Raw genomic sequence first — 70,419 nt, 5'->3', positions numbered from 1 at the left:
TTTTATTCCATTTGGGCTATTGAAATTTTGGCCTGCAACAATAAACAATTTGTAAAAAATAAATACGATTAATCAACACTAATTATTTATTTTTCCCAAAAATAATGTTTGTCATCACTAATTAATTTAGTTAATTTCTTAACTCAACAGAGAGTATATGAGAGTACGTGAAATGGAGAGTGGAGAGAGCGGGGAAGAGTCTTCGAGGGTGGCACATAGCGAGACAGCTAGCCATGCCGGCGGAAGTAATAAGCTAAGGTGGATAGCGGAGGGGGCATGCATCAGGTGAAAAGGAGGGAATTAAAGGAGACAGTAACAAGACTCAAAGTCAGTGGATATCGTTTAGAGATAAAGTTGTTGGTGTCTCAGTAAGGAGAGCTTTGGAGGTTGCTGATTCTCTTGATGAGGATAAGATGACTATAGTAGTTGGTAAGCAAGGCGATTCGGAGATACCAACTGTGACATAGAAGCAAAATTTTTAGTTAGAGTACTCCTTTTTTAAAGCAGAGCACAAAAGGCAGCGTCCTATTTTGCTTTAAAACTCACCTACTGAAGCATTGTTAATAGATTCTCGAGTACAAAAAGAGCTTGATAAAGCTAGTGCAACAACAAATTTGGAGAACCAACCTCAACAGAAGAATGATGGTTCTGCGGCGCAAGTCCACGAGAAGACACTTGGAGATAGGGGTCCATCAACATGAGGTAGAATGATTAAATATTTCAATTATTTAATTTATTTTTATGGATTGTGAACATTTAAATATTATTAGTTGGAATGTAAGGGGGGCGTCAAATAAGATGTCTCGAGTGCACTGTAAGGAGTTGGTACGAAAATTTTAACCAACTTTTTTTATTTTGGTGGAAACTCATATCGCGTATGAAACTATGAAAAATTTTTGGGGGAGATTAGGCTATTATCCTGTAGGAATTGTAGATGTTGTTGGACATGAGGGAGAAATTTGGTTCCTCTCTGCTAATTTAAAATTTTCTTGTAAAATTCTTTGGGCTATGAATCAATGTGTAACTTTGGAAATTGATGGTGGTGGGCGAAGATGGATCTGCAGTGCGGTTTATGGCACCCCTCAAGCCACTAATAGAGTAGAATTATGGAGTCATTTGCTTGATATTGGTTTGTGCATTCAGGACCCGTGGGTGGTGGTTGGAGATTTTAATGATATTTTGAGTGCTCATGAGGTGAAGGGGGTAATTTTTATTTGAATCGCAGTAGTATCTTTGCAAGTATTCTAGATTCTTGTGGTCTTTTTGATCTGACAACCTCTGGAAGACGGTTTACTTGGTTCCATAAAATTCAAGGAAACAAAGAAATTGCAAAGAGATTGGATAGAGCTTGCTGTACTACAGAATGGTGCCTTCTTTTTCCAGAAGCTTTTGTTGAAGTTCTCAGCCGTTCCTACTCTGATCATTGTCCCCTGATTATCCGATGTCAAGGAGTTTTTATCAAGAAAGGAAACCGGCCTTTTAGATTCCAAGCGGTATGGGCAACGCATCCTGATTACAAGGCCATTGTTCAGAAATATTGGGTTAGTACAGACTTTGGCATCCATAGGAAGTTGCTGGGGGTTCAAGAAGCTTCGTTGGAATTCAACTCTACGGTCTTATGCAATATTTTTATTAAAAAGAGGGAATTGGAAGCTTATTTGAATTGTATTCAACGGAAAATGGAAGCTGACGATGATCCGATTTTGAAGCACAAAGAGGAAGAATTAAGAGCTGAGTATAATCTAGTTTTGGCCCAGGAAAAATTGCTTTGGTACCAGAAGTCAAGAGATCAATGGGTTCGGTATGGTGATAGAAATACTAGCTTTTTCCATATGCAAACAATCCTTAGAAGAAAATCTAACAAGGTTCATGGGTTGCTGGTTAGTGATGGGTCCTAGTCTGATGATCCGGAAGTTTTGCAAAGAGAGGTTGTTCATTTCTTCAAAAATATTTTTTGCTCTACTGAGCCTGTTGAGGTTAATTGCATGGGAGAAATTCCTATGCCATCTCTTAGCCAGGATGCTTGTGATAATTTGTCTAAACTAGTAACAATGTTGGAGGTTAAAGAAGCTCTGGATAATATGAGCTCGTTCAAAGCTCCTGGGCCGGATGGTTTTCAAGTTTTTTTCTTCAAGGAATATTGGGATGTGGTGGGTCATGAGGTGTGGCGTACTGTTCAGAAAGCATTCTTAGGGGAGACGTTAAGCCATTCTTTGTTGAAAACTTTGATTATTCTTATCCCTAAGTGCAACCCTCCAACTAGATTGAAGGATTTTCGGCCAATAAGCCTTTGTAATGTAATTTATAAGCTAGTGACTAAAGTGTTGGTTAATAGATTACGATTATTTTTGGATGAGATTGTTAGCCCAACTCAGGGAGAGTTTATTCATGGTAGAGGAGCGCTTGATAATATTATTGTCGCCCAAGAAGTTCTTCACTTTCTTAAGCGGACAAAGTCTAGAAAAGGAGCTATGGCTTTTAAGATTGATTTAGAAAAGGCTTATGATAGAGTTGATTGGAATTTTCTTGAGCACACTCTTAAATCTTTTGGCTTTCCTTCTCTAATTATTCGGCTTGTAATGAATTGTGTTCAAGGCTCAAATCTTTCCATCCTTTGGAATGGGAATAGATTGGACAGCTTCCAACCTCGCAAAGGGCTCAGGTAAGGAGATCCAATTTCTCCTTATTTATTTGTTTTGTGCATGAAGAGATTAACGTGCTTCATTTCCAAACAAGTTGACGAGGGTGTTTAGGATGGTGTGGCTGTTTCTAGAGGGGGACCTAGAGTTTTTCACTTGATGTTTGCAGATGACCTCCTTCTTTTTTGTAAAGCGAAGAAAAATTAAGTTCAGAATGTTGTGCACACCTTGGAGTTGTTCTGCAAAACTTCAGGTATGAAGGTTAACATTGAAAAATCTAAAACTATTTGTTCTAGAAATATCTCTAATAGAAGGAAGAAAATGTTGTCTGGTGTTTCTCATATTCCTTTTACTAGTGACCTAGGCAAATACTTAGGGGGTGAACCTTAATCATCCTCGAGCTGCTAGGTCTATTTTTTTGGATTCTTTAGAGAAGATCAAAAGTAAGCTGGCTAGTTGGAAAGGTCGGCTCCTTAACAGAGCAGACAGGCTTTGCTTAATTAAATCTGTTACTTCTTCTCTTCCTATTTATCAGATGCAAGTGACTCTTTTTCCTACTTCGGTTTGTCAAAAGATTGATTCTGTGCTTAGACAATTCTTGTGGAAGAGAAAGGTGGGGGAGCGTTGCTTAAATTTGGTCAAGTGGAGCAAAGTTGTCACTCCAAGAAAATATGGAGGCTTGGGAATTAGAGATACCCAATGTGTAAATTTTGTTTTATTAGGAAAGCTTATTTGGCAATTACTACATAATAAAGATAAGCTTTGGGTAAGAATTATGTTGGCAAAATATTTATCTGGGAGTTCTTACTTTTCACCCAATTTTTCTAATAATGTTTCAAGCACTTGGCGAGTGATTTATAAGACAATAGAAAAGCTTCGTGATGGTTTTGATTGGTGTACAGGTAGGATGTCTCAATCCTTTTGGTATCATGCTTGACGACCATGTGGAACGCTAGCTCCTTTGGTTCCTTTTGTGCACATTTCCGATTCTCACTTGAAGCTAGAAGATGTCTGGCACTATGGACATTGGCGGTGGGATATTCTTTGCACAATGATTCCGGAAGAAGTTAAACTTGATTTGATGCTCTTTGATCCTATCAAGCAGGTAGGAGATCAAACAGGTTGGTTTTGGACAAACTCAAATACTCTCACCTACTCGACTAAAAGCGGTTATGAATGGCTATTGAAGAAGAAATTTGGCTGGAATGATAATAAAAATTAGCTTTGCCTTTGGCGCTTGAGAATATCGGAGAAGATAAAGTGTCTACTCTGGCTTTGGCTCAATAACGAAATTCCCACAGTTAGTTACCGGTTTTAAAGAGGTCTTGCTACTTCTGATTTTTATCAGAGATGTTTTCTTGGTTTAGAAGATATTAACCACTGCTTTACGACTTGCCAAAAAGCTCGTCAGATTGGATTAGCTTAAAGTTGAGAATGACCGCTGAGCACTCTAGTTTGGATTTTGGGTCTTGGATTCGTTCTAATCTCAACAAAAATGAGTTTCTCTTTGCAGCGGTCTTTTGGTGGATTTGGAGGGATAGGAACAATGACATCTTCTATCAAGATGATCTATGGAGTAAGAAGAAAATTGTTCACTTAGTTAAATATGCTGCTCGAGGTTTCTCTAATGTTGTTACCAACCAAAAACATATTATTCCTTCCTCTTTGCAATATAACTGGAAACCCCCTCAAATGAATGTTTGTAAAGTGAACTGCGATGCAAGCATTTTTTAAAATGAGCAATTAGCTGGCTTTGGATGTATTATTAGAGACATCATAAGAATTTGGATAAAAGGTTGTGCTATCAGTATACCTCTTTCTAGTGTTATCTGTTGTGAGTTTCATGTTATTTGGAGAGAGCTTGTTATCGCTTGGGAATGCGAGTGCAAAGAAGTCATATGTGAAACTGATAATTTTGATGCGTTTCTTCTTGTTTCGCAAGGCACAACCAGCATGATTAGAAATGACTCTGATTTGCTTGACAAAATCAAAGAGATGCTCCAGCGCAATTGAATAACTACTTTAGTGCTCATCCAGCGCACGGCAAACAGAGCAGCTGATTTAATGACTAAGACTGCTACTTTAAACAAACAGGTGTACTTAAAATAGTTATTGCCCCTAATAATTTAGACATTATTATTAGAGAAGAGTGCTATTCTTTCTCTTAGTTCTTTTTCTTTGTGTTATCTTTAGTCACCAAAATAAACATCTTAGATATAAACCAGCCTCGTCAAGTTAAAAACGGCTCGACTTTACCCATTTCCACTCCTGCACACAACGTAACCTCCATAACCACACATAGTTCATGGATCTACCAACGCAATCTTCAGCTCAGTGAGTGAACTCGTTCCTGTTTCCGGGAGAAAAGGATGATGCTGGATTTGGGTCCGTTCTCAAGCGAGAACTTCGACTCTAAGAAATGGATCAACGCCGCTTGCCAGAGCCGTCACCAGCAGGAGCCAGTCGACAAGCACTTTGTCGACACGGAGATGAAAATCCAGATGGTCTCCGAGGAGATCGCCGCCTCCCTCGAGGAACAGAGCGCCGGCGCGCTCCTCCGAGTCCCCCGCGCCACCCGTGACGTCATCCGACTCCGTGATGATGCCGTTTCTCTCCGCTCCGCCGTCTCCGCCATCCTCCAGAAGCTCAAGAAGGTACGTGTGTCTGCTATAATGTGCGATTCGCTATGCCTAGATTTGAGATCAAATCGGGAATTTCATCTTTGTCTTGCTTTGAGCTTTTCCAATCTCTTGTGCTGAAGAATGAATTGTTGATTATAGTCAATGCATAGTGTTATTTGTTAATCTAATTTTGAATTTTGTTGTGCTAAGTTATAGATCTTTAAACTTGGTTACTTGTAGCGAACTATGCACCATAATATTTGCACTGAGATCTAACTGGCTAACTCGGAGCAAGCTTGTGTTGAATTGGTTATGTGAATGCATTAAGGGGAAACCGTGTATTCCTTTTTCTGAATATAGTTGCTATAAGCTTACTCTATGCTGCTTTATATTTGTTTAAGATAACACTTCTTGTAGTTTTCATCGCACCCCCCTTTTTTTTTTCTTTTTCTTTTTCCGTGGAATAGAGTTGTTACTTTGGTTTCGTGGTGCTTAGGCAACACATGTTTCAAATTCTGGTTCTATATCAGCTCAATGGGATTGTTAGTTTTGTTGCATTGATGTCACTTTTATTTTAGTTCTGTGCTTTCTTTTTCATTCTAATTCTAAGAGTTCTTTTTAATCTTCCTGCTGACTCATGGTTGAAATGTTCGATTTATATACGTCTGAAGACCCACCCTGACCTTTTCCTCATGATCAACTTTTTTATTTCTTATAGGCAGAGGGATCGTCCGCTGAATCTATAGCAGCCCTTGCTAAAGTTGACGTTGTCAAGCAGAGGATGGAAGCTGCTTATGAGACATTGCAGGTAAAGATTGTTAATTTTCATATTTTGAGTCAAAAGTTCACATTGATGTAGCTCAATGAGATAACAAAGCAAACTATCTTAAATTGCATTGTAATGACAGGATGCTGCTGGATTAACTCAATTAAGTTCAACTGTGGAGGATGTATTTGCTAGTGGTGATCTCCCTCGTGCTGCAGAAACTCTGGCTAATATGAGACATTGCTTGTCTGCTGTTGGGGAGGTACTAATTTCCACATTGGTTATGTTTTATATGCATGTGATTTGATTTTTATCAGAAGATGTTGTGGGGGTTGTTTTGACTTACCATCACTTCTTGTATGTAGGTTGCTGAATTTGCCAACATAAGAAAGCAACTTGAAGTCTTGGAAGATAGGCTAGACACGATGGTGCAGCCCCGCCTTACTGATGCATTATCGAATCGCAAGGTTATGATTAATTTATTTTTGTGAAACCATGCACTTATGCCTTATAAATATAATCTGTAGTAACTTTAGATTGTATAATTGTCAATCAGGTTGATGCTGCCCAAGATTTGCGGGAAATTCTAATCAGAATTGGGAGATTTAAGTCTTTAGAATCACAATACACAAAGGTTCACTTAAAACCAATAAAGAAGCTCTGGGAAGATTTTGACTCAAAAGACCGAGCCAATAAGTCTGCAAATGAGAAGAACGAAATGGAGAGGATATCAAGTGGTGGTGATTTTCAGTCAGCTTTGCCAACAATATCGTTCTCCAGTTGGTTGCCAAACTTTTATGATGAACTACTACTTTATCTTGAACAAGAATGGAAATGGTATTGTTTTTAGAGATAATTTTTACCCATAAAGCAAATAGTTGGAATGCTACTCTAATAATATTAAGTACTTTTTGGGTTAACATCTCAGTCATATGTTAATTTTGGCCATTTAAATTTTAAGTTCTTAAAGCAAACTGGATTAGATTAAGAATAAAATCATACTCAAACCTTGATGCTATTGGATTTTCTTTCACCATATCTTTCTATTTAAAAATTAGCAAGAATAAAATGGTACTAAGTACTAACTATTGCTTGCAGGTGTATGATTGCTTTTCCAGAAGATTATAAAATTCTAGTCCCAAGGCTACTAAGTGAGACTATGATGTCTATAGGTTCCAGTTTCGTATCTCATATCAATGTTGCCATTGGAGATGCTGTTCCTGAAACGAAAGCACTTGCTAAAGGTTGTTCTTAGATGCTTTACACAATTTGCTGTCTGAGAAAACTGGTATAATTTATACAAACTGAATATTCAACTCTTTAATCCTTGCAGGCTTATTGGATATATTATCTGGAGATATGCAAAAGGGCATTAAGATTCAGACTAAGCATCTAGAGGCATTGATTGAATTACACAACATGACGGGTACATTTGCAAGGAATATTCAACACTTATTTTCGGATTCTGATGTCCGAGTTTTAATAGATGTCCTGAAAGCTGTGTACTTGCCATATGAATCATTTAAACACAGGTAAATTTTTTTTTTCTTTAATGTATAATAAGAAAGGCATAATTGAAATTTTGATAAATAAAGTTTGTTTGCTAGTGCCATTTGGTAGTGGCCTCATTATTATTGACAAATTAGAGGGGCCTGAGAAATAATATTAACATATTTCTCAGATTTGTTCCTCAAAACATAGAAAAACAAAAGAGGCATAGAAAAGTAAATCTAAATGAATAGTGGGGCGTCCTTACTGATCTTTTGGCTCATTGTACACATATAAATTTTTTCTCCAATTCTTTGAATTATTCCTTTAATTACTTTATCATTATTTATGGGCATATCTTACAGGTATGGACAAATGGAGCGTGCCATCCTTTCCTCAGAGATTGGAGGAGTAGATTTAAGAGGAGCTGTTATTCGAGGCGTGGGAGCCCAAGGAGTAGAACTCAGCGAAACAGTTCGCAGGATGGAGGAGTCTATTCCGCAAGTTATTATACTTCTTGAAGCAGCTGTGGAGAGATGCATCAACTTCACTGGAGGTTCTGAGGCAGATGAGCTAATTCTTGCTCTTGATGACATAATGTTACAGTACATTGCTACTCTGCAAGACACTCTCAAGTCACTAAGAACTGTATGTGGTGTCGATTATGGTAGTGATGGTACAATAAAGAAGGAAACGGAGAAGAAGGATGGAAACCCAAATGCTCGAAGAGTTGATTTGATCTCAAATGAAGAGGAGTGGTCCATAGTTCAAGGGGCATTGCAAATCCTGACAGTTGCAGATAGTTTGACAAGCAGGTCTTCTGTATTTGAAGCATCTTTGAGAGCTACACTTGCTAGATTGAGCACGAGTCTATCCTTTTCAGTATTTGGTTCAAGTTTAGACCAAAACCAGACAATAAGAAGTAGTAATGAAGATGGGGAGCCATATTTTGGTGGAAGGGCTGCCTTGGATATGGCAGCTCTGCGGCTTGTTGATGTGCCGGAAAAGGCTAGGAAACTCCTTAACCTTTTGAATCAGGTATAAATAAGACTAACTTTATTGCAATCTCATTTTCTTAAGTATATGTTTTGGTTTAGAAATAGATACAAAAGCATATGGGATTCAATTTCAATATCTAGATCTGGAGGAGCCTCGAAATATACTGCCTAATTCCACACTTGCCCTTCTAACACATTCTTCTCCAGTCCACATTAAAATCCCCTAGCAGCGTGCTTTAATGTAGCAATGATTCAATTTCCCCAATACAGTTTCCCTCCAACAAAAATGCTAATTATTGACATTGGTAAATATACAATTTGACAAAAACATATCAACAGGAGACTCAAGGTTTAGGCAATGTTCATGTGGAATTGGTGCCTTTGCCCAGGCTCATTAATCTCTATTTCCTCTGTTATGTGCAGAGTTTCCACCCCTCTATGCCTATGAATTGATTTGTCTGAAAAGGGTGGTGTAGAGAAACCTATTTTTTTTCTTATTGTCATTTAATTTGAAGGTTAGACATTTTTATTGCAAAAAGAAGAGAACATAAAAGGAAAAAGAAAATGATTTTCTTTCATTTGTCTTGAGCGTTCTACAACAATTACTAAAAATGTTATTCTTGAAATTTTCAAATTCACCCCCATTTTATCCAAAAAAGGTTAAAATCAATGAATGTGAATTTGTTTCTAAGTTCATCTGTTTTTAGTTGTGTTGGTATTCTTTTGCTATGCGCCTACGTACTTTGTCTTCTCAGTTTATATACTTCTTCTGTTGGTCTCTGTCATTATGTAAAAATATCTCTGATTTTTGCAGTCTAAAGATCCCCGATTTCATGCACTTCCTCATGCATCTCAAAGAGTTGCAGCATTTGCTGATACAGTGAATGAACTTGTATACGACGTCCTCATATCTAAAGTACGGCAACGCCTCAGTGATGTGTCCCGATTGCCAATTTGGTCATCAGTAGAGGAGCAAAGTGCTTTTCATCTTCCTACCTTCAGTGCATATCCACAGTCCTATGTGACCAGTGTTGGTGAATACCTTCTTACTCTACCCCAACAATTGGAGCCACTTGCTGAGGGAATCTCTAGCAGTGAAAACAATGATGAAGCTCAGTTCTTTGCAACTGAATGGATGTTCAAGGTATAACTCATACTTTGATGGATGCTTAAAAGTTAGGCAGAATCAATTTTCCCTTTTGTTTAATATAGGATAAGGAGTGGCATTTCTTCCCACAGTTTTGTGGATGCTTCAGTTTGAGGTTAATATTCTTGATTAACACATTTAATTCAGCTTCTGCCTATATATACAAGTCTTGACTCAATTGGCCTCTCAACTAGCTTAGAACACCTCTTTTGAGTAAAAACTTCCCTTTCTGGCAATGCAGTTGAATTTATTCCCTAAAGTTAGAAAGATATGACTAGGTTTTAAAGTTTCCCTCTTTGCCGTTGCAAACAACACAAATATACAGATTATTTGAAATTATTGCAATTATCATGTCTTTCTCAGGCTATTCGTCCTCTTTTCATATGAAAAACAGATAATGACCTACTTTTTTTTTTGGACTAAAATATTATTAGGTCGCAGAAGGGGCAACAGCACTGTACATAGAGCAATTGCGTGGGATTCAGCACATTTCGGATCGTGGAGCGCAACAGCTGTCAGTTGATATTGAGTATCTTAGTAATGTGCTATCCGCTTTGTCGATGCCAATCCCCGCGGTTTTGGCCACATTCCAAAGTTGTCTCTCTGCGTCAAGGGACCAGTTAAAAGATCTTCTCAAGTCAGATTCAGTAGATATGCCAACAGCAAACCTTGTGTGCAAGATGCGGCGAGTGAATTTAGATTCATGAGTGTTTGCTTGCAAACCTTATGCAGTTGAGTTGCACCCCCTTCTCTTCTCCTTTTTGAAATGTATTCTTGATTTGCGGAGAACATTCTTATACTTCGGCAATACCTACTATTAGAGCATTCTTTTTTAGTTTTAGGGTGAGCATGTGACATATCTACTTGCATATTGAATTAGTAACTAGTTAGATAAAGCTTACAATCTGCATAATTGTTATAGTATATATTGGAAAAAAAGATTAGTCTTTCAGTAAATAATGTATATCATTGCTTTTTTAGTAACGCGTTTGTGCTCGATGCTAATCTGTGAGGATGCAACCGATTCCTTTAAGTTTTTATTCATTACATACACACAATACACATTGTGAGGCAAGCAGCTTCACCACCTCAACTAAAGCTTTGTATGGCTTCATCAAATCCCTTCTTTCAATCCCCCCATTTTATAAACCAACTCAATATCTGGATATGCATTCCTTTTCTTTCAATCCTGATATTGTGGAACCAGAATAATTTATATGCAAAAGCTTGAAATGCAATATTTATAAATAAAATATAAGAACTAACATTCATTAGGTTTATCATGGATCTAAACTTTGGGTAACATGTTAAAACTTAAAAGCTATCTGCTTAGGATGGAGCCGTGGAGTATGATATTTATACAAGGTTGGGGTAGATTGTAATAGTATTTACTATTTACATATGTTTGCAATGAACGTTAATGTCTTAAAAGCATAAGGACTAAGGAGGATGATTCCAAATTATTCAAAATTTCTGTTATAAAATAGTGGGGAAAAATATTTTAAAACGTTGTTACCAATGAATTACTGCTAAATAGGTACTAAAAGATATGAATAAAGCTCTACAACCAAGCAAAATATTTAACCAAGTTTAACCAAGTGTTTTAAATTCACGCACACACGTTCTTCACCTCTGTCGCTCTTCATCTTCTTCTTCTTCACCGTTGTCATGCACGTTCTCTTCCTCCTCCTTCTTCGTCATCTTTCTCTTTTGTTATTGTCGTCACCTCCTCCTTCTCCTCCTCCACCACCACCACCACCATTATCATCATCATTGTTATTGTTATCGCGTATTTTTTTCTCATCGTCGTTTTTTTTTTTGCTACTATTTGTTGCCTCATTTTTTCCTTTTCCTCTTCCTAGTGATTTTGGAGCATTATGTATTTTTTCTTATTTATTTAATTTTTTCTTATTTTTATTATTGTTAAGAGAATAAAACATGAAGAAGAATCATGAGAAGGTAAAATAAGAAGGAGAAGATGAACTATAAAAGAAGATGATAATGATGGAGAAGAAGGAGAAGGAGGAGGAATTTGCTTGTGCGTCGTCATTATTAAGTAATTTCGGTGTATTTTGGATTTAAATAAGGTACACTTGGTCTATGCTTGTTTTAAACTGAGTTTGTTTGTGTGTCGTCATTATTAAGTAATTTTGGTAAATAAGGTGCCTGCTTGTTTTGAACTGAGTTTGTTTGTGTATCGTAATTTTGGTGCTTTCTGGTCTGAGTTTGTTTTAAACTGAGTTTGTTTGTGTGTCGTCATCATTAAAGAATTTCAATGCATTCTGGATTTAAATAAGGCACACACGATTCAAAACTCTTCTTCCTCTTCCTTCTCTCATCTTTTGCTTCGTCTTCTTCTTTTTTTTCTCCATTTTCTCTTTCTTATTTCATTTTCTCATCATTATTCTTGTTTTACTTTCTTGAGAGGAATAAAACAAAAAAAAAAAAAGAAAAAAAAGAAGAATAAATTTCGGTTGATTTCTGCTAAGAATTCAATTTAATAAGTGTGAACCTACATTCATTCAACTAAATAAGATTGCAATACAGTATAAATATGTTCATTCAAGTCTAATATGAGAAGTAATGTTACTAAAAAAAGAAGTAAGAGCAATAGAAAAAAAAAAAGAGAAAGAATGAAGAATAAAAAGAAGAAAAAATACAGTATTAAAAGGATATTTTTGTACTTTTGTAGCAAAATTTTAGTGTAAAAAACTAAGACATTTATATGTTTTTGTTAAAAAATTTCAGTGTTATCTTTTTGATAAATTTTGCACAATTCAAAGTTTTTCTTCCTCTTTCTTCTCATCTTCTACTTTGTTTTCTTTTTTCTTTTTTATCTTTTTTTCTTCATCTTCTCTTTTTTATTTCATTTTATCATAAGTCTTCTTATTTTACTCTTTTGAGAGAAATAAAATCAAGAAAAATAAAAAAAAATAAAAAAGAAAGAATAAGAGACTACAATAACATAAAAAAGAGGAGGAGAAGAAAAAAAAAACAAAACACAGCAACATAAATACATAATAGCAGCACTAATAGAAGAAAGAGGAGAAGACGCACGAAGATAGGAACCGTTTTCATACTCTGTGAGCATGGCACGCGAAACGTCTATGAAGCAGGCGTTTTATTTGCGTTAGTGAAGTGCGCGTATATCCACGCTGCATGTAAGGAAAATAGTGTTTGTTGGGTTTGGGCCAACTCGGTTAAATTTGATTTTTGTCAAAATATTTTGAATGTGCAGCAGGACATTGAAGATAATATATACTATGATATTTGCAAAAAAAAAAAACCATGATAATACAAGATAATTCTTTAATAGTATTTTTAAACAATATTCTGATTCTAATCTTTAGTGTTTTTAATAAGATTGTGAAAGTAAATAAAGAATTTAGGGGTTTTTTCTCATTTTTACTAAAAAAATTTTTTTCGGGTTAATACCAAAAAAAGATTTTAAATAAGCTTTTGTTATCATTTATTTTATTTTGTCTATTCAGGTGAAAGTATCTATAGTGATATCTTCAAGTTATTAAAATGATAAATTTTGTAAAAACAAATTAAAATTTTACGGTAAAAAGTATTATTTTACCATAAAGTTTACAGTTTAATAATTAGTATTTTGCATATTTCATTTAAATTAAAATTCTGTTTTCAATTTTTATCCTCCTCTCATAATTTTTTTTAGTTTTTGCTAATATATATATATATATATATATATATATATATATATATATATATATATATATATATATATATTATTTACGTGCCCAGTAAAATACTTGAATAACGTACCCATGAGTCTTGGTTCTTTAACTTGTCTTTACGTAATCAGTCTTTTGCCAACCCTAACAATTTCCCCAATCGGCCAATCTTTCTCTGCTCATCTACAGAGAGTCATCCTTCGTTTGGGATTCGGATTAGGGTTTCCCAATCACCACTTTCTCACTCATCTTGCAGCCATGGATGCTCAGAGAGCTCTTCTTGATGAACTCATGGGTTCAGGTACTTCTTCCATTCTCTCATTCCCCAAAACATTTACTTCCTCATTGTTTCTAAACTGAGGAAAATAAAAATTCTCTCATGAATTTGGTGTGTGTTTCTTGTTCCTGTGTGGAAAAAGCTCGCAACTTGACGGAGGAAGAGAGGAAAGGATACAAAGAAGTGACGTGGGACGATAAGGAAGTGTGTGGATTCTACATGGTGCGGTTTTGCCCTCACGATCTCTTTGTCAACACTCGCAGCGATCTTGGTGAGTTTTATTTGTTGATTATGTTGCTTCTTGCTGAGATTTGAGAATTGATGAGAGTTGACCATAGCTAATGGATTCTATGACAGATGATGAAATTTGAGTTATTTGTTGTAATCTAGATTGTTGCTCTCTTGTGAAGAAATTTTAGAGACTTTGTTTATATTCTTATATCTTCATATCTGTCATCCTAAGGGCACACTTGAATGAAATCCTAGTTAATAGAGGTAAAGAAGTAACGACTTGATTTTGTAGTGTTCTGCTTTGCATCATAATTAGCTTTATATGAGGTTAGTTAATTAATTCTTTAGAAGCTTATTTATAGGAATGTTCTCAATTTTACAAGAGGGTGGGTGAGCCTTAGTGCAAATAGATTGATTTTAAATATAAGGCTGTGTACATTCTCCCTAGAGCCCACCAAGCAGGATCCTTGTGCGCTGTTGTTCCCTTTCTTTATGGATTTTATTTGCTCGTAATATTTTATTTATTACTTATTTGATTTTTATTTATATTTGCATAAAATTGCTGCAGGTCCTTGCCCAAGAATACATGATCCGAAGTTGAAAGAAAGGTGAACAAGTCGATCCATTCTATTCATATAAGGTTTTGTGTTTTGTTAAGGAACGGTGTCAAATTTCTAATAGTGGACTGCATACTATGAATCCTCTTGCTGTAATTATTTCCTAAATGAATATGTAAGAAAACCATTGTGTCTCTGATGTTAAACATTGTTGACTTGATTCTCATCAGCTTTGAGAATTCCCCAAGACATGATGCATTCGTACCCAAATTTGAAGCTGACCTTGCTCAGTTCTGTGAGAAATTGGTAAGCTACCTACATGTTTGCTGACAGTCAATTAAGTTTATTCTCTTCTATATGTTAATGAATAATTTCAATTTTTATAATTACAGGTAATGGACTTGGATAGAAGAGTAAGACGTGGGCGAGAACGTCTTGCTCAAGAGGTGGAGCCAGCACCAGCGCCTCCATTGACAACTGAAAAGTCTGAACAGCTATCCGTGCTGGAGGAGAAGATAAAGAATCTTCTGGAACAAGTTGAATCTTTAGGTGAAGCTGGGAAGGTTGATGAAGCTGAAGCTCTTATGAGGAAGGTACTGAATATAATTCAACACCTTTCTTTGCATGCATTTACTATTGATCTTTTTTTTAAGTTTCGATGGTCTCTATTGCATAAGAGCACTTATAAATATTTATCTTTGGAGGATCTCAACAACTTTCACTTTGAGCTTCACATTGCTTTTAATTGTCTGTTATAGGTGGATGCACTCAATGTTGAGAAAACGGCATTAACACAGCCTCAAAATGATAAGGTGTTGATGCTTGGTCAGGAGAAGAAGATGGCACTATGTGAGATATGTGGTTCTTTTCTTGTGGCAAATGATGCTGCAGAAAGGACTCAGTCCCATATTACTGGGAAGCAACATGTTGGTTATGGCATGGTTCGCGATTTCATATCCGAATACAAGGTCAATTTTGTTGTCTAAACTCATATTCTAATTAAAATACATGAAATGTTTTTTATGTTTATATATTGATATCATAATTCAGGCTGCCAAAGAGAAGGCTGTTGAAGAAGAAAGATTAGCCCGGGAAAAAGAGGCAGAAGAGCGAAGGAAACAAAGGGAGAAGGATCATGAGAGAAGACGACGAAGTGATTCAAGTGATAGGGACAGGCATCGGGATAAAGATCGAGATAGGGACAGGGATAGGTACAGAGATAGAGACCTAGATCGTGAAAGGTCTCGGGAGCTGGATGGTAGAGGTAATCGAGATGGGGGAAGGGGCATGGATTCTAGGTTGAGGAATGGAAGAAATGGAGGCAGAGACAGGTACCGCAACAAAAGCAGGTCACGCTCCCCCGTTAGGCACAACTACAGGCGGCACTCCTGAAATCTGGTTTCTCAAATTTGGGGAATTTCTTGATAGATGTCGGAATTTGAATTAAAAAGAGGTAGATCTTAATATCCCAAGACTTAGATAAATATGTGTTTTGGAGTCCTGAGTTTTCTCATCATCAAGGGTGAATTTATTTTGTTTCTTATGTCAGAGCTTTGTTGAGACTATACAATCTCCCTTCCATCAATATTATTTATGGAGAAAAAAGGGTTGAGGTAGGTATTTTACTGTTGTAATTTTTTCCTCTTGCATGACTGATCTCTGAAAGTGTAGTCCAGTCTTTCTTTACTCGCATTTTCTAGAAGTCATTTGATCGTTTTAAGATGTCAGACACAAAATTACATGCATGGTTGTCATTGCTGCTGAGGGGGATGGTTTTCTCATGTTTTGAGGTAACCTGTGAATCTTATATCCTGAGAAAAATATGATATTTGTTCATAGTAGAAATCATGTTTGGTTTCCCGTAATCTTTTTGTTTCATTACTTTGCTTCTTAAGTTGATATAAACCAGCACAGGGTTTAAAAATGCTGCTCAAACATGCATTTGACATTGAGCTACATACCAAAGGCACCAGTTTAGAAGATATGGGTAACATACCGAATCTGTTGTTAGTAATCTCCCAAATCCATGGTGTCCTATTTATAATATATCTGTCATGATAACATAAATTAACTCTATATTCCCTAAACTCCTGGTATCATTGTAGATGAGTTTCCTATTGCTGGAGGTGCTGAATAGGTAGGCTATGTTGATAGAATTGAAGCAAAAACTGATTTTTTGCTAAACTTGGTTTGATTTAGCCAATTGGCCTTTAAGAGGAAAAACAATATCAAAACTAATTGTGAAAGTTAAGATTTTTCTTTTGGGTGTTAACTCATTTTAAAGCACTCTAATTTCAAATCTTATTTCACAATGTAATTTTACTTTTTAGTACATGTTAAGTAAATTATTGGAAAAAAATATTTTTAAAGTTGAATTATTATATATATATAAAGAAAATATGCCATAGTGCAAATTGCTAACCATCACTATGCTGAGCCTATAATGGTCCAAGCTTGGCCTATGGAGAAAATATAAGTTTTTGGTCCACCATAAGTAGTTGATCCTAATGATTTTACTATAAGATGCAATGACTTATCATGTATCCAATTTGACTTAATAGGAAAAACTATGTTGTTGTAGTTGTACAACTAAGAAGCTATTTTGACGAATTTGGATCTGGTATAGAATCAATTAGGTTGTTAGATTACAACCTTGTTAGAAATAATGCTTCAGTTGAAGATTTGCCGAGGAGCCGCTTCAGTTGAAGATTCGTAGAACCGGAAACACATGATTTTTTTTTTTAATTTTTGGATTTTCTATGTAGTCATTTGCATGGAAAACTATCAATCATGATTGGGATGTATGACGCCTCTTGTTGGAAGAACGGGAGCAAGTCGAAAATAAGGCTTATCTGGAGAATAATCTGAATATTGTTACTTTGGTACATTCTTCAGTCTTGAATAATTGTAATATTCAAGCTAATAAATCTGGCATTTTGGAGCAATGCAAGCTTTTCTTCCCTGTTCTTAGAATCTCACAACTTAGATTATATTCTGTTACCTTCCGTCGCACTTGAATGTCTAATGATCTCATAGTTTCCTAAATTTTAATTGGTTGGGTAAAAAATAAAAATGAAATTTAAACTACTCTATGACTAATGAAAGTGAAATCATTGTTTCTTGACTTGTGTGTTATTAAATTTAAGTTTTTGCTAAGGCAAGCCTGGAAAAATTACCACCTCACTAAAGAGGGTTAAAATTTACATTAATTACGGATTAAGGGACAAGCAAATATTTTCTTGAATTCCTTACAAAATTAGAAGCTTGTACTCTATTATTCTAAACCAAATAAAAGCTTTATCTTTTTAGCTGTAACTTTTTTTTTTGGTGAAAAAAATATAAATTATAATTTAGGCGTGACTAAACTATTATTTTTAATTATGCATTTCTAACCATTAAAAATATAAATTAATTTGCTAATGAGTTACAACTCAAATAGCATAGTATTTCCATACTCACTTAGAGTATGCGAGTTCGAGTCTCATTCCTAATTTTAGAAAAAAAAATATAAATTAATTTGATATCCAGCAAAAATTGACTTAGTTTGACAAAATTAATTACTTAAAATGTTTAGTAAAACTACTCAATAAATGTAGTTTACCATTTTCTGTGCACTATAAGAAATGTTGTTTACCATTTTCTGTGCACTATCTTTTTCTTTGAATAATGACAAATACAAAAAATTGAATCCCAGCTTTACACGCACCATTAAGCAGCAGACAACAACAAAATCAAGTCCTCAAATATGCAACAAAATTCTAGTGACACAAAAAAAATGAATGGTCTAACCACAAGCTTCTCTTATCCAAAAACAAAACCAGCTTCTGTGACTCTAGTTAAATTAAACTTCTCTAAATATTATTATCCCTCTTTGAAGAAACCAATTCAGTTATCTATGATTAAAACCATTTCTATTACCATTTTGGTCCTCCAACCATGAATGACACAGTAGACAAACTTGTGATCTTCCTAGCAAAGAGAGATGGCATAGACAAGCTTGTGAAGACATTCCAATATGTCTCAAAGCTTGTAAACTACCATGTTGAATCCACAGACTCTGACATGGCTAAGAGGTTCAAGAACTGGGAAGTTGCTTCAGGACTAAGCCGAAAAGCCTTTCGAACTGGAAGGTTCTTAACCGGCTTCAATGCTCTACGGCGAAATCCAGGTTCATCAAACACTCTAAGGCTGCTAGCAGTTCTTGGAAATGCTGGTGAGATGGTTTACTTCTTCTTTGACCATTTTCTTTGGCTTTCAAGGATTGGAACCATTGATGCAAAGTTGGCAAAGAAGATGAGTTTCATTTCAGCATTTGGTGAATCAGTAGGGTACATATTCTTCATCATTGGTGACTTCATTTGATGAGACAAGGTTTGAAGGAAGAGATGAAGCTAAAGAGGAGAATAAGAAACAGCAATGATAATAGTAAAAATGATGAGAAAGAATCAAAAGGAGAAGAAGTAGAAGAATTGAAGAAAAGGGTTCAGAAGATAAAAGGTGACAGAGTAATGAGGCTAATGGCAGTGGCAGCAAATGTTGCAGATTTGTTCATAGCAGTGGCTGAAATTGAACCAAATCCATTTTGTAATCACACAATCACACTTGGTATTAGTGGTTTGGTTTCTGCTTGGGCTGGTTGGTATAGAAATTGGCCTTCATAAACACAAATATTTCCCAGTTTTACTGTAATTTTTTAAAGTTTTAATAATAATATGGATGTTTATTTATCTTAATTTGTTCATAATTTTGTTCTAATCTTTTAATATACTGTTTTTCAATGCAATTCTCTGCAAAAGTTCCCCTGACTACTAAAATCACCAAGCATAATGTTTTGTTTTTGTATGAATACATTTTTATTTTTTTTGGTAGTGATGTTGGGGTGGGGGATAGGTTATGTATGGTTCAGTTTTCATTGTTTGCACCAATGAAAAGTATGCTTTTTAATTACTTATTTCTTTCAAAAAATACTCTCTTTTTTCCCTTACAAAATACTTAATAGAAAATGAGACAAAATCTTTGACTCATCATTAAACACACTATTAAATAATGAGTAATACACTCTTTAATAATTAAGAACTTTTTATTAAATAAATAAATTTTAATTCTTTATTTTATTAGAAAATTTTCAAATGTTCTTAAAACACCAGTATTTCAATAATTTTAATTATTTATTTCAACTAATATATATTATATATTTTTTATAATTAAAATTGATAGCTAAAATTATTGAAACATCAGTGTTTTAGAAATATTTAAAATTTTTTATTTTATTATGTTGTATATAATAATTAAAATTTAAGAAGATAACTTACAGTATTTCAATAATTTTCACTATTTATTTTAATTAATATATATTATATCTTTTTTATAATTGAGATTCACAGTTAAAATTATTAAAATTAATATTTTAAAAATATTTAATTTTTTTATTTTATAATGTTGTATATAATAATTAAAATTTAAGAAGATAACTTACTAATCAAGTTAACCTTTTTTAGAATTATATTTATTTATTTTAAAAAAAATTCATAATACCTTGTATGGTAGATAATTTTCTAAAGAAGATACTGCATTCTTTATTTTACTTAGAACTTTGCCGAAAATTTTTTAATCGCCTGATAATAATCATAAGATAAAATCTTTTGAAACCTGACACTCTAAAGTATGAACAAAGTACTAGTTTAAACAATTAATTAGTTTGGCAATTAAACACAATAATCGTATTTTTTAAGTAAAAGATATTCTACCAACCCATAAAATAAAAATAAAATATTCTGTACGAATCCCTACATGGAATATTGTCAACTACAGATACACGATTCTTTTGCATTAGACAGAAACAAAATCCTGGCGCTTTACACATAAATTAAAAATAGGTTTTGCTAACCATTGGTCAAGGTTTCTATTTTCTATTGAATTGACTATAGTATCATTATATTAAAAAATAAAAAGAGTGAACTACTAATTATATTAATATTTTTTTAATAAATTATTAAGTATATGGTATAACAAGTACAAACTAATTAATAAATTATTCAAATTTAAAAATATTATTTATTATAAAATTAAATAAATAATTCTCAAATATAATTTTAAATATATATAAATAATAAATATTAAAATTCAATTAACACATTAATAATAATAATCCTATGATATATTATTAGTATTATGGTCTAGATAATTTTCTCAATAAAATAAAAAAGAATGAACACATTATTTGATGTATAGTAAAAAAATTTTGAATAATAACAACATTAATTTTTTTTATCTCTTTAAACTAAATTAATAATCCTATTTAATATCTTTATACTAAAATACACTATAAATAAACTACTAATACTAAATGAAATAAAATATAATATATATTTGTATACAAATACAATATCATAAACTAGAAGTCTTGAATTTTAGCCTCACTCTAACTTATAAAAAAAAAACACTGTTACTTTAATTTTGAACTTTTGGTACACTTATATATTCGTGTAAAATATCATACACAATGCTTTCATCAAAATGTTGTTAAATAAAACATTTAAGCAATATAAAAATAAAATTGTTATTTTTATTTGACACAACAATACATTGCTAAACATTTATATTATAACTATATTAAAATTAAATCCATATAAATTATATATTGCCTTTGCTGAATTGATTAAATTCTCAATTTCCTTTTTTAAAAATTTGTGTTTTTGTGCTTTTATTTTTTGTTTTACAAAATCATGAAAATAAAAATACAAGCGCAAATTTTTAAAAAATTTTCTTCTTTTTTTTATGATAAAAAAAAGTGAAAACAAAATCTATAATACTCCAAAGTGGCAAAGTCTTTTAGTCTGCAAAGTCTCTTAGTTAAGGACGAAGGAGGCGTAACAGTAAGGGCGGTTAAGTCAAAGGCAGTGCCTTGAAACAAAACAAGAGAAAAGCTGCTTCATTTCTTACGTTCCAGTTTCCTCTCGCTCTCGATTAACAAGGTTCCCTTGTTACCCCAATCCCTCAGATCTATCTCATTTTCTTTTTTCATTTTCCAATTTTCTTGCATTTTCTCGCCATCCAAACGCACTCAATTTTCTTTTTTCTTTTGGCTGAGGTTAGATAAGTTGATGGCGGAAAGGAAGCAATCGAGTTATGTGAAGCTGGGAAAAGATCATGCGCCTCTCGTTGATATCACTCCTGGCGAGCTCAATCAGCCAATTGAGGTTCCTCAGGTCAGATTTCAAATTTTAATTTTTTTTCCCCTTTCCATTATTTGTTACTTTTGAATCAGTTATTTCTTTCACATTTGCTATTGTTGCATTTTCCTTCTTGATTATTGGGTTTCTGTTATGTTATTTTCCTCCCAAAGGGGGTAAATCGTGTAAATCAAGGTTTTGAATTTTGCAGTTCTAGTCATAGTTTTGGAAAATCATGGGTAAATCATAAATGCATCTGGTGCAGCTGCAATTGATGCTGAATTGCGGTTGCGGAGCGTGATTTGAAAACATTTGGAGGTGTATCAACTTCTTATTCGCAATCTAAACCTAATTCTACAGTGATTAGGTTGATTATTAAAATGTGAATGTGGGTGGGGTTTATCTTGTTGTGGACGGTGAATATTCTGGCTGATGTACGATAATGCTTTAGATTTGACTCAGAAGGATTAGTTATCATGCTTCTGTATTATTTTTTTTAAAGAAAATGTCACTCTATTTTTAGGGATTTCCAAGTCGAAGCAGCAAGAAACTGTTTGGGAACTTGTGTTGGTGTTTCTTTGGGCGCTTTGAGTGTGTTTGCTAATATGTAGATATATATTTTGGTCATGGATTTTCGGTATTGTGCAGTTGGCTGTTCGCAAGTGCCCTGAATGTAGGCAGCCACTACCCGAAAGCTATTCGCCTCCGGCAGATGAACCTTGGACGACTGGGATCTTTGGATGCACTGAAGATAGGGAAAGTTGTAAGTAATGCATTAATGGTCAATGTTAATAGTCTGTTTATATAATTTTTTTTATGCTGTAATTGCTTTCAGTTTGATATAGGCTAGAGTGGATCCATGACCATGAATTCATTGAGTACTGACTAGTTGGCAGAAACTGAGTTGCATAGACATTTGTCAGCATCATTGTAACATAAAAATTAACTGAACACTTTCTTTGATCACTTTGTTGTCTTTCTTGCAAAACCCCGTCATACTTTGTTTCATCAATTATGATCGGCCCATGCTTCTTTCAATACAAAGGATTAATATGTATGGCTATGGTAGAAGTTTATACTTTGCAGTGACGTGGTTAGACATACTGTAGTGGAGAGTTGCTTCCTGATTATATTCTTTCGACCTTCATTGCAGGCTTGACAGGGCTGTTTTGTCCTTGTGTGTTATTTGGGCGCAATGTAGAAAGCTTGAGGGAAGACACGCCTTGGACTGGGCCATGCTTGTGTCATGCCATTTTTGTTGAAGGTGGCATTTCTTTGGCCATAGCAACTTTAGCTGCAAATTCCCTCGTTCCTGGTATTGATCCGGGGACAGTATTTCTCGTTTGCGAGGGTTTATTCTTTACATGGTGGATGTGTGGCATTTACACTGGTCAAGTTCGGCAAACCTTGCAGAAGAAATATCACTTGAAGGTAATTCTTTGTCACTATGTTAAACTAGTCGAAATCCAAGCTGAACTTGGCATATAACAAATATCCATTTACTGAGAAATATGGCTGCTATATTCTGCTGCTTGCTTTAGAATTAAGATTAATAATAGAGAATAAAAAATGTTGTGTACACCAAAAATCAGCCACCATGTATTTGTATATAAATACATGTGTTGTTTAACTCATTTCAATGTGTATTTTGTATTTCAATATGTATTTTATATGGATGGCTGATTTGGTAGCCAATATTCTGTGCACACATACCATGGTTGATTCACAAACTTGGAGGATAGGCGCTGCCCATCACAAAAAACTTGATAATGTTTGAATCTGGCATGTTGACAAATTCCCTTGTGGTTCCAAGCAGAGGGTACTTCTACATGTTGATATCTGAGTCTTTACTCCGATTTTTACATTTTCTGTGAGTGCAGGACTCGCCTTGCAATGCATGTTGCGTGCACTGCTGCTTGCACTGGTGCGCCTTGTGTCAGGAGCACAGGGAGATGAAAGGCCGGCTCTCAGATGATCTTTTCTCGGAGATGACCATCGTTAACCCTCCTCCAGCTCAAGAGATGACCACTTCAACTCATACCGATGATGATCACAAGGAAAATCCCGAAGCATCTTCGGCTAACAATGGCGAGCACGAGCATACTCATTTAGAAATGCAGGCTATATAGGATATAGTATTGTTGATAGCATGGCTTTGGAACATTTGCCTTGAGTTTTTCACCACATTTTGTGAGAATTCTCTGAAGTAGGTTTGTCCCTTGGGTTGGAAGAAAACATGTGAGGGAGCTTAAAGTGGATATGGCTTCATTTTTTCACTATACATACAAGTTCCCTTTGGAGGAGCTTTCTCTTTATCATATATACACAACTCATTCATGGTTTAAAAAGCCAGATTATATCAAAATCCTTGTTTTTGCAATTTGTTTTCGGGCTTCGAGCAATCTTCTAATCTCTTCCTTTAGTTTTCAGTTTTCACCAATGATTTTTTAGAAATAAAAATGCTAATTTTTTTATATATTTGTTTTCCAACGTTTTAGGGAACACAAGTTAAATTTGATCATTTTCTAAAGCTCTCTTACTCACCAGATCTCTCTAACGTTTCATATAATCGAAATTCTATTACAAGTGTATGTACCGTACTACGTATAAGATATATTTACTTTTTTTACATTTATATTTGAAATATATTTTAAAAATAAATTATCATAAATATATTTATCTTATATAAAATAATTTTATAAATTTTTTATTATTTATATTAATACCAAACAATCTATAAAATAAAGAAATTCACAAAGTACTTATATTTAATAAAGAAAAGTTGTTGTATCCAGTAAATAAATAAATTAATATTTATAAAAAAAATGAACTAAAATATTTCAAAATGAATTTTATATGTATTCACTAAATGTTGTCAAAATAATAATAATAATAATAATAATAATAATAATAATAATAATAATAATAATAATAATAATAATTTGAGTAGTAGAAAATAATAATATATTATTAAAAGGTATTAACAAATCTCTAACTATTTAGATAAATTTAATAGACAAAAATAAAAATATACTATATTTAAAATATTCTATTAAAAAAATCAAGAATTATTTAAAAGATATATATTATTTATAAAGATATAAGAAAAACTCAAGATAATTATTAAAAAGATATAATATAAAATATTATAATTATTTATAAATATATCATAACTAATCATTAAATATTAATAAAATTTAATTTTTAATACATAATATTTTTTAAAAATGTCATCAGTACACCAAAATACGTCATGTCACTAAATTTGAATCTAAAACTTATGTTCATGAATAATAAAATGAAACACTATATATAACATTTACAAAAATATAAAAAAGAAGTGTAATAATTTCTAAAAGAATATAAAATAGAATAGTAAAATTATTGATTCATGAAAATATAAGAAAGAATAACGATCATTATTAAAAAGACATGAAATAAAATATTATAATTATTGATTATTGACTTATTAAAATATAAGAAAGAATCATAATAATTATTAAAAAGATATATAATCAAATATTAAAATTATTGATAAATTTAAACATAAATAATTATTAAATATTAATTTAGGTATGATTGATTACATAATATTTATCTTAAAAAATAATTGTAAAGGAGAAATATAAACAAATTATTGCTAAAATATGTTATATCAGCGTGTTTGATATCAAGATACAATCGTTGTAGAATAATAATAATAATAATAATAATAATATTATTATTATTAAGCATGTTATTAAAACTAAAATGTTAACATAAAAAATTATAGAGTTTAGGATTGGAGTTTAAGGACAAACTATTTAAGATTTAGAATTTAAATTTTAAAATTTAATGTTTATAATTAAGATTTAAGTCTAAGCCTTTAAATTTGAAGTTTTGAACTCAAAATTTTGAATTTGAAATTTGTTCCGGGGCTTACCTAGAACCGGACGGTGGTTGGACTTGTTTGAAGCCCAAGCGCTGGAGGAGTGTGGTCTCCGACTTGGTTTACGTCTGGGAGCCGCCTCCGAGTTGTGTGTTCCAAGAGATGGGGGTGGTACCTGCAAAGACACTCCGATGCCTAAGTCAGCATGGGGTTAAGCAGGTTTAGAATGTATTGGAACTTAGAGATACCTGAGGGGTGTCAGGGTATTTATAGTGGTGATCCAATAACCACCGTTGGAGTAGTGCCACCTTTTTAGGTGGATAACCGTCCCTTTATCTAGGGATTGTTGGGATATGGCTTCTAGAAGTGGTTAGAGAGATTTTAGGGGCAGTTACTTATTTGAATAAGCGTTATCTGCCAGCTATCTCTTGAGCCCGACTTCTTTGGAAAGAAGTCTGTGTTGAGTCCGACCTCTTCTACAGAGGTCGGTGAATAACGAAGGCCAATCTTTGGATTGGGCCTTTTGGTGTATTTGGACCTGGGCCTTAGTGTTGGGCCAGTGTATGAACAGTGCCCCTACTCGAGTTCAATCTCTTTTTCTTAAGAGTTGGATTCGAGTATTTAAACTCGGGCTTGTAGGCTCTGTATAATTGGTTTTAGCACATCTTACTTAACCAAAGAATATTTCTTGTCCTAGTTTCATACAACTCGTTCAATTCGAGTTGTTTTGAGGATCCATGACTTGTTTTAATACAAATCATCTTTCTGAAACTTATTCTGATTTCTTACGACTTGTTTTGATACAAATCGTTTATTTCAAAACTCGTATTTTTTAGTATAACCTCATCTAGCTCGTTCGATGCGAGTAGTTTTAAGGTCTTACGATTTGTTTCATTTCAAATCGTTTAATTAAAACGTGGCTATTTCTTGATCTAATTTCATACAACTCATTTAAATTCGAGCTGTTTTTTAGGACTTCACAACTTGTTTCAAGTACAAATTGTTTATTTTGAGTCCTTTTAAACTATCAGATCATCTTTATAACCATCGGACTTCGTTGCTTTATCCATTATGCCCCTGCTCGAGGTCGAACTTTATGAAGTCGGACTCGAGCAATCAAGCAGAAAGGATTTTCGAATGAAGCCTTTTTTTGTTGAACTCATTCATTCTGAGTTTTCTAGATGATTTGTTTTTTATACAAGTCACTTTTTTGAAGCACAACTCGTTATATATCAAGTTGTTTTGCGCAATTTAAATTACTTAGATCATATGGTTATTTTTTTACTCGATTTTGTTCAACTCATGGGCTTGAGTTGTTTTAAATCATCAAGCCGTATTATAACCATTGGACACCAATTTATACCTCGTCGCTTTATCCGAGCGACCATTGAAAAGGCCAACTCGTGATTTTTGCGCTTTGTCGAGCATAAATTGGCGCCTTAGGTGAAGGGATTATATGCTTATTCCCTCCCCTTTCTAGTTTTTACAAGGTTGTCGTCCTTGTGTATGATACAACTTGTTTTATCCAAGTTGTTTTGGAGGATAGTTTTTACGTTTCGATTTTGTTCAAAAACGTTTACAATCCTTCCTTTTTAACTCGTTTCTATACGAGTCGTTTGAAGTGATTCATTTTGATACAAATCACTTTTAAAGCTTTGCTTTTAGATAGACACGACTTGTGCTTGACACAATTTCGTTGAAAATATGGTTGACTGACATAACTCATTTTATCCAAGTTATCCTTATGTTGTTGTGAATGCTAGAACGAGTTTTTTTGGAACAACTTGTTTTTGTGAAAGTGTTCCATTTTATACGACTAGGTCGTTTATTTTTAGAACTTGTAGAGATGAGATTGTGGGCTTGAGATTTTGTACGATCCATTTGTTATCCGTGTGGATCGAGTTGTTAGATCGTATTTATGCCTTAAGGGGCATATTTAGTTAAGTTACTTTTGCGACTTGTTCTAAACACAACTTTTTCAACCCGTTTGGCCCGAGCTGTTTCGAGGTGTTTTATTTCCAATTCGCATATGTAACTTCTTTCCACCAATTGGTTCCTCGTCACTTTATCCAGGCGATTTCTATATGATCGGCCCGTGATTTTCGTGGTTTATCGAGCTTCAATTGGCGTGTGTTAATTGTAGAAAATCAATTTTCATAAGGAATTGTTTTATCTCCTTATGTTGGAGGTGTGTTGCGACCTGGGTAGTTTTTCACCCTCGAAGTTAGACACTTTGTAGTAGCCCTTTTCTAAGATTTCAGTAATCTTAGAAAAAACCTTTTTGATCTTTGTTTTGGAAAAACCTTTTTCTTGGCTGACTGTCCCTTTCTTTAAGTTAAGTTTTCCTTAACAACTCGGGACAGCCTTTTGCCTTAGTGCTTTCAATAGGTTTCCTGATCTCTTTTTGGTATTCCTTATACTCAATTTTTTAATTTATTGAGCTTTTATGATTTAGGTTATTTTTGCGATGCGTTTCTTTTCTCTCGGTTTTTCCGACTTGTAAGTCAGATAATTTCCGAGTTTATTACGATCGACTTTTATAACCTCTTTACACCGACTTGTACCTCGTCGTTTTATCCTGACGACCATCTAGGTCGGTTCATGGGATTTTCACGCTTTGTCGAGCTTAAGTCGGCGCGTTTCGTAGAAAGAAAGAAAAACGAGAAGGAATTTATAAGAGATAAAAGATCTTTATTTATTTGCGAAGGTACTTTTATTGCTACTAAGGGTTTTTTTACTATCTATGATCCCTTAGTCTCTACTACGATGCCTCGTTAAAAACCCTTCTTCAGAAAAAATCCTTTAATTTTTGGGAAAAAATCATGAAGTTGGAAAAAGAGTACATCAGGAAGTAGAGTTCGTTTTTAGTACCTTTTCATGCCACGACCTTGGTAGCTCGGTGCTGTTTAAGTCAGTCACCTTGTAATAACCTTTTCCTAAGATCTCAGTAATCTTGTAGGGTCCTATCCTTTTTGTTGTCAGCTTTCATTCGCCCGAGCCTGATATTTTTTCTTATCAAGATGAGGTCTTTTACGGCGAATCTCGTATTCATCCTTTGTCTCAAGAGCTCTTTCCTTATCTGAGTTTGCTCTCAGGCTTCTGGAAGGGGGTCACGTTCTTCTTTCGTGCTCTAGCATCATTGTAGAATGTTGTCTTTAGTTTTTAATAATTTTGGACTTAGCCTTCATGATAAGCCAGTGCCCCTACTCGAAGTCGAGCTTCATAAAGCCGGACTCGAGTATTCAGTCATGCCATTCTTGAATCTTACTATTTGTTGCTATGTGACTTCTACAAGTTATTTTGGACTCTCTTTTTGGGAGGTCGGATAACTTGTTTTATACTTGTTGTGTCAACTTAGTAAGGTCGGATCCTTATCTCTTGACTCGAGGAGGCATTCTTATAAATCGCCATCCTTTTTTCAATTTGTTTTAAACAAATTGTTGTGAGGTCGGGGTTACATCCTCTTCGTATTGATGTTTGATTATGGTCACGCTGTCCTCAAGTTATTTTTGCAATTCGTTTCAGGTTTGCCCCTTACCAGCTTGTTTTAGTACAAGTGGCTTAATGAGGTTAGACCACGATTTGTATTTATAACTTCTTACACCCTTTGGATCTTGTCACTTCAAAAAGGTGTGCATCAGGAAGTAAGGTGCACTTTTTAGCTGTAATATCCCTTTTGTTGTAGACATGGCACAATCTAGGTAGATTGTTTTCGAGTAAGTCGAGTATGTTGTAGTAGTTCTTTTTCAAGTCTTAAGTGACTTTGTTGGGATCTTTTTTGGTGTTGGCCTTTCTTCGTCCGATTTTGGTTTTAAGAAAGAAGTCGGACTTTTCTTTGTAAGCTCTTAAAGGAAGTCGGATTTTTATTTGTGGACTTGAATCCTCAGAGGAGGTCAAATTATCTTCATAAGCTTGGATCTTTAGAAGAGGTCGGATTTTTCTTTCTAAGCTTGGAAAGAGGTCGGACTTTCTTTCTAAGCTTGGAGGTTTTCGACCTCATTGTAGACTCTGATCTTTAAAAGAAGTCGGAATCTCTTTCTGATATTCTTCGAGGTTTTTGACCTCATTGTAGAGTTGATCGTGAAAGAGGTCGGCTTTTTTACAGACTCCAAAACGAGGTCGGATTTTTTTCTTGTCGGATCTAAAGAGGTCGGATTCTTCTGAGCAATGAGGTTTTAGACCTCATTGTAGAGTCTAACCTTTAAAAGAGGTCGGACTTTCTTCGTGGGATCTAAAAGAGGTCGGATTTTCTTTGTGATCTCCCAACTCATCTGACCTTGTTGTAAAGTCTGACCTTTAAAAGAGGTCGGACTTTTATTCGTGAGCTCTCAGAAAGAGGTCGGATTTTCTTTGGTGAGCTCCCAACTCATCCGACTTTGTTGTAAAGTCCGACCTTTAAAAGAGGTCGGACTTTTATTCGTGAGCTCTCTAAAAGAGGTCGGATTTTTTTGGTGAGCTCCCAACTCATCCGACCTTTGAAGAAAAGTCTGACCATCATTCCCTCCAATGAAGACTGGGCCTTTGTCGCTCCGACTTTCTTTTTTCTTTTTTCTTTCTGGAAGACGTCCATCTTTATTGGTGTGCAAACAACATCAAATTCTACCGCAAGAATATTTCTTTCCATATTCATTGGCAGTGATGTAATTTGTGAGCAACCAACGAAAGATGTACCATGTGAATTTTTCGTGTTATTCACTGCTCTGTTGTAATTGATATGTGAATCCAATGAAGAAAAAACTGGATTCATCACTTCATTGTCGGATTGGGTTGCATTCAAATGGATTGATGCTGCACTTTTTGGCATAAGTTGAAAAGAAAGGTTTCATTGTTTTTATCAACAACGTTTTCCCTTCTTTCTTCAATTACTGACTAATATGGGATATTTTATTTATTTATAAAACCTGTGAATTTGGAACATGCAACTGCTCCATTCCATGAGTGGGTATCATGGACTTTTCCGAGATTGTAAGTCGGCACAGATGTCATTGTCCATCCTATTTCACGAAGAGGTTGGGATTAGTCACGTTCCCTTTTCCTTTTTTTTTTTCCTTCACGTAACTTCTTTTGCCAGTTGAATTTTCTGAATTGAAAATTCTTTTATTCAATTGGCTTTCGAGTTCATTTTTTTTTTCAAGTAACTTCTTTTGCCAATTGAATTTTCTGAATTGAAAATTCTTTTATTCAATTGGCTTTCGAGTTCGTCTTTGGTTTGCCTTCTACAATGGCCTTGGGACGGTGCTTTCTTCTCTTTTAATCCAATTTAACTGTAGAAGTAGAATCATCATCCCTATTTGATATCCTCTGCCCATTGGGAGAAGTTTTTACGGGATTTCTGGTATCCATAGAAACTGTACTCCAGCTTCTTTTTAACATGCTTTCATCTTATTCATGTCGAGAGGTTGTCCGACCATCTTGTTGATCATCCGCCATTATCAAGGATTGAGCTCCAGGTCCCCGGCAACGGCGCCAATGTTCCGGGGCTTACCTAGAACCGGACGGTGGTTGGACTTGTTTGAAGCCCAAGCGCTGGAGGAGTGTGGTCTCCGACTTGGTTTACGTCTGGGAGCCGCCTCCGAGTTGTGTGTTCCAAGAGATGGGGGTGGTACCTGCAAAGACACTCCGATGCCTAAGTCAGCATGGGGTTAAGCAGGTTTAGAATGTATTGGAACTTAGAGATACCTGAGGGGTGTCAGGGTATTTATAGTGGTGATCCAATAACCACCGTTGGAGTAGTGCCACCTTTTTAGGTGGATAACCGTCCCTTTATCTAGGGATTGTTGGGATATGGCTTCTAGAAGTGGTTAGAGAGATTTTAGGGGCAGTTACTTATTTGAATAAGCGTTATCTGCCAGCTATCTCTTGAGCCCGAAAAGAAGTCTGTGTTGAGTCCGACCTCTTCTACAGAGGTCGGTGAATAACGAAGGCCAATCTTTAGATTGGGCCTTTTGGTGTATTTGGACCTGGGCCTTAGTGTTGGGCCAGTGTATGAACAAAATTTAAGATCGGATTTATTATTTTTGTTTACATTATTTGTTTTTAATTTAAATGTATTGATAGGTGGGGGGGATTGATTTTGTATTTCAACCATGGTAAAGAGAAAAAAAAAAGTATGATATATTAAATCTAAAGGTGTGTTTTGGACATTCATTTAAATAGTTATTTTAATTGTCATTAGCTTCAGAGAAAAATTATATATTGTTTTTTATAATTACTTCGAAAGGGAATGAGATTTTTAATAAAAATATTTTTTTGATTTTTAAATTTTATTTTTATGAGATTAATTAATCTTTTTATTAATATTTTTTTATATCAATAAAATAAGTCTATATGATAAATTAAATTATTGATTTATTCGTTACGAATCGAGTAAAATTGACAAATTTTTTTTATTAAGAATCTTGTTATTTTTTTTAAATAATTGTCAAAACATTTAGTTTTTTTGTTATTTTTTAAAATATATGAACTAAATTTATTGTATAAAAAATTTAAAAATATTAATAATTTTTAAATTATTTTTATTTATAAAAATTAAATAAAAGATACATTAATAATTAATGTATTACATAAATATGACTTAAAAATACTTAAAATGGATTATTTTTTATTAAAAGCTCGTAGTCCTTAAAAACAAATGATCAGAAATTAAAATAGGTATTCACCCTGATTAAATAAAGACTTAATTTTATTAGTTACCTAATTATATAATGTTTAGGTATATACAAACATGTATCTACTTGACCTGAATTATTCAACCCGATTTTCGTATTTATTGGATAATATTCAATAAAATCCTATAAAAAATGGGATTAGATAATGAATTTCAAAAATGATATTTGTTAATTTAATATGTTCAAATAAGAGTAAATAAATATTGAAAAAAATAATATAAATTTTTAAATGACTACATTATTAGTTTTATACAAAATTATTATTTTTTAAGTAATTTTATTTATTATTTAAAAAATGTCAACTAAAAAAATTATTAAAATTTTAAAATAATAATTTTTAATTAAAATATCATTAAAAATATATTTTTAAATAAAAAATATGTAATAATATTTGACAATCTCATCCTATTGTATTGGTGAATATTGTCCATAGTATATGTATTTAAGAATTTTTTTTTTTGTTTTACATCAAAATAAGTTGAATACACATTGAGTATTTTTTGTTGGTAAAATTAGACCATTTTAAATAAATTTTATTTTTTATTTTTTATTTAAAATTATTTAAATGCCTAGTTTAAGATATCAAATTATCTATTTAAATTATTTCAATATTTATATTTTATTCTAAAAATAATTAAATTTAATAAAAAACATACTTTATTAGTTAAGAAATATAGTTTGTTTTTAAATATTTATAAAATTTACATAAATTTTTATATTTTTTAAAAATATTTGCATACTACATCTGCATTTAATACTATCAAATTCAGAATTTATTCGATCTGATTTAATCTATTTACTTCCCTAATTATTTCTTAGATCGAAAGATTGGAAGTGTTCACTTTCATACCTGCCTATTGTTACCAAGGAAATTACGCTGTCTTTATCAGCTATTTCAGAATGTACAAAGAGCAATGACATACTTACTTGCATATTTAGAAATTAAATTAACTTGCTAAAGAAACTGATCTATCAATGACATAAATGATAATGCAAGGTTTGATGGTTAATTATGAACAAGTCAAGTATTATTTATAGTGGCGTGTACTCAAATTCAAATTTAATATATACACTATGAATGTTCTATTTAAAGTTTCATGGATTCAATCCATGGAACCAAATTGCAACCTTTTTTTCTGTTAACAATTTAATAATGGAAAAGTATAGGGTACCAATACATTATATGCTAACTTCTGCCAACTCTTATTTATATTTGTGTTTTCATGGAAGTGTGTTCGTAGATGTGTCTAATAATTAATATATTTTAAATACATATATAAAGAGACACATCCAAAAAATATATTTATAAAGATACTTCTATTAAATACAGTTATAAAAAAAAACATTTTTATTAGACACATCCACGAACACACTTTCATGAAACACAATTTAAACCAGAGTTGGCAGAAGTTGGCAGATATGCTATTGGTAACGTAGCGGAACTGTTTAATAATTGATATCATATCAAAAGTAAAATTTTAAAACATAAATTGAATTACTTTTACTTATTCTTTAATAAAAAAATTGACTGATTATTTTAAATTTTGTATTCAATTTAATTCCAATTAAACTTATATACTATACGAATAAAAATAAAAACCTAATCAATTTGGAAAATTAGATGGAACTGTTGAATAGCTCGGTGCCACTGAAATATAAAAGTTTATTATCACCAGCTATGCAGCCATAGAATATTGTCTCTATCTTTTTATATTGTTGTTCTTATCCAAAAGATAATGCTTATTTATAGATTTGTCATATATACATATTTAATTTAACGAATTTTTAAATTTTCATTATTTTAAAGAACCAAGCCATTTGATTCTTTCACTCAAACAACAAAAAAAATCGGGTCCCTCAAAGACCTAACTTTCTCGCAAGCATATAAATAGGAACGATAAAAAGTAAAAACTGAAGCACAATAATAGCTTATATAGTTTCAGTTTCATTCCATATTTTTTTTTCTTTAAAGGATTCCATGGATAGAAGATTTTATTCTGGCGTTGACGGTGGCGGCGGCGGCATGAATCGTAGCATCTCCATGTCAGAGCTAATAAGCTTCTCCAATGATAATAAGAAAGGATCCATGGAAGACGTGCTTTATGGCAAAGAAGACCATCAAGAATTCAATAATAATTACGTGTACAGGGGGGATGTGGTTGAGTCCATGAGAAGTGAAATAGAATCCAAAGAGTTGAAAAGGAAGAAGAAGAAGCAGAACATCTTTTGGAGCTTTTTTCAGTCTTGCTTTGAGTTCTTGAGGATTCTGGGTTAGTTAGTTCATCGGCATGTTTTCTAATGTGATTAGTTTTTTAATTAGTGAATTTAATTAGGGATTATTATTATAATTCAATCAAATTGTATATACAATTTTTTTTTTCAAGCATCATATTGCATTTAATTTAGCCAAATTGAACACACATGCTTCTTAAGTAATTAACTCATTGTTAAGTTTTGGAGTTAATACAGATCACAGAGATTGATGCATAGGGAAAATAAATTAAATTAGATTAGATTAGATATATCATAGTCGGTGCCTAAAGTTTGCTAATAATTATTTGATTGTTTAATTGCTAGTTACTGATTTGCTAACTGATACGTGTGTGATAATAACATAACATGTGAATATTATTGTGGTTGTTGTCAGAGTCAATTCATCATGGTTTAGAGCTTTTTTTTTTTTTTTCATTAGAAACGTGATAATTTATTTTTATATGATATGATGATTGGCGTTCCATTGAAAATTCTCGTTGCGATTTTGATAAGTGCCAGGTGGATTATTTTGACGGAGACAATGTTTCGATGATGACTGGTAGGGGCTAGCCAGCAAAAAAATAATTTAAAAAAAAAACTAAGGGGTGGCTCATTTTTTTAAATTAAATTTAATGGCTGCAAAACAGTGTGACGTTTATTTCTATAACTTACTGTATTATTTATTCGGATGGTGTGTGATTACTCTTGTTTAATAGAATTTGTGGACACATTCATATGTTTCCATATGTATTATCGAACTATTTATCTTTTTTTTTTCACGTTTAATTTTAATTTTAAAGCCATTTGTTATAACTTATAAGCTCCTCTCTTAGAAAAAAAAAATTGATAATATATAAATGCCCTTTGGGCATGGCAATAGAATAAGAACCTGTGGCTATTCACTCTGCCGAATGTGATTAGGATGGATAATTGATTGACACCGTTGGAGTCCATTGTGTCTGTGTCGGATTTTTGTGCACCGTGTTCGCTTGGCGGTTGAGATCAATTCTGAAAGAAAAATTAATTCAACTTAAATTATATTATTTGTTGTGATTTAAATTTGATTTTATTTCTTAATTTAGTTTAGTCCAACCAAAAATATTGCGATTTGAATAGAATTTGAATTTATTCAATTTGTTTTAAAAAAAATAGACTTTAGATTAAATTCACAAAATAGTTGGTTCGATTTATAATTTTATTACAAGAATGTATTGGACATTATATTAATTTTTAGACCCTTTTTAAGTTAAGTTATACACAAAATTACCAGTAATAAAAATTTATATGATGTACAAATTATTTTATCTTCTTTCATTGTCTAAAATAAAACGATGTCCTTTAATTTTATGTATAGCGTGGCAAAAAAGGGTATAGAGATCAAATGGTGCATGAAATTAGATCATATAAGACATGAAACCAGATTATATAGTTGAAGTTAGATCTTAAATATTAGTATAATAAATTTTAAATTTAAAAAACTAAAAATTTAAATCTTAGAGACTATTATATTTAGTTAAGATTTTATTATTAAAAAATAAAAATAATTTTAGGTTGGTAAAATAAATAAATAAATAATTTTTAATTTATATTTATAAAATATTTATTAAATAATAATAATATATAATAAAATAAAAATAGATAATAAATTAAATATATTATAAATAAAATCATAAATTTAATAATAATATTATATCACTTGTGTGGTATGAATTGAATTTGATAAATTCTAAAAAATAAATCTAAAATTTTATATAGTCAAAAATAAAATTTAATCTAATATAAATTAGTGTTATTTTGATGGATTTTTTTAAATTTGATTGAATGAACAATTTTAATTTAATTGGTTTAAATTTAAGAAAAAGTCTAGGGGGTCAGCAATTTTATTGAATTTTGGCCAGCATGTACGCAGAGAAAGGTGAGTCATTGGATGAAATTTCACACCAATCTCACACCATTAAGTGTGTGTTTGGATTTCAGTTTGCAAACGGGAGTTTGCACAAAATTGATTTTGTAAAATTGATTTTGATGAAAAGTAAGTTTGGGTTAACGTTATTTATGTTTGGCAATCTTTATATCAAAATTGATTATAGTAAAATAAATATTGTTTGGATTATACTATTCAAAATTACTTTTAGATGAAAAATTACTAAAAGAGACATTCATCTAAATAATTTTTTTTATTACATGCAAAATCAGAAAACTAACAAAAATAATATAAAAAATATTTATCATATAAATAAAATAATACAATAAAAAATAAAAATATGAAAGAGAGTATTATAAATTTTATAATATCAAACAAAAAGAAAATATTCTATAATTTTTCTAGTACTGTCAGTATTCTTTAATTTAGTATTATTTTAGACTATAAATTTTTATTATTTATGACTCTATTATTATTTATAATTAATTTTTTATTTATTTGTCCTTTTTTTATAGGATCATAATTTATATTATACAAAATTTTGATAATAAACGTAGTATATAATAATTACAATTACAAATATTACAAAGTCAGAATAAATAGATAAAATTAATACAAAACAAAAATAGAGTACATCAAAGAATAGAAAAAATAATGAGAAATTATAAAAATTTCATAAAACCAACAACATATATCATATGAACAAAAAATTACAATAAAATCAAATAAAAAAATAAAAAATTTCATACACAACATAAATATAAATACAATGTAGGAAAAGATAGAAAAAAAGAATTTATATGAACAAAAAATAATAAAAATATCATAAAAAAAAGTTAACAACATTTGTCATATGAATAAAAGAGCACTACACAAATAATATAAAAATATTTATCATATAAATAAAAAATATAATAAAAAATTATAAAAATTAAAATATAAAAATAAGTATTAAATATAATAAAAAATTAAAATATTCAATTTGCTGGTAATTGATTCAAATCTGAACTATTTTGATAAAATGAAAGTTGTAACTAAGAATTATGAAGAAGAATGAAGAACTATAAAGAACTAATCATTTTTATAGAAGAAAATTGAGGGTATGGTTGGTAAAAAAAAATAAATTTTTCATCTAATTTTTCAAGGGTGATCACCAACCATGAACATGAAACGCAGAAGTTACAAATTTTAGCTTCTTCTGAACGTGCGTTCAAAGGCAGAATCATTTGTGTTTAGAAAAACAAAAAATGCCAAACATAAAAGTGAAACTTTCAAAAAGTTTAAACGCACGTCTATCTTCTCCAACGTGATTGTCAAACACACCATAAATCATCATTAATAGCTATTTAATGACTATCAATCACAAAAATTGCTGGCCATAACATTGCTCTAAATTTAATATGGGTGGAGTCGGGTGGTGAGCATGACAGTATGCTTATGCTTCTATCATCTTTGGTATATATAATATAAATAAATATAATACATATAATTATAATTATATATAAAATTTTAATAAAAAAGGTAAATATGAAAATATATAACTTTTTAAAAATTTGATTAGCTTTTCCAATATTTTTATGAAGATGACAATAATAAGTTCAATTTGAAAATTTTGCGATTATGAGAACAACAATCAAACTTTTAAAGTTCTAATAAATCTTGATCACATGAAACCTAGATGAGAATCTAAATCGCAATAGGTTAATGTATAACATAAATTAGTTCAAGGATTAATATGAATTAAAATTTAAGTGTATTGAAATTTTGAAGGTTAAATTAAATCTCACTTTAAATTTCAGGAGTCAAATTGAATATTAACTCTAATTACAATTTTATTTAAAAATTTTTTGTTATTCATTCTTCCACATATTTTAATGTTACACACTAAATTTTATTAATCTTAACTGAAATAGTGACAAATATATTTGAGAGAAACAAACACCCAGCGGGACAAAATCTAGGTTGGATTGGTAGGGTGAAATAGAATAATCTGCCTGTATTTATCTCATTGCTATCTCTAGTGTGTTTCAAATAAGTGTTATCTAAACTAAAATTTAATTAACAGAAAAATAAAGAATTTAAAACTTTGATTAATATAATAATATATAATTAGATACTTGTATAAATTTCTTTTATGCCAAACAAACAATGCGTACAAATTAGGTATATATAAAAATAATTCTAGGGTTTTGTCTGTCCAATGAATCCAAGACAATGAAAAAGCCATCATTAATCTTTCAAGAATGAGCATTGTTCAATGAATATATTATAGTATTATACCACCACTTGTTGAACGGTTTTGAGACAACAATTTCATAGCCATCATCATATATATTTCCCTCCATCCCTTCATCCAGCAAATAATTTGTGAAACCAATGCACCACTAACAATCATATTACATCTACAAAAAAAAAAAAAAAAAACTATTAGATTAGTTTTTGCATATAAAATACATTAATAAAAATATAAAATATACATTAAAAATAAATAAAATAAAATATATTCATACATAAATATAAAATGATTGATTTTTTTTATGTATATGTAGTTTTTTTTTGCACCACTAATGTTATATATATGCTTGAATACCCACCATTATTCATGAATAAATCTCTTGTACCATGCAACTTTTTTTGGATTTTCTGAACATTCAGCTATTATTAATTGTGCATGAGTAAATCGAATTAAAAGAAATAATCATCCAATTAAAAAAAATGAACATAACCATCTGCATACCTATTGAATTGAACATTCAACATATTCATTATTCACATTGTTTAGTATTTTCATTGTCTACCTATACTATTCCTTATTTATGTAACTCGCGCGCTCAAAGAGTGTCACTAAAACGTTCAAATAGCTCAATTATTAATGAAACACACGTAATTTTTTATTTGATTTTGGTTGATTTTTGGCACGTATTTATTGATTACTTAGCACTGCTACAGAGCTACATGCCATTTACTTAGCACCACATGGATTTAACAATGAACATAAAGGCTCGCGTTACATTTTGGCTCAGCATATATTACAATGAACGGGAGACAAGTTCACCCTCCCCTACTAATGTTTTCACTGAATTGTGATCAGTGTCCAAAAACATTTCTCTGCATGATTGTAATAAATGTACAAGTGCTGGATTAGGAATGCTATTATTGGAAACTATGTTGTTAGTCTCATCCATTAGTCTAACAAGTGTGCCCTTCTGAAACCTTTTAGAATTTTCTTTGAATAGATTCAACCACCAAGACTTGTAAAATGGCTCCAAGTCTTTCTGGGCTATATTGGTGATACATGAAAGAGCACCAAGATAGTCATCTTTCTCGAGTTTGGCACAGAACCTTTCTTTGACCATAGAAGCTGGCGGAAGGCGATCTGTGTCATTCAAGTGCTTCCATGTTATCTCCAAAGGCTTTTCCTGCAAACAAAACAGGGTTTTATAACTTCTTGACATAATATGAGGACTATGAGAGTGATATCATGTCTACTCCTACTTTATCTACCAAGCATATTTCCTAAAAGGATGATTCTCTTTCTGTATGATAATAAAAGGATCATCCATAAATAACTATTAAGAAAAGAGGAAGGTCACCTTTCCAGCTCTTGAAGCCTCCAATACCATTCGAAGATGACGTTTTGGATTGAAGTAGAAACCATGGTATAGCATCCTTTGATAGATATCTTGAAAATCATCCCATCTCTTCTCTGCAGCACATGCATCTAACATGATGTTGAATGTGTAGATATCTGGTATCACCAGCATTTTGTAATCGGTATTGTTCCTCAGACGATCTGTGTTTTCTAACATCTGCTCGAACATCTCTTTAGCTTCTCGAAACATTCCATTTTCAAGGTAACCTTTCAGCATTATGTTACAAGTAACCAGATTCGGGGCACAGATTTTCTTCATTTTCTCAAAAATATAGACCCCATCTTGAATGTTTCCGGAATCTAGGCTTGCTTGCATCAAGCCAGTGTAGGTCACTACTAGTGGTTTATTTGCAACCTTGCATATCTTGTCTATCTGTCAAAACATGAAAAAGATCATTGCTATTTGAACCAAAAGAATTTCTTCAACACAAATTAAACACAGAGGAATAGATGCAGAAGTTCATGTATGCCCAACACTGAATTCTTGGTTCTTGGAGTACGGAAAAAAATATAAACCTTGGATATCAACCTATTAGAGTCAACTGATAAGTTTGTTATACAAATTGCATTCAAACCTTCCGGAAAGTCCTTATGTAGTTTTCTTTTGGGGATATGACAGCTCCTTCATGGAACATTTTCACAATTGAATTAAAATGTAATATCATTGTAGTTAATTAGTGTTATGGGGTTACAAGGGTAATGATCCAATTGAAGAATAGCTATTGAATTGCGCCTATTGTATTTAACATTGCCACTGTAAGCACCAACTGGCTCTGCCACTATGCATAAGAAAACTATGTGCTCTAAGAGAATTTTGGGTGCCAATGCAATTCCTGCTTGCAGTTGGACCTTTGTTCTTTTGGAAATTAATAAGCAAGGATTTTTGGTAAATATTGTGTTTTTTGAACTTATGTTGCTCTACTGTATTAACAATCTTAACATCATCTGCACATTAAAGCACTTAAATGTTTCAAAGAAAATGACACCACCTGCATCAGTGCCTCGCGACTCCTTCCAGCTGCACAGAGGCATCGAGCTAGATCATAATAAAGAGAAGCGGAACCTACAATTCCACGTTTTTCCATTTCTTGGACAGCCAACACAGCCTCGTCAGTTTTTCCTTCTTTCCAAAGTGCATTCACAAGAACTGCATTTAACAGGAAGGTCAAGACTCAAATATCATAATTAAATTAAGTGATTGCCATGGATATGCAAATAAACAGGAATACCTCTATATGTCAATGAATTGGGAATACAAGACTTCTGAAGTTTTCTAAAAAACTCATGAACCAAATTGTACTTTCCACAAGCAAACATCACCTGTTCACGCATAACAAATTCATTAATTATGATTATCTACTATCAAGCCAAGACTCATACATGCAACTGCAATTTTAGTTTTTTCACGAGACAATCCAACTCAACCAGGACTGGGGGACCTTCACATCAACCTTCTAAAGAATTCAAATATAATGGACTGCTATTACATTTTATTTGAAGCAAAAAATTGAGTCATTTATATCTTTCTCTTTGTACTTTGTCTCTAATCATAGGACCCTAGGTTTTAGCAATGCACATGCGATTATGCAACTGTAACTACAAATGATTAAATAAACTGACAAGTGACAACTATTACCTCCATGACTAGGCCATAAGTTGTAGCAGTAGGTTGTAGACCTTTGTCCTTTAACTGCTGCAAAACCCAAAAAGCCCCTTCCCATTGTTCCCTCTTAATGCAAGCATTAAGGATCTGTATGGCCACAATAACAGAAGTTACAAAATAAAAAGAAAAACTATCATACAGTACTTTACGTTTGCAATTTGCCATATGGAACATTAACATAAAATGATTATCAAACCAGTGCTGGGTACAGTGCAAGAAATGTACTCATGAGAAAACTATTTCTATACAAAGTGTGAATGGATTTACAATCATGATGCCATTCATCATAATCATCCCATTCAAGAAAGCAACTGATCTCCTATTCAGCCTTGAATAGTGAAATCCATTCAGGAAAACATTCATAAGGAGACAGTGAATGACCAAAAACATAATGTGGCAACCAAGAAGGCAGGGGAAAAAAGGGCCACATTTGTAGGGGGAGAATGATGAACAAAGATAACATATTTTAATTTGTACAATAGTTGTCATCAAGACCAATAAAGAACTACCTGCATAAACATAGGTCCCAAAATTAAAAGAATTTTCTTTCTTCACCTATAGAAGTTATCTTATCACAAGAAGTAAATTTAACCATAGGCATATTCATGGAGATGGACTTTAATTATCAGATTCAGAAGATGAACCATTAGACCCAACAGCCATCCGTTTCAGGTCCAAAGAATCAAAGATATGGAGTAGAACAACTATATCTAAACCTCATAACATGAAGTTCCTCTTTAAAAATCACTCACTGCATTATAGACTACAAGATCTGGTTCCAGCCTTGGGTCCCATTTCTCAAGCGGCCCAGTTTTGAACTTCTTCTTTGGTGGTGCTCGCATAATATCAATTACGTCAAAGAGTTCTTTCATGTGTCCTGCTTGTCCAAGGGTAATAGCAATACTATGATAAGCTACTAAATCAGGATATGAGGACATTTGTTGCTGAAAGAAATAGAGTGTGTCAGTAAAGTTTTCCATACTCCCATATTGTATTAAGGAACACATTGCACAACAAAGGAACATGCCACATGGATTACATGCATTACCTGCATTTCATGAAATACATTTAATGCCTCTACAGGTCTCCTTGACTTTCCTAGTGCATCAAGAGCAGCAGTGTATATATGCCTAATGTCAAAAAACAACATATTAAAGGATACTTGTAGAAGAAACAAGAGGAGGAGGAGGAGAGAAAGAGAGAGAGAGGGGGGGGGGGGGGGGGGGAGGCTATTGGCTAGCCAGAGACAGAACTTTATATGTTAACAATTTCTTGTGTGTGTGTGTACACACGTACCAGTGTAATTGATCCAACATCAATTAATAACATTTATAGGATACGTACTTTGGGACTCTGCCACTTGATTGAAAGTATGTATAGACAAAGCATGCACATAATTTTCCATATTAATCAATGGTCACCCTGTTTACCATAGTCCATAGACCACTCAACAAAATCATTTAAGTACCTTAGTTTATGGGATTTGAAGCGTTCACGCTTTTGAAGCCATTCAATGACCTGTATCACTCGCCGCCAGTTTCCTAATTTTCCCAAGATTATGATAACCCTTGTTATAGAATAGTCATTAAACTTAATCTTTGCACTTCTCATCATCTTAGAAAACATCCATTCAGCCAAATTGATATCTGCACCATTTAACCTGTTCAAGAAAATGGTCGAGAAAGCAAGAAAGAAACATATTCACAAGATTGTATAAAAAGTCTTCAAATCACACAAAGATAATAGTCTATGGACCATAAATTTAAGTGAGCAGGAAGGAAAGAAAAAGTTCAATCTCCTAGAGAAGGTAACACTTCCTCATAACATGTTATATTTATTAAATTCAATCACACCAATCATATAAATATTAAAGGAACTTAAGAAGCACAGAGCAATCTTTATACACCAATAAAGGGCACTAAGAGGCCATCTCTATTACTAATTTAATATCAAGTGCTCATTGCTCCATAAACTCTGAGCAGCTCTTCAAGTTGCTGCATGAAATATACAACTCCTTTCACATTCTTTTTAGCATATAAAAAAATGTAAGGTTTACAAATCACACTTCTCTCAAAAAAGGGAAAAAAATGACAGCACTTGACCAAAGCCACCAGCCATTCCCCAAAAGGGCTACTCAGCTATAGATATCATGGGATTTGAGTCGCTCTCCGTGCTTGTCAGTTATGGGAACGGAAAAAAAAAAAGAAAAAGAAAAGAAAAAAAGAGTATATGTAATAACCATACTCTACCTTACAACCAGCTGCAAACTAGCAAATTTTTCCAAAACAAAGTTATGAATTATAAATCCTATATTACAATTGATCAATGCATTCAATACAAACTTAACTTCAAGATTCAGCGTACACCTGAGGCAAAGAACTAACCCTATTCTTCCTACACTTTCTAGCAGTGCACTGATTAAACTCCAACTTAAAAATAAAGCGCCCAAAGTTCAATGTGTCAAAGCTCACTTAAAAATAAAAATATAAATTATTGAATGAATATGGAGAATAGCACTTTCATCCGGAGCTTGAATATCAATTATCAAGTTCTGCAATATTAGGAATTGTAAACCCTTTGTCATAGTGGTTCAACTTTTCCTAAGGCAACACTCACCTAAAACGTCTTGTTCAAAACTTCCAAAAAAATACTCTATGAAAAAATAACCAAATACTGAGATCATGAGCATATTATTTTGTCCTGTTTAGATATCCATAAGAAAAAAGGAAGAAATGTGCCACATACAATTTGGCTAGGTTTTGGATTCTCTCCTCCATTGCCTTGTGTGAAAACTGCTGCTTGCCGGTAATCCTCTCGGATTCCTCAATGCTCCTAAATGCAGCTCGATCCAATTCCAAGTCATCGGAATCATAATCTTTATCAAAATAACGCTTACTGCCTCGATTCACTTTCGCATTTTCCCGCCCATTTCTGTTTATTAAACTCTCAACTCCATTATGCCTTCTCTCAATCCCTCTGTCCATAACTTCATAACCAGCAACAATTTTGTCCACACCAAGAGCTTTACCCTGTGTTCTATAATCACTTTGTCTGGTACTAGCTACCTTTTCTCCAGATATCTTTGACGAATATAACTCATGAGTGACTCCTTTCTCTATACTACTCCCACGGCTACTATTTAAATTAGACTTAGGTATGTTATTGTTTATCCTTCCACTTCTACTTTTTCCTTGATTATTACTCATATTGTATTCATCAGATTCCTGTCCTAAACTAAAACTCTGACTCTTATGTTTCAACCACCTATCATCTCTAACATTTTCAACAAGATTGCTTCCTTTCCCATCATAATCCTTTCTAAACCCTTTAATTGGTGATCTTCGGATCTTACTTCTGGAATAGCCTTCTCTAGAACCTTCAAACCCATCATCATCATCATGATCACTCTCTTCAACACTTTGAAATCTCTTATCTGTTCCTCTTCCTCCTTCCATCCTTGGTTTCCTAGACATACCTTTTTCCCTCTCCTTATGTTTTTGAGTAGTAGCAGCAGCTGCACTACTACCACCATGCTCCTTACCCCTAAAAGGTCTAGCTCTAGCAGATTCCATAACCTTCAAATACTCATCGAAAGACGGCTTAAATTCCAAGTCACTAACCAAACCAAAAATATTGCCGTCGCTGCCGCCTCCACCACCACCGTTGAGTGAAGCACTAACTGGCTCAAAATTGAGCTTTCGGACATGAAAGGCATGAAACCTCCTCGAAAAACTCGAGTTTAATGCATTTCCAACGAAGAAGGTTCTAGAAGAAATAGGAACAGCATAAGGGGAAGAGAACGAATTTCCAGCATAATGTAAAGCTGACGCTGAAGCAGCATAATTCCCATTCATTTCAAGTCCAACAATAACTCTCACCTGACCTCAGTTTTGTTACGTGTTCCTCAAATCAACATAAACAATAAACGAAGGTGGACAACGCATTCGGTGAAGGCTGCGGTGTCTGCGACGAGGGGAAAGCCGGCGCAATTTTGAGCTGTTGAAGCACGCTGAAAGTGGCGACGCAGCGTCAGAGCCAGAAGGTGGTGGTGCAAAGGCAGACAGAAGGTGACGCAGAGGAGGATGGGAAGGTGGAGACGCGGCGGCAGATCCACTCCGGTGTCTTCAGTGTCTCCGGCGGCAGAGGAGGTTGGTTGGCACTAGAGGAAAAAGAGACAGAAGCTGAGAGAGGGGAGAAGAGACGAGACGAGAAGGGTGAGAACGAGAGATAAGAAAATCAGGGTAAAATTGAAAATATCACGAGGATAAAATTGTTATAACTTAAAGAATCATGTAAAGAAGGGTAAAATTATTATTTCTATTCCCTAAAGTTTTAAATAGGTTGAATATTATTTTTAAGTTAAATCTGATACCAAAAGTTAATGAAGCGGATGATATAAACGTTAATAATATTATTAATTAAATTATATCTTTTATTATGGTATATTAAAAAAAGTAATTAAAATTTTTTTATAATATTTTTCCTAGGCTTTTTAGTATAAAATTCTAAATTTTGGTAATTAATTATTAAGATTCTAAATTAAAAGACTAAAAATGTTTATATTTGTAATTATATGTGGTCAATTTTATTTATTTATTAAAATCGAACACTATTATTTTTTAAATATATGTTAATTATTTGTGTCAAATATAATAGTAAAATAATATTAAATTTATTTAAAATTTTTTTAAATTAAAATAAAATATTTTAAATATTATAAAGATCAAATTAAAATTTGATACAAATATTAAAGAATAAAATAATATTTTATTCACAAAATTTAACTATTCAATTAATTATTTGTTTATGAAATATTTTTTGATATAAATTAATTATTATATATAATAATTAATTTAATAGTTAATTTTTTATATATGTATATTTTTTTAATGAATTTTTTTTTACAGTATTTTATAATTTTGAAACAAAAAATATACGAAATAGATATGTATATAAAAGTGATAGTTATATAATATTAATCAAATTTTTATATTAAAAATTAAATATTAAATCAATTTTTTATCTATAATATATATGCTAAAATATAAATATGCATAAAAATAAATTAATCAATCAATACATATAAAATATAGAAAAATTATCACATGTTTCGCTTACTTTTATGGAACATGAAATTCTCATGTACCATCAAGTAGTGGGTATAATTTTGTCTTTTAGTATATCTCTCAATGACAAAAATATTCCTTTAGTTAAAGAATTAAAGACAAAAAAAGAGAGCAGCTAAATATTGATTTTTGTAGCTTTTGCTTAATTAATTATTGCACCAGTTTTATTGGTTTTGTTTTTTAAGTTTTTTTGTTGGTATAATTTGATATATAATTAATAAATTTTAAACAGTGCACAACTTATTTTTTTCTTATATATAGTGTTCTTGTATGAATACCTGAAGGGAGAGCTCGGTCCCTGGGAGTCGACGCCGAGTTGTTATCTTCGGTGCCGACCTTTGAGCTTTTGTGGAAGTCCGAGCTTTTCTCTAAGGAGATGTCCAATTGCGCAGAGTGTGAGCAAGGAACAAGGGGGAGTGTACCTGCAAAGGCACTCCGAAGATTAAGTCAGTATTGAGAATTCAATGTGTCCTTTGAAGATAAAATATCATACCTTTATAGGTGAGATAAAATAGGTCGGTTACGTTTCTATTGATCATCTAAATTGAAGAGCAATTAATAGGTTTTAGCTAGTGATAATGTCTGATTGTAACGTATAATGCCGAGTTATAACGTAAAGTGCCGAGTTATGGTGCATAATGCCGAGTTATTGTATATAATGCTGAATTATGACATCGGATTTGTAATGGTCGTATCATAGCCCCCAAGCTTAGCCTGGCTATATTTTGATAAAGCAGGTTGAGCTTTTTTTTTAGTTATAACTCGGCGATTTGAGTTATAGGTATGGAGCCCCCAGATCAACTTACTTTATTAAAATAATAAATAATTTTAATTTTCAGGCGTAATTTGAAGTTAACGTGTATTGAAAAGTGTAGTAGTCTTGTCATTGATTGTGTCTTTGATTTTTCCAATAAAATTTTGAACCGTTGATTTAATAGATGCAACGGTTAGGTTTTTTCATGGAACCGAGTAGTTAATTTGAATAGTTGCTGAGACGATATTGATAAAAGTGAATTGGTTGGGCGAGAATATTGAGTTAGTTCACCGTTGTTTGGTGATTTGATTGAGTTTGATTGCGCATGTGTAAACGATGCGACTTTGAATTGAAGAGTTATCGCGAATGGATAAGTGTTTGTACATAATATGTGATTGAGTTTGTTGACTGTTTATAGTCATAGTTCGGAATTGAAGACTGAGTTTGACTGCGCATGTGTAAACGATGCGACTTTGAATTGAAGAATTATCGTGAATGGATAATTGATTAAAGATTGTGTTTGATTGCGCATGTGTAAATGATGCGACTTTGAATTGAAGATTTATCGTGAATGGATAATTGATTGAAGATCGTTGATAGTCATAGTTCGAAAGATAGTTGATATAGATCTGATGATAGTTGATATAGATTTGACAAAGAGTGATAATGATTGATATAGAAATGATAATGATTGATATAGCTCGGATAATTATTGATATAAATCTAAAAATAAAGATAATAGATATAGATTTGAAAACAGAAAAATAGATATAGGTCAGCGAATAGGGATAACAGATATAGGTCGGCAAATAGAGATGACAGATATAGGTCGGCAAATAGAAATGACAGATATAGATCGAAAAATAGAGATAACAGATGTTGATCGACAACTAGAGATAACAGATCTGCAAATAGAGATGATAGATATGGATCGAAAAATAGATATAATAGATATAGATTGGCAAATAGAGATAACAGATATAAATCAGCAAATAGAGATGACAGATTTAGATCGGCAAATAGATATAACAGATATAGATCAAAAAATCAGATTTAGATCGGCAAATAGAGATATCAGATATAATTTGGCAAATAGAGATATCAGATATAAATTGACAACTAGAGATAACTGATAAAGATCGGCAAATAGAGATAACAGATATAAATCGGAAAGTAGAGATGACATAAATAGATCAGCAAATAGATATAACAGATGTAGATCAGAAAATCAGATATAGATCGGCAAATAGATAGTCAGATATAAATTGGCAAATAGATATAAGAGATGTAGATCGGAAAATCAGATATAGATCGGCAAATAGAGAGATCAGATATAAATTGGCAAATAGAGATATCAGATATAAATTGACAACTAGATATAGCTGATAAAGATCGGCAAATACAGATAACATATATAAATCGGAAAGTAGAAATGACATATAGATCAGAAAATCAGATAACAGATATAGATCGACAAATAGGGATAACGGATATAAATAGAAAAATAGAGATGACATATAGATCAGAAAAATAGAGATAACAGATATAGATCGGCAAATAGATATATCAGATACAAATTGAAAAATAGAGACGACAGATATAGAATTAAAAAATAGAGATAACAGATATAAGTTGAAAAATAGAGATGACATATATATATTAGAAAAACATATATAGATCGACAAATAGATATAACAGATATAAATTGGCAAATAGGGATAAAAGATATAAATCGAAAAATACAGATGATTGATATAAATCGAAAAATAGAGATGACCGATATAAATCGGATAATAGAGTGACTGTTATAGATCGGCAAATAGAGATTTTTAATATAAATCGGCAACTAGAGATGATTGATATAAATCGGACAATAGATATAACAGATATAAGTTGGCAAATAGGGATAACAGATATAAATCGGAATATAGAGATGATTGATATAAATCGACAAATAGAGATGACTGATATAAATCGGATAATAGAGATGACTGTTATAGATCGGCAAATAGAGATTTTTGATATAAATTGGCAAATAAAGATTATTGATATAAATCAGACAATAGATATAGATCGGCAAATAGAGATGACTGATATATAAATTGAAAAATAGAGATGACTGATATAAATCGGTAAATAGAGATGACTGATATAAATTAGAAAATAGAGATGACAGATATAGATCAGAAAACAGATATAGATCGGAAAAACAGATATCGATCGGCAAAACAGATAAAGATCGGCAAAACAGATATAGATCAGCAAAACAGATATAGATCGGCAAATAGATAAATCAGAGATGAATTGAAAAATAGAGAGATGACAAATAATGATCGGAAAAACAGATATAGATTAGAAAAATAGATATAGATAGGCAAATAGATATACCAGAGATGAATTGAAAAATAGAGAGATGACAGATAATGATAAAAAAAGCAGATATAGATCGACAAAACAGATATAGATCGGCAAATAGATAAACCAGAGATGAATTGAAAAATAGAGAGATGACAGATAATGATCGAAAAACAGATATAGATCGGAAAAACAGATATAGATCGACAAATAGATATACCATAGATGATATGAAAAATAAAGATAACAAATATTGATCGGAAAACCAGATATAGATCGGCAAATAAATATATCAGATGATTTGAAAAATACAGATATGACAGATAATGATCGAAAAAGCAGATATAGATCGAAAAAACAGATAAAGATCGGCAAATAGATATACCATAGATGAATCGAAAAATAAAGATGACAGATATAGATCGGCGAATAAATATATCAGATGATTTGAAAAATATAGAGATGACAGATGATGATCGAAAAAGCAGATATAGATCGGAAAAAAAGATATAGATCGGCAAAACAGATATAGATCAGCAAAACAGATATAGATCGGCAAATAGATAAATCAGAGATGAATTGAAAAATAGAGAGATGACAGATAATGATCGGAAAAATAAATATAGATTAGAAAAATAGATATAGATAGGCAAATAGATATACCAGAGATGAATTAAAAAATAAAGATGACAGATATTGATCGGAAAAACAAATATAGATCGGCAAATAAATATATCAGATGATTTGAAAAATACAGAGATGACAGATAATGATCAAAAAAGCAGATTTAGATCGGAAAAATAGATATAGATCGGCAAAACAGATATAGATCGACAAATAGATAAACCAAAGATGAATTGAAAAATAGAGAGATGACAGATAATGATCGGAAAAACAGATATAGATCGGCCTTTTTCGGGCCTTAATGATTTACTATATGACTTTTGTTTACAAAGGTGCAGGTAAGTTTGAAGCCATTGGAAGGAAATGTGGCCTATAGAAAGAAGGGTGTTTATTTCGAGGCCCTACGGTGGGCGCCAATTGTTCTTGTATGAATACCTGAAGGGAGAGCTCGGTCCCTGGGAGTCGACGCCGAGTTGTTATCTTCGGTGCCGACCTTTGAGCTTTTGTGGAAGTCCGAGCTTTTCTCTAAGGAGATGTCCAATTGCGCAGAGTGTGAGCAAGGAACAAGGGGGAGTGTACCTGCAAAGGCACTCCGAAGATTAAGTCAGTATTGAGAATTCAATGTGTCCTTTGAAGATAAAATATCATACCTTTATAGGTGAGATAAAATAGGTCGGTTACGTTTCTATTGATCATCTAAATTGAAGAGCAATTAATAGGTTTTAGCTAGTGATAATGTCTGATTGTAACGTATAATGCCGAGTTATAACGTAAAGTGCCGAGTTATGGTGCATAATGCCGAGTTATTGTATATAATGCTGAATTATGACATCGGATTTGTAACGGTCGTATCATATAGTATAATTTTTTTTATTAATCTGATTATATGAAGATAATAAGCGACTAAAATTTGCAATTTGTATTATATTATAATTTGTTTTTATATTATGAAGCATTGAACTTAATTATGAAAATACCACAAGCAAAATGAATTTGCATTTTTGTAATAAATGATAAAATTAATATTATTTTAAAAAATTTATAGAACTTCCAAAATTTATTATCTATAATTTTATATCACATTTTAAGCTAAACCTATTAACAAAGGTATTAATACAAAATTTGTCAAACCATTTAATTTTGTAGGTATCTAAATTTGTAAAAACTTTTCTTAAATATATCCATAACAATTTTGAGTTATAAAATGTTATTAATAACATAATCTAATAGATAATTATGAGTAACAAAAATTATAGCATGGCTAATCACGGGTCTTGTTTAATGTATTGTCTTTACTTAATTTAATTTAAAATTTCAGAATGTATTTTTTTTATTAGAAGATATTGGTACAATTTTATAATAGGGTAAAGTACTAAATTGGTCCCCTAGGTTTAGGCGTAATTATGTTTTGGTTCTTAGGGTTTAAAGTATTCTATTTGAATCCAAAAAAGTTTTATTTAGTATCAATTTAGTCCCAGCGAGGTCAAAATTAAATAATTAACAAAATGTCCTACATAACAACAGTTCAAGAACAAAATCGATAATCTGGAGAACAAGTACAAGCTCTAGAAGCACAAAATCAACCATTGATGCATCAATACATTTATTTATCATTTTCTTTAGTTTTATAGAAAATATTTTATTTATATTATAAAAAAATAATAAATAAATATATTGATGCATTAATGGTTGATTTTATGCCTCTAGAGTTTGTACTTGTTCTCTAGATTATCGATTTTGTTCTTGTACTGTTGTTATGTATAACATTTTTTTAATTATTTAATTTTGACCTCACTGTAGGACTAAATTGATGCTAAATGAAACTTTTTTGGATTTAAATAGAATACTTTAAACCTTAAGGGCCAAAACAGAATTACGCCCAAATCTAGAGGACCAATTTAATACTTTACCCTTTATAATAATATTTAAAATATATAAATAATTATATCTCTAATATACTTTCTGACGTAATACCTTTTTTAAATTTGCGTCAATTTTATCATAGTTTTTTTTTTATTTGTCTCAAACTAAAGTTATTTCTTTTGGTAATATGTGCAAAAAAAGATTTGCAAACTATTTAAAATTTATTTTCACATTCAGTAATTGCAAAAACATAATGTAATGTTTAAATTGTAAATGTCTTACTTTGATTTAAAATGATAAATAATATATATTTTATTTAAATTTAAAAAAGGGACAGATATATTATTGTATTATTTACTAACACCAATAATATAATAATTACATGATAATTAAAAATATTAAATATAAATTAAGAATATATTTTATTATTAGTTTTTTATTTGATTTTTAATTAAATTTGGATAAGAAATTAAATAAATTCATTTCAAAATGAGATTAGATATGAACTAATTCAATTTAAAATATGATAAAATAAAATTTAAAATTTTTTGTTGACATCATACTCTATATATCTATAATAATAATAAAAGAAAGATAAGTAATTCAGTTCTTTTTATATATTTCTATATGAACATGTAAATATAAATTTTAAAGAAAAATTTTGTGTTAAGGTCATTTAGAAAATTCTCTCGATTAAAATTTCACTGGTCAAACTATTAATAGAAAATTTTGGTCTTAGTGTAGATATGTATAATGACTTCGTATAATTAAATTAAAAGACAAAAAAAAAATTCTTAATAAATCAAGTCCCTTAGATATTTATATTTGATATAAGTTATAGTTCTTAATTAAGTATGGAGTTGTCCAAATAGTAAGTGACTTGAATTTATTTTTTGAAATTTACTGTGTGCAATTATAAATCTCCATTAAGACACATCCATCGCAATTAAGTGCGCAACCTAAATCTAGTTTGAATTAAAAAAGTTTTGAATATCAGATGAACAACCAAAAAAATAAATAAATATACAAAATACATCATTATGAGTTAGTTATTAAATTTGAGATTTTTTTAATATAATCTTAAGTGAAATAGAGATTAAAGAGATCAATAATCTAAATATAAATGTCTATTCAAATAAAAGTAAATTCAATATTTATACAAAAGTGTATATTCATTATGTAAATTAAACAATCCGACAAATTAAATATAAACAATTACATCAAATAAAAGTAAATTCAATATTATATATAAACAATATAAAATTATCTAGCAAATCAAGAAGATTGAAATTATAGAATAGTTTTATATAATTACTAAACAAGTATGTGATATTTATTATATTCTCATATTTATTTTCAATGAAAATTATACTATGATAAATGATTAGTCTTTACAAAGACGGTATGTTTTTTAAGGATATTCAATCGTAATACAAAAAATAAAAATAAATTTAATAATAAACATATTTTTTATCTTTAAAAGTATTTGTAATATTAATTTTATCTCTAATATTTTAAAATTATTTTAATTATATTTTAGATGCTAACTTTATATAAATTTCAGTTCTGCCGTGTCCAAACAATAAATTATATTAGTATTGATACATTATTAAATTCTCTAGTAGTATTGTCACTCTCTAAAATTATAAGTAAAATATATTTATAGAGTCAAAAATAAAATTGAATAAAATTTTTGAAATAATATGAAAGTAAATATAAATATTAAAAACAAATAACATATTTATTCAATTTTGTAATATAATTAATGAACACTTTATTTATTTAAAATATAATTTCATATGCCCTAAATTCTATATTTACAAATTCAGTTGTTATAGATATTTTTTACTTCTTATAAAATGTTAAAAAAATATCTAAACTAAGTTCGTTAAATTTTTTTACCACAACCTAACAAATTAAAAGAATGTAATGATTTTTTTAAAAAATAATTCTCTAATATTTATCTATGTTCATGTTTTTTTTTCTTAAATGCATGACACATAAAGTTATTAATAAGTTTTACATTAAAAATTAAAAAGAGAAAAAAAATTATATCTTTTTGTGATTATTATTATTTTAAGTTGTATTAACCTAATTTATAATTTCATCTATTTTATCTACTATTTTATTTTGGGTCAAAGACTCATTAAAATTTTAGCTAAGTTGTGACTTCTATTTAATAAAGTAGCTCATGGCTTATTAGTACTCATTAGTCACGCAAGTAGCACAAAAGTGTCTTTCTCACTCTTATAAGATGAAATACTGGATCAACACATCTCTTTTTCTCCGTACACTTAAAAAAATGGAGTTTACTCTATAAAATTTATCAAAATCTCCACCATCTACATATTTTAATATATATCTCTATGGTTAAAAATAATGGGAATATCATATTTCACTCAAGTACAACGGTATATGTGAACATCTTCCTAAAATATATTAGAGAAAATGCCATTCCCCTCCCCTGAGAGATATTAAAATGACACTCCTCTCCCCTCTATTTATAAAATATACATTCCCCTCCCCTATAACCTTTAAAAAAATCCCTCTTTAATCCATTTTAAATTTTGTGTTAACTAATGTTAACTTTATTCATTTTTTTTTGAAAAACAAAATTATTTTTACAAAAATATCTTTTAGTAAAAAATTTTATTTTTTTGTCATTAAATTTTGCTTACTAAAATACCCTTTAATAAATTATTTTTTTATTGATTAAATTATATTTTTACTAATACAATATCCATGTAGAATTAGCATTTCTCTTCTCAGATTTTCTAATACAAGTATGCCTTGACTCATAACTCTTGATCATAAAAGCAATACCATCTGGAGAAGGAGAAGCATGAATCCTCCAAGGATAACCTTCAGAAGCACAAATGGCAGTCACTCTTGCTTTCTCATTTTTCACTCTTATTATATCAAAATTCTCTTGAATTATGTAATCTCTCAATACACTCCTGAACTCATGTACGTCAACAAATATCATAAACTTTTCTAGACTAATTTTTTCATTATCTTCAACATCAAATCTTTTCATTATCTCACCTTCATTCTCTATGTTAACTTCTACTTCACTTTCTTCCTCTGAAGTGTAGTCATCCTCATTCCACTCCTCATCATCCAAATAACTCTCTACGCATTGATCCTTATTAACATCATATTCTTCATCACTATCGGTAAATAATTGTTCAATAGGGGGTTTAGTTCCATCGTACTCATTAACACTAGATATAGCTTTAATATTGGTAGACATTTTCCTAATATGAAAAAAAAATTGGCGTAATTAATAATGAATAACTATAACAGAAACGACGAAGAAAAGGATTTAGGGATAGCAAAAATGAAGGGTTTAGGGATATATCCAGAATTGCTAATGATATGAATTTTTTTTGTAAATTAATTGAGTTTGAGAAAAGGATGTCAAACCTTATTACTTGAATTGATAATAACAGCGATAATTACACAAAGCTATACAGCAATGACAGCACCTAGATAGCGATGGCAGAGACAACCAAAGGAAATTGAAGAGATTGAAAGAGAAATAGCGCTGGAATGCGACTGTAAGGGAATTGGAATCCTAACTCAGAAATTGAGTTTAGTTAGTAAATAAATATAAAATGATAGTATGGTAAATTAGAATATTAATTTTATTGAATAAAATATTTAATTTTTTTAAATGAAATATTCTGTTAACATTTTTAACTAAATGGATTAAACTGTACATTTTATAAATAGAGGGGAGGAAAGTGTCATTTTAGTATCTCTCATGGGAGGGAAGTGTTATTTTTATTTTCCCAATATATTATAGTCATGTGATCAATTCATGTGATCAAGTCGTTTTTTAACTTCCAGTTAAAATGAAAAAAGGGTACATGTCTTCAACTTTCAGCTTGAAGCATTTCCCGGGAAGGGACTTTAGTATCAATGGCACTTAAAACCCTATCCACTTTTCTCACACCTCTCCCTCTCCAAAACCCCAAGTCCCGAACCCTCATCCTCTTCCAGTTCCCCAAATCGCGTTCTCTGAAAGCGCGTTTGTCCGCGGAACCCGACGGCACCGGCGCCGCCGCTCCCTCTCCGGGAGAGAGGTTCCTCGAACACCACCATGTGGCAGAGGCCGCGAAGCTCATCATCAAGGAGAACAAGAAGAACAGGAACAAGAAAAACAAAGATAAGCCTCTGAAAGCTTCGAGGAATGTGGCCTCTTGCTACGGTTGCGGCGCGCCGTTGCAAACTTCCGACGAAGAAGCACCTGGATATGTGAATCTGGAAACCTATGAACTGAAGAAGAAGCACCGCCAGTTAAGAACCGTTCTCTGCGGACGGTGCCGGCTTCTGTCGCACGGGAAGATGATAACTGCCGTTGGTGGACACGGAGGATATAACGGTGGGAGATTGTTTGTTACGGCTGAAGAGCTCAGAGAGAAGCTCTCTCATTTGCGTCACGAGAAAGCTTTGATTGTCAAATTGGTAAAACTATGCATTCTGAACATTTTTCTTGCCTTTAATTTTTCGAAATTGGTAGAAGTTATGTTAAGAAGAGCAAAGAGAAAAGTTAAATTGAGAGATGTTAAGCTAATTATGTGCAGATTTCAGAATTAGGAATTTAAGTCAGCATTATGTGTAAGTTCCAGTTTCTATAATCAAATTCAGAAACTATTTCTAATTATTATTAAGTAGAGGATCTTGAAATGTATGATTATAAGATAATTGAAGCATGAGTCAGAACCGAACCTTTTACATTGTGGTGAAATGCAATCCTTTTTCTTATAAATAGTTTTTGTTGTAGAAAGCATTTTCTATTAGTTTATGAATCTGTTCTTAGTGGATCTTTTGATGCAATAACTCTTCAAAGTAATATTTATATTTGTTTCGTAGCGAGCACCAACTTATAGGCCTAGCATATAATGAAATATTATTACTAGAGAACATAATAAATTGTTGAATTGTGATAGCTGATCATTTAAAACTCTTGCTATACTTGTACGCATTTAAACTGTTGTACTCATATTACAAGTTATACTTGGAAACTTCTAGGTTGATATTGTTGACTTCAATGGCAGCTTTTTATCCCGTGTGCGTGATCTTGCTGGTGCTAATCCTATAATACTGGTGGTGACTAAGGTAATATATATATGTGTAGCTTATAATTGTGTTTTGTTTTTTTCCCCTTCTCTGGTGGATATATGATAGGGTTGTATATTTATGTATATGGTCATATTTAACAATATGTTTACTTTGTAGATTGATCTCCTTCCAAGAGATACTGATCTTAATTGTGTTGGGGATTGGATTGTAGAGGCCATTACAAGAAAGAAACTAAAGTAAGTTTCATATACAAACACTTGGTCTTTGTATTAAGCTGATTACTTTTTCATTTGAATGTTATAATACACGAATTATTTAAAGGTTAAGAGTGAGAAAAAATTTGCATAAAGTTAATGTTATTGGGATGTAATGAATCCAATTCTTATATTTTTTGTCTTGCAGAAACACTATGGACAGTTTTATAAACTGTGCTGAAAATTTTAACTTATCATATGCTAATATTCTTTGCAGTGTTCTCAGTGTCCATCTGACCAGTTCAAAATCATTGGTTGGGGTAACTGGAGTGATATCAGAAATCCAGAAAGAGAAAAAGGTTCTATTCTCTGTCATGGCTTATCCTGATTTAATTTCTTAAGAAAGACCAAGAGATTATTTTGGGGAACTTAATGATGCATTGCCATTTGTGTTTACATCTAAGATGTTGTCAACTCTGTTATCCATATTTATAAACGACTTTGATCTGTATTGCTAAATTTTGAGTCACATTGATCACAATGTGATTACTGATTACTATTTGAAATGTTTTCTATAAACTTCATTTCACGTGTTATCATTTACAAATTCTTGTTTTTCCCTCTACTAAAATTGTATTTTATTTTCATTTGTGCAGGGAAGAGATGTATACATTCTGGTAAGTTTCACAATGGAAGTTTCATATGCTTGACTGAGTTATTATTGAACTATGAGCTGATGATCCTGCATTGATGCATTTACCAAGTTTTCCATGGATTTTCTGAGTGTTATACCTTTGTATTATGGGAAACAGTAGAAGGGTTCATATATTAAATTGTAATGATTGCTTATTTTTTTTAATTCTTCTACCTTTGGTCATTAAGCTCCTAGTGGTTGAAGTTGAACCTAAAACAATATTGACCGGAACTTTATTTTACAGGGTTCAGCAAATGTTGGGAAATCTGCTTTCATCAATGCTTTACTGAGTAAGTCCGTTATATATCTATACTCCCTATTTATGAGGATTAAGCTTATTCATTAGCTGAATGAAAAATTCGTTTGTTTATATGGGGAGTAGATTAGACACCGGAGTGTAGCCTTATGTGTATCAGTAGAAGAAGACCAGGAAAGGCTATAGATAAAATCATTGTTAAAGACTTAATTTTAATGTATTGTCTATGTATATAAATGGTTTATGATGGGATGCAACAGATGCAACAAGTCCCAGTAGGAAAAGGTATAGTTATCGTCATTATGATTGCTCTAAATTATCTCCATTTTTTCCTATCGTCTTTTTTCCATTTCCAGCTTTTTAAGGTGCATGGATTCCATTCCTTGTTGATATTTTTAGTGTATTATGTCAGAAACAATGGCAATAAATGACCCAGTGGCTGCATCTGCACAAAAGTACAAACCAATACAATCTGCAGTTCCTGGAACTACATTAGGGCCAATTCCAATTAATGCTTTCCTAGGAGGAGGGGTATGCCATACCAATTTTTATATTATGGGGATCAGTTGTTTAATCGTAGTCTTTTTATTATTTAATTAATTAATTATTCTTATTTTTAAATTAACTCATGCAGAAGCTGTATGATACTCCGGGAGTTCATCTCCACCATAGGCAAACTGCAGTTGTTCATTCTGAAGATCTTCCCTCCCTTGCTCCTCAAAGCCGGCTTAGGGGCCAATCTTTCCCAGTATGTTATGTCCAGTTAAGAGATTGTTTGAAGACATAATACAGTTTAACTAATGCTAACATCATCCTCGTGTTACTGCTAGAGTTTTCAAGTACGCTCAGACAATGTAGAGGAAGGCAGTTCCAAAGTGAATGGCTTGAATGCATTTTCCATATTTTGGGGTGGTCTTGTCAGAATTGACGTCTTGAAGGTTTTAATATTATTATATCGCATCATAGCCCCATTTATTTATCTCCTTTTGCCTGTTCTAATAATGTCATCAGTCCATTTTCAGGTTCTCCCAGAAACAAGTTTGACATTTTATGGTCCGAATCGTCTACCAATTCATGTTGTACCCACAGAAGCCGCAGATGAATTTTATCAGGTATTGAATAATTTATTCTATTCATGCTGGTGCTTAAATTTGGCTTATGTCAACAAAAATTGGGATAAGGATCTTTCCACCTCAAACCTAAACGAGGGCTTTGTTTTATCTCTCAGAAAGAACTTGGAGTTCTGCTGACCCCTCCAAGTGGAAAAGAAAATGTCGAGAACTGGAAAGGACTTGATTCCCAGCGTAAATTGCAAATAAAATTTGAAGATGTGGCAAGGTATAACTCTGACTCACTTGTCTTGTAACAAACTAGCAACTTTCACTTAAAAAGGGTTTAATTTGCCATTAGATCAGAGCTCATTCCAGTGTTCACTGTTGAGTCACTTAAGCCAAAGAATAGAATGCAAATACTTATTATGAATATAATTGATAAATATAAATTGTCTTGTTTTGTTTTTGGAGCAGGCCAGCTTGTGATGTAGCTATATCAGGTCTAGGATGGTTTAGTGTTGATCCAATTAGTAGGTCATTTAAAATATCAGAACCGAAACAAATAGAAACTGCTGGGGAATTGCTTTTGTCCGTTCACGTCCCCAAGCCTGTTGAAATTTTTGTGAGGTCACCATTACCGGTAGGCAAGGCTGGAGCAGAGTGGTACCATTATCGAGATTTAACAGAAAAAGAAGAGGCAATTAGACCCAAATGGTACTTTTGAATACCGCATATGATACATGAGTTTTGTACCCGTACCCACCCCCATGTTTCATGTGTTACTGTTATCATTATGAAATTATTATTCAAAGTTGCACAAAACTACAAATAATCAAATCATTCCAAAAGGAGGTAAATTTAAAGACTGCGACGAAATTGCAACATTTTCCTCATTCACGTGGAGAATCTGAAATGTTAAGATTATTTTCTAATTATTGTATAATTAGTATTTATGTATGAAATAATATTATGAAATTATTCATTGTTAATTTTTTTAATATTAACATTATTCTATTAGGATTTATCATCTTACAATAATTTCATAAACAAAAGAAATATATTTAGATTTTTAAAGTGTATTAAAATTCTTTTTTACAATAATCGAAGTATTATTTAAATAGTTAAAACACTACTATAATTTAATCCGAAATTTTAGTTAAGGCATAGATACTAAAATTTTTCTGTTGTACTGGAGTTGAATCCCATTTTGGCCCCTGAAATTTTCGAGGGGCCTAAATTTGGACCCCAAAATTTATAGTTACCCAATTAAAACCCTCAAATATTGAATCGTGACTCACGTTTGCCCTTGTCGATAGTTCTATTAACGGAACGCTGATGTGGCACCCAGCGTGGATGTGTGATGAGTGAATGATGTGGCAAAATTTGAATTAACTCAATTTAACCCCTCCATAGATGATAAAATTCTAATTTGCAGCCCTCCTTCCCCATCCCCATCCTCGTCCCCTTTCCCTTCCCCTTCACCTTCACCTTCCCATCCCCAACCCCTTCTCCTTTTCCTTAGCGTAGAACCACCCCCTCCCCCAATTCTCAATCTGTTCCATTCACATCACTATCCCTAACTTTCCCTTTCCCCTTCCCCATCCCCATCCCCAACCCCTTTCCCTTCCCCTTCCCCATCCCCAACTCCTTCTCCTTTCCTTCCTCTTCTACTTTTCCAACCTTCCCCTTTCCCTCCCCCTTTCCCTTCCCCTTCTGCTTTTCCCAACATTTTCCTTTTCCTTTCACATATATGTTTTGGCTGTTGTTGTTGTCGTTGCTAGATGAGAAGGTGAAGACGGAAGAGGAGGAAGAGTCAGAGGCGGGTGATTGTTGGTGCTGCGCGATGGAGGTTGAGCAGCGGACAGTGTGAGAGCGATGATGAGAGTGAAAAGAGTAGTGTTCGAGATTTTATTGATTTCAGGGATTTTGTTATTAAATTTGCCATTTCTTTTTTGTTTGCAGTGGTGGTCGTTGATAGTAAAAAATTTTGAAAGGATTTTTCGGTCTGAGATAGACGAGTTGGATGCTTTGGAATGAAGCTAGTTGCATGACCCGTTTAATTAGAAGATGAAGGGGAAGGAGAAGGAGAATGAGAAGGGGATGGGGATGGGGATGGGGATAGGGATGGGGAAGGGGAAGGAAAAGGGGAAGGTTGGGGATGGGGATGGGGATGTCAGGAAGCCAAGCTGCAGTGAGTTCTACACGATCACATTCTCATGGGTTCCTGAGAACTCATCATTTTTCCAGCACAGTCTTCACCGTATTCGGAAAGGAGGGCTGCAAATTAGGGTTTTATCATCTATGGAGGGGTTAAATTGAGTTGATTCAAACTTAGCCACCTCATTCACTCATCAAGAATCCACCCTGGCAAGCTGTATGACACATGGATACACACGCTGGCGACTTAACGTGCCACATCAGCGTTCCGTTAACAGAACTATCGACAAGGGCAAACGTGAGTCACGATTCAATATTTGAGGGTTTTAATTGGGTAACTATAAATTTTGGGGTCCAAATTTAGGCCCCTCGAAAATTTCAGGGGCCAAAATGGGATTCAACTCGTTGTACTGTGTACATGAAAGATGTGATTTGATGATTAAACCCTAAGAAATTTATCTAGTGCCTTTGCAACTAAAAGAGACAAAAAGTACTCGAATTTGACTAAACATAATTGACTACTTGACACCAAAATAAGAACTTAAGAAAATAAATAATAAATAAAAGACTTGAGCTCAGAATTTTACATTACACAAATTGATCCCTAAAAATTAATGCAATGAAATAGCCACCTTATGTTTATATATTTACATTAACTAGAAGTAAGTTTTTTTGTTAATTAATAATTGACATGTGGGACTACTACTACATATCATTAGCAATTTTGAGTATATATTCTTTGAAAATTTTTATTTGCTCGGCACATCAATTTAGATCAATTTCTAATAAATTATTTAATTTTTAACAAAAAATATCTTTGATTATAATACAATTTGCAATAAGAGTCAAAATCAAAATAGACTTATGCATATTAAATTAATTACAATATACTAACAAATTAGAAGTGTTGACTCGTTTTTAATAGTTGGGGGAAAACCCAGTTTTAGTATATTAAGTAGATTTTTGGGTATTAAATAAATGTGAATAATAGGAATAAATACGAGATTAGTTAATTAAGAATTTAAGATGGTAAATACTTTATTTTTAATAATAAATCTTGTATTCTAGCCTAAAATAACTTATGCACTGAATTCTTCTCAATTCCTTTGTATATTCACTTAAAAGAGTTTTGTTTTTCATTATATATTTATATCAGAGTTTGAATATAATTGTGATATCATTTTAATAAAATAGTTCTTTTTACCAGACTATTATTTATATTTTGACGTTACTAGAGTACCATTTAAATAGTAAAAATCAAAGTGAAATTTGACCCAAAATTTTAGATTTAAGGTACATATCCTAAAATTTCTACATTAATGTATTGTGTATTTGTATCATATAAGTGGAGATGTGATTGAATAATTATCTAGTGGTTTAAAATCCTATACTAATTTTCCCAAGAAGTAAAACATAGTTTACCACTCAGACCCAAGAGAAAACTTCAAATAAAATTAGAGAATACTAATTAAAAGAGCAGTTAAGAAATATGATAGAAAGTGTAGGAAGTAAAAGCAGACACAAAGGTTGGCGGTTATAGTTGGTTTTTGTTTCAAAATGCACATTCGAAACCCCCCTTCCCCCTTCTCACCTCTGTGGAAGCGTTGTGTATCTTCTCTTCAAAAGCCACGTCCCAACCGCTTCTATTTATAAAAAGGGAACTTTGTGTTTCTTCAATGCGTTTTGCTTTGTCTGTCTTAGTGAGTTCCCTGTTCCGTTGCTCTGCATTCTTATGCGCAATGGCTAACAATGTCACTAACCGGTTCCATCAATCTCTCACTCGAAATGCTCTTCGCTCTTATCTCGCCGAGTTCATGTCCACTTTCTTCTATGTTCTTGCCGTTGTTGGTTCTGGAATGTCCGCACGTGAGTAATTAATTTCACAATTATAGTTACACATTCTCATTCGTTTTTCATTTTACATGTAACTTCTTGTTTTGGTTTGATTAATTGGTGTTTCACGAATTAATGGCAGGGAAATTGATGCCTGATGCAACACTGAATCCGGCTACGCTTGTTGTGGTTGCCATTGCAAACGCTTTCGCCTTGTCGTCCGTGTTGTACACCGCATGGGACATCTCCGGTGGACACGTCAACCCGGCGATTACGTTTGCAATGGCAATAGGAGGCCATGTTAGTGTACCAACCGCTCTCTTTTATTGGTTTGCCCAACTTATAGCCTCTGTTATGGCTTGCCTTGTCCTTAGGGTCATCCTTGTTGGAATGGTATACATGTTTCTCCTTTCATTTCATTTTCACATCTACTATCCTTTAATGTAACAAATTTTAATAATAAGACATATTTGACTAAATTAATATTTAACAGTTCTGTTTAAAATCGATAAATTATTTTTTTGTAGCATGTTCCGACATACACAATTGCTGAAGAAATGACAGGGTTTGGAGCATCAGTACTAGAAGGTTTCTTGACATTTGTATTGGTGTACACAGTGTATGCAGCAAGGGACCCAAGACGTGGTCCATTGAGTGCTACAGGACCAGTCGTAATTGGACTCATGGCCGGTGCAAATGTGTTAGCCGCAGGTCCCTTCTCTGGAGGCTCAATGAACCCAGCATGTGCTTTCGGCTCTGCCGCCATTGGTGGCAGTTTCAGGAACCAAGCCGTGTATTGGGTTGGTCCCTTGCTTGGTGCTGCCGTCGCTGGCCTTCTTTATGACAATGTAGTCTTCCCAGTAACCGCAACAACTGGAGTTTCTGATGGACTTACTGTGTGATTAAGTTCTTGTAATTTGTAAATATATAATGTTTTTATCATATTATTGTGTGTGTTTAGAAGTGTTATACCAACTTCAATTCCTCATCGTAGTAATCAAACTTGTTAATTATTATTAATTATTGATTTTGGAATACTATACTAAGTTCTTGATGCACAATCTTACACAGCAATCATACCTGTTCTTTTGTTCACGTGATGAATATAAAAGATTTACTGATATGACATTACATAATTAGATACACTTATGGAAGAGAAATAGTAATGTTGTATTCAACGACAAAATGTTGTTCCGTTGAAATACTCCAGAGGCTCTTAGCAATAGCAAAACCAGAAGCAAAGCGAAAGAGGCGAGTGCCTCCAACAATAGGCATTTCTCGAACGGTGTCCATAACAGGGTTCCGACCAAGCATGCTAAGAGTGCTGCCTTTGTATTCCCCTTCTTCGGAGAAAGCGAAGTTGATGAGCATAACCATTCCACGGTCTTGTATGGAAGCCAAACCGAACAACCCTTGAGCTCTTCCAACTTGCTTTGAACTCAGCTCTGGACCTTCGGTTAGTGCATTGTCCATCATGAACGTGGTTCCGAGACTGTTGGGGGTGTTTGAAGGGTCAATGATTTGGACCACGGTGGGGTTCTCTCCTTCGAGGATGTCGTGGTAGTAGAAGTGCAGTGTCGTCAGTTTTTTCTGTGTTGGTTGGGACGGTAACATTATTATGTGAGGTTGTTGTTCTTGTTCTTGTTGTGATGATGATGAGAAGAGTGGTGCATGGATGAGACAGAAGAAGAGGAACAAGAATCTAAGAGTATGAGAGTGAGACATTGCTAAATTTTGAAGTGAAGTAGTGATGATGAGCTTTTACACCATTTTTAATGTAAGGTTGGAACATGGAACTTGCAAGTTGGAAATGAATTATTTTGAATAAAATAATAGGAGCACGGTCTTCACGAGGCTCATTTTTTTAGATTTGAGAAGCATGCTAGCTTTGTTGGGAAAAATGATGGTTTTAGACATGGACGTGGACCAGTTTTTTTTTTAATTAATAAATAAAAAATTAGATCATTCGATTTTTTTGTAAAAAAAAAAAATAAATTTACTAATCGGACATCGGACAGTCTAATTAATGTGAGGGAGAAAATTTAAATTTTAGTGGAAGTAATCGGATTCTCTAATTTATGGTTTGAGTCATCTTGGTATAAAAGCCATAACTAAAAAAGTAATTAATTTTTTAAAAAATTATAATCTTAAAATTCTAAAGAATACATATTATTCTCATTTTTTTTCATTTTTTCTTAAAAAAAATTACAGAATTTTATGTCATTTTCTATCGTTATTCCTCTTCTTTTTCTAAATATTTTTTTCTTAGTTTTTGGATTAAGTTTTTGTTATATTTTAAATTTTTTGTTGTTATTGGCTGATAGGCTATCCAACATGATTGAAACCATAATTGAAATTTAAACACTTATTATATATTAACTAGACTTCTCCATTTTACATTCTATATTGAAAATATTTTAATTTGTGGTTGCCACTTGACAAATCTTTACTGAAACTAAGAGAGAATTATAAGAAAAGCCAACTCCAAATTACATACTAATGTTCAAGTTAGTCTCTGTTGTTGCATAACTTATCACAAATTATTTGAACAATGTTGTTCATTTTTGTTTTCAAAGATAAGACAAGAGAAACAAAGCTTTAAGGGGCGCACAACACAAGCCACAACATAAAAGCCTTAATGAAACAAATTGCTAATAACTCTGAATACATTTACAGAATAACTTAAAATCTTCCTCCCCTTTGATTTCTCATTGGAGTGCATTGAGGGAAAAACTTCCCTCGGTTCACATATCTTACATTCTGACACGTGGCAACCGTGTCGCCATTGCCACCATCTTCTGGTTCTAATATCACATCCTGAAGGTAGATTTCTCTGCATGGCACTGTTCTGCTGCAATCAAATTTTATAGCCACTTCTGAAGCACTTGTTCCTCTGATGTTTTGGTAAAGCACATTGCTCAGTTGAACTCCTGAGTTCTGCTGATGGCATGGCTTTTCTTGATCACAGTAGTTTTGATCTATGATTATGGGATTTGTCACATTTTGCATCACTATGTTCAAAAACTTTATGTTCCTTGCATAACCAGAACCTCCCTGCATTTGTTCAACAAGCAATAGAGTAGGTTAGGAATTGGTTAATTCTGTAAACTCCTCATAAAAAATGTTTGTGTCATGGAATATTAGTATAAAATAGTTTTGATGCAATATTAGTATAGAATAGTTTTATGCGTATATCTAATTACGTAATGTCATATCAATAAAATAACTACTTTTTATATTAAGTATGTAAATAATTATTCAAAAGAATGAATATGATTAGAGGCGTAAAATATTTTATATTATTAATACATCAAAATTAAACACATATCTTTAATACGTCCCATCATGCATGTAAAAGTTTTTTTTGTTTGCGTGAATTTTACATAAATTTTTTTTATAAAATTATTTTTTAAAATAAATTTAAACGGATAAAAGAATACGTGAATAACGATTATATCTCTAATAGTTTGTATATAATAATTAATTGCTCAATTAAAATATTTTACAAAAAACTGTGTTGACTTATTACATCTTATTTATTATTAAAATTATTATAAATTGACAAATATTTCTCAACAAATGTAGTCAAGAAGACTAGGACCAACTAAATGTAGATTTATGAACCTTGGGTGCACTTTTTCCTTTCTTCAATGTTCCAATTCATGTTATATCATTGGTCAACTTCCCCCATGTTTGTCTTATCTAATTTGCGCCTAAAAATTTGGCAACTTTTGTTCACTTTAGTAAAAAATTCAACCATTTTATATCTTAAGAGACCATTATTGAACTTAGGCAAATCCAGAAATTTTAATAAATCAATGTGGATAAGTTGAACCACCACTCTTAACAAAATTAGTCCATGTTCTTTCAACTGTTTCGTGTGTTGTAGAGTGCCTAATTTAACTTCCCAAAAGGTTTCAAAATCTAAAGACCAAACTCTTTACCTGCCATGTCTTGATTCTAACTCCATTACTTGTTCCTGTTAAGGTGGCTCTGTTCACAACCACATTGGACACTACAGCTTCAGAGTTATCAGCTCCTAAGCTTCCAATGCTGCAAAAACATTGATTGCTTAAACTTATATAAATTACAAAAAAATAATGAAATAATAAAAAATATAAGTAGAATTTAATTATATTTGTAATATGGTATAACCATAATCATAATCATAAAACCTGATTCCATGTCCTGGTCCACATGTGATATCTGTAGCTCTAACATTTTGAGATCCACTTACTATTGAAATACAATCATCACCTTCAAAAAAAAAAAAAAATAGATAAAACAAAATAGAAATTATTTATAAATCCCATTATTAATTTGACTTTTTATATCTTCAACAAAATTTATTTGGAGCAACATTATTTTTTGTACAACCAAATGTAAATTTTGTCCAACAGCTTCTGCAGAGAACAATTATCATAAGAATCTCATTAACAAAACTAAATAAATTTACAAACCATTAACACAAACCATTGTTTCTTATGGCTTGATTAAATTTTGTTTATATATGTTGTACCTGTTCCAATGTCACTGTCGCTTATAACAATGTTTTGTGTTTCAGCAACATGAATTCCATCTGTGTTGGGACTGTATCCTGGTGCTCTAACAAGAACATTGGAAACTATAACATTGAAGCAACTCTCAAATGCCACATGCATTTGTTGTGCATCTTTCAATCTCACATTTGCCACTCTCAAATTCTTGCATTGGTAAAATGTCACAGCCTATAATACAACAAATTCAAATTTCCCATTAATATTAAACTAAAAATTCAGCACCTAAGTTCCTATAGGTAAAGTTATGTAACTTACAGTTGGTGCATCTTTGCATGGCTGTTAATAAATTAAAAAACATTAAGGTCAGTATTCAAATTTACAGTTAAAATTATTGAAAATTGGAAGAGAAAAAAATTAAGTTGGAATTTATACAAGGTTATCATTAGTTTTGCATGAATTCTGCCACCATTTTTTGCCATTGCCATTGAAAGTGCCACCACCATCAACTCTGAAGTTGTTGACACTATCAAACACAATCCAATGTTTTCTATCATCTTCATATGCTGACATCTCTGGCCATGCCTTTATTGTTCCATATATCTAAGTAAAAGAAAAAAAATATAAGAATCTCAGTTACTTGAATTAATAAAATTCTAAGTAATAATAATAGCATTAATTGTATGAATATGAATATGTATGAAAATATCTCACCATGAATGCAGTGTTGGGTCTGCATGGACCTGAAAATCTTATTGGCTTAAGAGTGTAGGTCCTTCTTTCAGGCACCACAAGGGTGACCCCACTAGAACATGCTTCATTCCAAGCCTTTTCAAATGCCTACAAGTAAAAAAAAAAATGTTACGAATTCCGTCGAATACTTTTATGTTCTTAAAACATATTTAATATGTACCCGACTGTCGTCACTTCCATCAGCTCTGGCTCCAAAGTCATTAACACTAATTGTTCCACTTGACCTTGAAAAATGAGGGGTTTTAGCTCTATTAGCTCTCATCATTAGGCCAAAGTGTTCATGTTTTCTCTTGATAAATCTCCCATCATGATGAACAATGTATGGTTCAACATTTGTGTGATGAAATGTTTCCTCTATATAATAGCTAAAACATAAGCCTAATGAAGCAAGGGTAATGTAAAGTGAGATAAATAGCCTTAGTAATAAAGACATTTTTAATTTTAATTTGCTTCTTCACTTTATATGAAAGAACATAAATAAAGTGAAGAAGGAGATAATTTACAAGGTTATTATGATAGAGAGATTTATTGGGAGGTGATGACAAAAGAGGAGGTAGTGCTTTAGGTATTTATAGAAACATTAGAGATATGATTTTTCATTGTGAGTTAGGAAAAATTGCATTATTTAGAGAATGTTATTTCAATAAGTCTGATCTATTGAGGTATGGAGAGGGTTGATAATAGAAACTTAGACGAAATCCATTTAGTGGGATGGTAGGTATATCTTTGTAGTTATTTATTGTTCTAAATCAAAGTGATGAAGAAAATACCAAATTTAAAGTATTAGGTTAGTTATTTTCTGGTACCTTACCTCATAAAAAATAATCAATCATGTGTTACAACTTAAAACCAATGAAAGCATTGCTTATTTAGGTACCACAGCATTAATTAATATTCTGTCTAGTTGAAATCAAATTTGAAGAGAAAAAAAAAAGAAAAGGGTTATGAAATTGCAACAAAATTCCCATGATGCATAATATAATTAGGTCAGCACTCAGCACATGCAGACATTCACTTCTTCAACGTTGATTTCCTCAATTTTGAAAATTGTGTATGAAATTGGTAGTTAGTTGTCCACTCAGAATAGGTTGAAAACTACTTTCCCTTAGAAATAACGAACAACCACCTCCTAATCCGTTTTTTTCTAAGGGATTTGACTTCTTATAAATAGAATAATTCCCTCTCTTTTTGTCACTTTTTTCCTTTAATTGATTTGTAGGATTAAAATAATGTAATCGTCTTCGTCTAAATTCACAAGGCCTAACTAGTTAATCAAAGTCATATGAATTGAATTAACATAGTAGTATCCTTAATTAATCTTATATATACACTAAAATTAACTATTAAAATTAATTATTAATATAAAATATTTATTAAGATACAAAATATATTTTATTTTATCCTTTTATTTTCTATTGTATCTCTCGATTCGAAGGAGCTAAAGACTAATTCAGTGCGAATTAGAACTTCATTTAAAAGTTTGTTGTTAGTCAATAAATTCCTACATGTACAAGACAGAATTTAGATTCTTAATATTTACTTAAATGAACTAATA

General features: G+C 32.2%; 9 protein-coding genes across 12 annotated transcripts; 6 read left to right on the top strand and 3 right to left on the bottom strand.

Annotated features, from left to right (window-relative positions):
• The first annotated feature begins 4,876 nt into the window (after window positions 1–4,876).
• On the top strand, window positions 4,877–10,643 carry LOC130968458 (conserved oligomeric Golgi complex subunit 7). Its single transcript, XM_057893737.1, has 10 exons — window positions 4,877–5,293; window positions 5,979–6,068; window positions 6,169–6,288; window positions 6,392–6,493; window positions 6,583–6,863; window positions 7,125–7,270; window positions 7,360–7,558; window positions 7,880–8,552; window positions 9,327–9,656; window positions 10,094–10,643. The coding sequence occupies exons 1-10, from the start codon at window positions 5,009–5,011 to the stop codon at window positions 10,364–10,366; spliced, it is 2,499 nt and encodes an 832-aa protein (XP_057749720.1). The 5' UTR covers window positions 4,877–5,008; the 3' UTR covers window positions 10,367–10,643.
• Window positions 10,644–13,429: 2,786 nt separating this feature from the next.
• LOC130969061 (uncharacterized) lies at window positions 13,430–17,456 on the top strand. 4 transcript variants are annotated; one of them, XR_009081776.1, is made up of 9 exons: window positions 13,440–13,655; window positions 13,774–13,902; window positions 14,431–14,470; window positions 14,650–14,725; window positions 14,812–15,012; window positions 15,178–15,387; window positions 15,470–15,872; window positions 15,969–16,032; window positions 16,148–17,456. XR_009081776.1 is itself a non-coding variant. In XM_057894634.1 (7 exons), exons 1-7 carry the CDS (start codon window positions 13,448–13,450, stop codon window positions 15,809–15,811), a joined length of 1,206 nt encoding a protein of 401 aa, XP_057750617.1. In that variant the 5' UTR covers window positions 13,430–13,447; the 3' UTR covers window positions 15,812–16,105. The 4 variants fall into 4 exon arrangements, 1 of the variants encoding a protein (XP_057750617.1); XR_009081775.1 differs by having other exon boundaries at window positions 13,441–13,655; window positions 15,470–16,032; XR_009081774.1 differs by lacking the exon at window positions 16,148–17,456 and having other exon boundaries at window positions 13,441–13,655; window positions 15,969–16,105.
• Window positions 17,457–18,178: 722 nt separating this feature from the next.
• LOC130969971 (peroxisomal membrane protein 11B) lies at window positions 18,179–19,192 on the top strand. Its single transcript, XM_057895894.1, is given in 2 exon segments — window positions 18,179–18,787; window positions 18,790–19,192. Coding segments are annotated over 2 exon segments (723 nt in total). The 5' UTR covers window positions 18,179–18,355; the 3' UTR covers window positions 19,081–19,192.
• A 2,049-nt stretch (window positions 19,193–21,241) lies between these two features.
• LOC130966346 (cell number regulator 6-like) lies at window positions 21,242–23,971 on the top strand. Its single transcript, XM_057891137.1, has 5 exons — window positions 21,242–21,393; window positions 21,515–21,627; window positions 22,240–22,354; window positions 22,745–23,022; window positions 23,472–23,971. The coding sequence occupies exons 2-5, from the start codon at window positions 21,523–21,525 to the stop codon at window positions 23,718–23,720; spliced, it is 747 nt and encodes a 248-aa protein (XP_057747120.1). The 5' UTR covers window positions 21,242–21,393; window positions 21,515–21,522; the 3' UTR covers window positions 23,721–23,971.
• Window positions 23,972–39,285: 15,314 nt separating this feature from the next.
• On the bottom strand, window positions 39,286–45,840 carry LOC130970135 (pentatricopeptide repeat-containing protein At1g30610, chloroplastic). Its single transcript, XM_057896131.1, has 9 exons — window positions 44,365–45,840; window positions 43,088–43,279; window positions 42,668–42,749; window positions 42,372–42,563; window positions 41,593–41,706; window positions 41,186–41,276; window positions 40,946–41,103; window positions 39,898–40,329; window positions 39,286–39,723 (listed from the first exon to the last, which is right to left on the bottom strand). Exons 1-9 carry the CDS (start codon window positions 45,471–45,473, stop codon window positions 39,334–39,336), a joined length of 2,760 nt encoding a protein of 919 aa, XP_057752114.1. The 5' UTR covers window positions 45,474–45,840; the 3' UTR covers window positions 39,286–39,333.
• A 10,370-nt stretch (window positions 45,841–56,210) lies between these two features.
• Window positions 56,211–60,562, top strand: LOC130967411 (NO-associated protein 1, chloroplastic/mitochondrial). The gene is made up of 12 exons (XM_057892259.1): window positions 56,211–56,811; window positions 57,379–57,465; window positions 57,586–57,665; window positions 57,901–57,982; window positions 58,280–58,300; window positions 58,562–58,607; window positions 58,986–59,104; window positions 59,208–59,321; window positions 59,404–59,511; window positions 59,596–59,685; window positions 59,802–59,911; window positions 60,100–60,562. The coding sequence occupies exons 1-12, from the start codon at window positions 56,266–56,268 to the stop codon at window positions 60,347–60,349; spliced, it is 1,653 nt and encodes a 550-aa protein (XP_057748242.1). The 5' UTR covers window positions 56,211–56,265; the 3' UTR covers window positions 60,350–60,562.
• A 2,959-nt stretch (window positions 60,563–63,521) lies between these two features.
• Window positions 63,522–64,517, top strand: LOC130965618 (probable aquaporin TIP5-1). The gene is made up of 3 exons (XM_057890387.1): window positions 63,522–63,648; window positions 63,758–64,008; window positions 64,143–64,517. The coding sequence occupies exons 1-3, from the start codon at window positions 63,522–63,524 to the stop codon at window positions 64,515–64,517; spliced, it is 753 nt and encodes a 250-aa protein (XP_057746370.1).
• An 84-nt stretch (window positions 64,518–64,601) lies between these two features.
• Window positions 64,602–65,357, bottom strand: LOC130969584 (dirigent protein 23-like). Its single transcript, XM_057895367.1, has one exon. The coding sequence runs from the start codon at window positions 65,338–65,340 to the stop codon at window positions 64,762–64,764; it is 579 nt and encodes a 192-aa protein (XP_057751350.1). The 5' UTR covers window positions 65,341–65,357; the 3' UTR covers window positions 64,602–64,761.
• Window positions 65,358–66,102: 745 nt separating this feature from the next.
• On the bottom strand, window positions 66,103–69,381 carry LOC130969411 (polygalacturonase QRT2-like). The gene is made up of 8 exons (XM_057895114.1): window positions 69,025–69,381; window positions 68,826–68,951; window positions 68,547–68,714; window positions 68,430–68,450; window positions 68,135–68,342; window positions 67,791–67,872; window positions 67,560–67,668; window positions 66,103–66,669 (listed from the first exon to the last, which is right to left on the bottom strand). Exons 1-8 carry the CDS (start codon window positions 69,295–69,297, stop codon window positions 66,298–66,300), a joined length of 1,359 nt encoding a protein of 452 aa, XP_057751097.1. The 5' UTR covers window positions 69,298–69,381; the 3' UTR covers window positions 66,103–66,297.
• Between the last annotated feature and the right edge of the window lie 1,038 nt (window positions 69,382–70,419).

Source organism: Arachis stenosperma, chromosome 3, assembly GCF_014773155.1.
Source record: "Arachis stenosperma cultivar V10309 chromosome 3, arast.V10309.gnm1.PFL2, whole genome shotgun sequence".
Lineage (NCBI taxonomy): Eukaryota > Viridiplantae > Streptophyta > Magnoliopsida > Fabales > Fabaceae > Arachis > Arachis stenosperma.
The sequence above is the reverse complement of the archived record's forward strand: the minus strand, read 5'-3'. Positions and strand labels throughout refer to the sequence as shown.

Bases quoted from the DNA above. Each gene is read 5' to 3' on its own strand.
- LOC130968458 (XM_057893737.1), top strand. From the start codon at position 5,009: ATGATGCTGGATTTGGGTCCGTTCTCAAGCGAGAACTTCGACTCTAAG. The intron at 6,069-6,168 runs GTAAAGATTGTT...TTGTAATGACAG, and splicing joins CTGCTTATGAGACATTGCAG to GATGCTGCTGGATTAACTCA. The intron at 6,289-6,391 runs GTACTAATTTCC...TCTTGTATGTAG, and splicing joins GCTTGTCTGCTGTTGGGGAG to GTTGCTGAATTTGCCAACAT.
- LOC130969061 (XM_057894634.1), top strand. From the start codon at position 13,448: ATGAGTCTTGGTTCTTTAACTTGTCTTTACGTAATCAGTCTTTTGCCA. The intron at 14,471-14,649 runs GTGAACAAGTCG...GATTCTCATCAG, and splicing joins GATCCGAAGTTGAAAGAAAG to CTTTGAGAATTCCCCAAGAC. The intron at 15,388-15,469 runs GTCAATTTTGTT...ATCATAATTCAG, and splicing joins ATTTCATATCCGAATACAAG to GCTGCCAAAGAGAAGGCTGT.
- LOC130966346 (XM_057891137.1), top strand. From the start codon at position 21,523: ATGGCGGAAAGGAAGCAATCGAGTTATGTGAAGCTGGGAAAAGATCAT. The intron at 22,355-22,744 runs GTAAGTAATGCA...CCTTCATTGCAG, and splicing joins CACTGAAGATAGGGAAAGTT to GCTTGACAGGGCTGTTTTGT. The intron at 23,023-23,471 runs GTAATTCTTTGT...CTGTGAGTGCAG, and splicing joins AGAAGAAATATCACTTGAAG to GACTCGCCTTGCAATGCATG.
- LOC130970135 (XM_057896131.1), bottom strand. From the start codon at position 45,473: ATGAATGGGAATTATGCTGCTTCAGCGTCAGCTTTACATTATGCTGGA. The intron at 43,280-44,364 runs GTATGTGGCACA...TTTCTTGAACAG, and splicing joins ATCCAAAACCTAGCCAAATT to GTTAAATGGTGCAGATATCA. The intron at 41,277-41,592 runs GTAATAGTTGTC...ATGCGTGAACAG, and splicing joins CTTATGGCCTAGTCATGGAG to GTGATGTTTGCTTGTGGAAA.
- LOC130967411 (XM_057892259.1), top strand. From the start codon at position 56,266: ATGGCACTTAAAACCCTATCCACTTTTCTCACACCTCTCCCTCTCCAA. The intron at 56,812-57,378 runs GTAAAACTATGC...GGAAACTTCTAG, and splicing joins AAGCTTTGATTGTCAAATTG to GTTGATATTGTTGACTTCAA. The intron at 59,686-59,801 runs GTATTGAATAAT...TTTATCTCTCAG, and splicing joins CCGCAGATGAATTTTATCAG to AAAGAACTTGGAGTTCTGCT.
- LOC130965618 (XM_057890387.1), top strand. From the start codon at position 63,522: ATGGCTAACAATGTCACTAACCGGTTCCATCAATCTCTCACTCGAAAT. The intron at 63,649-63,757 runs GTGAGTAATTAA...AATTAATGGCAG, and splicing joins TGGTTCTGGAATGTCCGCAC to GGAAATTGATGCCTGATGCA. The intron at 64,009-64,142 runs GTATACATGTTT...ATTTTTTTGTAG, and splicing joins GGGTCATCCTTGTTGGAATG to CATGTTCCGACATACACAAT.
- LOC130969584 (XM_057895367.1), bottom strand. From the start codon at position 65,340: ATGTCTCACTCTCATACTCTTAGATTCTTGTTCCTCTTCTTCTGTCTC.
- LOC130969411 (XM_057895114.1), bottom strand. From the start codon at position 69,297: ATGTCTTTATTACTAAGGCTATTTATCTCACTTTACATTACCCTTGCT. The intron at 68,343-68,429 runs GTAAGTTACATA...GTTGTATTATAG, and splicing joins CATGCAAAGATGCACCAACT to GCTGTGACATTTTACCAATG. The intron at 67,873-68,134 runs GTACAACATATA...TTTTTTTTGAAG, and splicing joins CGACAGTGACATTGGAACAG to GTGATGATTGTATTTCAATA.